This window comes from Lutra lutra, chromosome 2 (genome assembly GCF_902655055.1).
Source record: "Lutra lutra chromosome 2, mLutLut1.2, whole genome shotgun sequence".
Classification (NCBI taxonomy): Eukaryota; Metazoa; Chordata; class Mammalia; order Carnivora; family Mustelidae; genus Lutra; species Lutra lutra.
Window position 1 is genome coordinate 17,466,303 of NC_062279.1, and position 72,089 is coordinate 17,538,391.

Below are 72,089 nucleotides of genomic sequence, written 5' to 3' on the forward strand. Positions count from 1 at the left end.
AAAAAGAAAAACTAGGTGTGGTTTCTTTCCTGAAGGAGCTTGCAGTTTGGTGAGATACAGGCACACACACACAAAAATATAAAATTGTAACAGCGATAATTGCTAGGAAGATGGGTAGATAGTTCTTGACAGCCTTTGATTTATACCAGAGAGATTTCCCCAAGGGAGGGACAATGGAAGGATGAAGACGTGTGTAAGTAGAAGACAAAAGAGAAAAACCATTATGAGGAAGAGAGATTGTGTTGGGGGTGGAGGTGGGGGAAGTGGTTGGATGGTGAGCTTGGGAAGCAAACTGGGCCCCAGGAGCTTGGTCTGTTGGGAGAGAGGAGAGAAAGCGAGTGGGATTGCTCCGGGCTAGGGTAGGTTAGCAGAGTCCTATATTATATTTTTTAACCCCCTCCGGAGTAATGAGAATCTTTCAAAGGGTTTTAAAAAGATACAGGTGGAGGTGCTTGACATAAGATTTGAATTTTTCAATCTTTTCAGTCACCAGATTAAAATAAACTGGCATGTAAAACTTTGTCGAATGGTTAGATGTTTCCAAAATATTTGAAAATGAGAGGTACTGAGAGCTGAAAGTATTGTCCTACCCTGCTTCTCTCCATTACTTTCAGGGTTGAATTATAATTTTTTTTAAAAACAAGTCACTTGAGGCTTAATGTCCCCAATAAATCTATAGATATTTTGTGGAGGAGTAGAATTTTTTTCTGTTCAAGTTAGTGCAAAAAATTCTGATGTCTTCTGAATCATGAAGAGTTTCCATTTAAGGACCGTAGTAGTGAAAACACAAGGCGAACTTGAACATATGCTAGAGAAATGTTGCTGTTTAAGATGGTCTGTGAACCACTGGCTCCTTTCTTTAAAATGAAGCAGATGTATGCATCCTCCTCCCCAACCAACTTGAAAGGAGTAGGTGAAATTCTTGGAAAAGTAGATGATTCTGTGACTCCACAAATAGTCACCACTAACACCTTTCTTGTTTTGTTCCACAGTATTTATCCTTGAAACCAGGATGGTTGAGGGAACCTAACAGAAATAACTGATCATTGGTGGTGGTACTGGTGGTGGTGAAAGTGATAGGTTCTTATCTCATAGACTTGGCTCCTGGGGGTGAGGAGGGGAAATCACATTTTAGGAAGCCTTTTGGAGCTTCCACAAGTCCCTATAGCTGAGTTATGTGCTAGTCCTCAAATTTCCTCTTGTGAATACAAATGGGCTGGACACTGCGGAACTTTCGTGGGCAGAGCCCAGGAATCAGAAATTTTATCAAGCACCCTGAAGACTTCCTATTCAAACGAGAGCTTGACAATAATTGTCTGAAAAAGGTAGGATGTCAGGAATTACCTTCATTAGTTTGCCAAGTGATTCCTAAGCACTAGTTACTGTTATATCCTTTAAATGTCCTCTAAGTATTCTTACAAAATAGTTAGTGTTACCTTAAGTAGTTTCGAAACTTATTCAGATAGCTTCTTATCTTTCAGAGTTAACTCACAAAGATGGGGATGGGGTGGGAGGAAGAGAGCTGTTGTTTATTGAGCAGCTGGTATGTGTCTAGTGCTTTAAACATCTCATTTCATCCTCTCTACCGTTTTGTAAATTTGGAATTACTAACTCTTACGGATCAAGTCAGAGAAACTTTAGGGAAGCTTTTAGCTTTAGTTATTTTTTCCAAAAAGTTATTATGGAAAAATTAAATACGTAAAAAGGAGTCAGGACAGTATCATGAATTCCCATGTACCATCAACTACCTTCAAAACTTAACACACATTCAATGGTGTTTTGTCTATACTTCTTGTCCTCTTTCCCCCACCTCCCATATTATTTTCCCCCAAATTATTTTGAAGAAAATTCCAGACATAATTTCTTCTCTAATATTTTACTATGTTTCTAAAAGAACCATTAAAAATAACATAACCATAGTACATTTATGAAACCTAAAAAATAGTTCTTTAACATAATATATTTAGTCAGTGTTCAAATTTCCAATTGTCTCATAAATGTCATTTACTTTCTAGTTTGTTGGAATCAGGACCCGGATCAAGTCCACACATTACTATTAATGTGCCTCAGAGATGATTTAAGAAGCTGCCTCTTGTTATTTAGAGCTCAGCTCAAATGGTAGTTTCCAGAACCCTTCATGGACATCCCATTTATCATAGCACTTAACTTTATATTATGCTGTTTTCTTCTTCATTTTTAAAAATTGAAGTATAGGGGCAGCGGGGTGGCTCAGTCAGTTAAGCAACCGACTCTTGGTTTCAGTTCAGGTCATGATCTCAGGGTCGTGGGATAGAGCCCTGCGTGGGCTCTCCCTCTGCTTCTCCCCTTACCCCACCACCATAGTGCTCCCTCACTCTCATAAATAAATAAATACGATCTCTAGAAATTGAAATATAATTAACATACAGTGTTATATTAGTTTCAAGTATACAACATATTGATTTAACAATTCTATACATTAGTCAGTGGTCACCATAAGCATAGTGACTCTGCCACCAAACAACATTATTACAATATTATTGACTATATTCCTTAAGCTATATTTTTCATCTCTGTGACTTTTTTATTACTGGAAACCTCTTAATCCCCTTTATTTCACCCATCCCTCCAGTCACTGCCCCTCTGGCAACCATCAGTTTATTCTTTGTATTTAAGAATCTGGTTGTATATGTGTGTGTATTACTCTGTTTTGTTCTTGAATGGGCTTATTATTTATCTGAACTATATTATTTGTTGGCTGTCTATCCCACCAGAATGTAAGTTAGTATAACCTTTGATGTTTTGTTCACCACTGTCTAAAACTGGCAAATGATGTGATCTTAAATTACAGCAATTCTCTTGTTATGGTAATTAATGACCTCTACATTGCCAATTCCAAAGGCGGCTTTTGGATTCAACGTTTCAACAACAGTGGACACTGTTGACCATTCTCTTTCTCTCAAGCACTATATCGCTTCCTTCCTGGCTTTTCTCATACCTCGCCAGAGGTTACTTTTCAGGCTCCTTCCAAGATTTCCTGCCCAGAATCCAAATAATAGTGTTCTCTTAGTTTAGTTCTGGGCCTCCTTCGTTGCTGGATCTAAATTCTCTCCCTATGCATTGTACCTTTTTCTGTGGCATTAAATAACGTCTTCATTTTGATAATATAACTACCAAGTGTACTTTAGCTTTGAAATGCAGACTTGTATATCCAAGTGTCTGTTGGACATGAGTATCTGGACTATTAGTCACTGCAAACTTAACATGTGGAGAACAGAATTTTCTATTATCTTTCTTCCCATTTCGCTTGGTCCCTCTCCAAGCCCCCACTGCTCAGCTTCCTCTTTTTCTGCTTTTCCCCTAATTTACCTTGCTTCAGTTATATTGGACTTGATTGCTTCTCCTACCCCCTGAATTTTGTTTTACTCACTACTGTATCCCCAGTGCCTAGAACAGTGCCTAGCAGGTACTGTTAGCTACTGGTGGATGCTCGATATATATATAGTTATTGGCTGAATTGATGAATGACTGTTCCTCAAAACACATGGCCAGGACTTGTGCACCCACTGTTCCCCAAGCTGTGGAGGATCTTCCCCTGACTTTTGTATGGCTGGTTCTTTCTCATTCAGGTGTCAAACTTCAAAATCACTTCCTTAGCAAGGAAATACCTCCCTAAAGTTGCCTCGCAGTCTCTACTGTAACACTCTGTTTTATTTTCATCAGTGCATTTATCACTGCCTATTATCTTTGTTTACTAATTAATGTTGCTTTTCCTATCCCACTTCAGTGTAAGGTCCACGAGTAACTGGGGATTTGTCTGTATCTTCCATGCCTAAAACAGTGCCTGGCACGTCTTAGGCATTCAACCTGCATTTGTTAAATGGATGAATGAATGAGAAACCCAGGGCCGTCAGACCTCAAAGATAATGCTCCTGCAGGCTTAGAACTGTTTCCTCTGACTGGTTCTTCAGCTAGCAGTTTCTTCGGGTATGTTGTGAGTTCTTACTGCCTCCACGTACAAGGAAGTACGTAAAGATTCTGAACTTCTGAAACCAGACCACGTATTCCCTTGCTACCTTTCACCGGAATCTTAGCAAACAATAGTGGAAGGAATCCTGGGCCAGGCTCTATGTTAGAAGCTGAAGACAGAAAATTTTATAATGCACAGTAACTTCCCTCGGGAAGGGAGGTTTCGGAAACACATAACCTGACCACGTTTTTAGATTTTACGTTGGTTTCAACCTCTCTAACCCTTGCCTTTCTCTCCGAACCTCTCTGAGCCGCAGACGAACCACAACAAGGTTGCGTCATCTCAGTCCCACCCACGGCACCCTGCGCCCCGCTCCTGGACCCGCCCCCAGCGGAAGCGTCCTGCCCTTGGCCCGCCCCCAGCCGCTCTAAGCCCCAGGGGCGGGGCCTGCAGCGTCCCCTCGTCCACTCGTGTTCTCCCGCGCGACGTAGTGGCAGTGACGTAACAGTCGCGCACGGACCTTCGCTGCGGCTCTGCGGACAGACTTCCCTTCGCGGCGGCGCGAGCTCCTAGCGTTGCGGTACAGCTGCGTGCGGACAGCCCTCCGCAATAGGGTTCTGGCCCTCTGGCGCCTGGGCAGCCGCCCGCTCCCTTCACCCAGAGCCATGGCCGCAGCGGGTGGGCCGGAAGCTACTGGACGCTGCCCCCTTCTCAGCCTCCTTTTGCTTCTGCTAATCGCCGGCCCTGCTCTCGGCTGGAAAGACCCTGGTGAGTGCTGTCACCTGCCCCTTTCTGTCGCGTACACCCAGTGCTCAGAGGCCCAGCGGGCGACATTTCCGTTCGCCTCTGCTTGGGCCTTTCAGCCTTGATTCTCATTAACATCTTCTTTCCTATTCACCTGCGTCCTGCCTGACCCTTTTGCTCTTCCCAGAGGTCCTGCGGGACAAGTGGGGACTGTTGGGGAGTCGACGGGGCGGGACGACTCTGTATTCTTACGTTCCCCTTTCTCCCTTCCCTGGACTCCCGAATTTGTCTCCCTTCTTCTCGGATGAGAGTCCTCATCCCTAACATCCCCTGCTCCTCCTGCGTTGTTGTCATGACTGTCTGATGTCATTTTCGCTGCCTGTTGTCATGGCTGCCTGTTGCTATGGCGGACAGTTGCCACAGCACCGGCAGTCTTTGGTCACACTTAGTGGACAGGGATGTAAACCTTGCAGGTAGGTTAGCAGAGTCGTAGACTGCACTACTTACGTGAGCAGAACCCATGCTTCTTATTCTGACCGCTACAGTGAATTTCATCACGTTACGTCAGCTTTTCTTGTTTCTCACTGCGCACTAGAATTTTAAAAACATTTTATTATTATTTTTTGTATGCGATGGTACATGATAAATGATTTCGGGAGAAAAGATTTTTTTTAATTACTATGTTATTAGAATTTTCTAAAGAATTTTTATGGGATAAACAGTATTCTCTGTAATTAATATATGTATGTATACACAAACATACAGGTTTCCATTTAATGATGCATGTTGTTAAATTGGAATGATGTAAGAAATGACTTTTAAATAGTTAAAACATTTTTTATTGGGAGGATGAAGATGTTAAGGCATGAAAAGCATCAATATTGCATTTATGACTTGGGTGATAGGAAATGCCCATGTTTCTTAAGCAACAGATTTACTTCTGTAATATCCTATTTTATTCCTAAATGCTGAAATGAGAGAGAAGGTGCTGTTTGCAAATACTTGACTTTGAGCAACTGATTTGATGTGGATGTTTTATTAGTAATAAAAGCCAAGTTGGATTTAAATGTCATTTATTGATGTATTCCTAGAAAGTTGTATCTAAAGAGGACACTTTGATCAGAATTATAATTTAAAAACTGAATTGAAACATTAGTTGAACCATCAATTCTTTTCTTTCTTTCTTTCTTTTTTTTTTTTTGAAAACTTATTTGGGAGGGAGTGTGTGTGCTCTGGTGATCGCATGTTCAGGGGGAGGAGCAGAGGGAGAGAGAGGGGGAGAGAATCTTAAGCTGACTGCTGCTGAGCAGGGGGCCCAACCTGAGGCTCTGTCCCACCACAGTGAGATCATGACCTGAGCTGAAATCAAGAGTCCTACACTTAAACAGCTGAGCGACCCAGGTGCCCAGAACCCTCAATTCTTAATTAAAAAAAAAAAAAAAAAGTTTACAGATGAAGAGTCAGGGGAATTTAAAAAAAAGGAACCAAATTTAAATGAATGGTGAACCGCATCTTGCTGATCTTAGTCTCTCTACTCTATAAACTATTGTTCTGGAACAAAAAGCACCAAAATATTTTGCAGAGCAAACACAATTGATTTTTATAAATTCTACTTTACCTTAAATTTACTTTGAGGAACTATTCTATGAAAGTATTTTCTTTTCTTTTTTTTTTTTTCTATGAAAGTATTTTATTGGGTTAAGTTTTATCAAGCCTTATAATAAAACAATAATCACTCCCTATTTTTTTTTTTTTTAACTTTGGATACACTTACTTTGTCTTTAACAGAGTGATAATTTGTCTGGAAAAAGTTTGGTACCAGTTCTAAAGAGATTACCTGACTTTTTAAAATTCTTTATGGAATTGTTTTATATTTAAGTCACTTTTCTGGGTGTTGGGAAAATAACAGTGAACAAAAGTGAGCATCTTGCCTCCACAGAGTTTATATATACTAAAGAGAAATAGACAAGACACAAATTGGTAAGTAGCATGTCATCGGGAAAAGTGGTATGGGCAATGATAACACAGGGGAAGGAAGACAAGGTATACAGGCAGAAGCGGGACTTTCAAAATACACATTGGAAAGGGAAGAAATCACATTTGATCAGAAACCTGAGGGGAGACAGGGGTAAGTGACTTGCTGTGACTTGTATTTTAAAGGCTCCTTCTGTCCTCTCTGTGGAGAACAGACTGTAGAGGTCCAGGGAAGCAGGGAGGCCAGTGAATGAGTTTTCAGAAATTTTAGGCCTTCAGCCCACATAGAATTAAGTTTTAGATTGGTGTAGATGGATTTTCTTCTAGCCTCATAGTTAATTATGTTGGTGTCATTTATTAAATAAGGCACTCTTTTTTTTTGCTAAATTAAAAAGTCGTCTTTTTTAAGTTTTTTTTTGTTTGTTTGTTTTTTTTATTTGAGAGGGAGTGCATGTGCACACACACACACGTGTGCGCATACACACACACACGGGCACTGGAAGGGGCAAAGGGAAGAGGGAGAGAGAGAATCTCAAGCTGACTCCAGCTGAGCCTGGAGCCCCAGTTGGAGCTCAGTGTGGGGCTTGATCCCATCACCTAGAGATCATGACCCGAGCTGAAATTAAGAGTTGGACGCTCATCTGATCGAGCCACCCAGGTGCCCCAGAAAGTCCACTTTATCTTCTGTTGGATTCCAACATATAGCTGGATTTATTTCTGGCTTTCTTTTGTTTCATAGCTCCTTGCCTATTAGGCAGAGAGGCAGGCAGAGAGAGAGGAGGAAGCAGGCTCCCTGCTGAGCAGAGAGCCGGATGCGGGGCTTGATCCCAGGACCCTGGGACCATGACCCGAGCCGAAGGCAGAGGCTTTAACCCACTGAGCCACCCAGGCGCCCAGCCCTTTTTTTTTTTTTAATTAAAAAATTAAATTCAAGTTAGTTAATATAGCATATTATTAGTTTCAGGAGTAGAATTTAGTGGTTCATCAGTTGCATATAACATCCAATGCTCATTACATCAAGTGACCTTCTTAATGCCCATCTCTCAGGTACCCCTCCCCCCCCCCTTTGCCTATTTCTGTTCTAATTCCATACTATCTTGATTATAGTTATTTTATGGTAAGTTTTATTGTCTGGTAAAGCAATTCTTTTTCAAAAAATTTTTGGCTATTTATAGACATTAGTTTTTCCACGGGACCTTTAACATAATTTCTTCCTGGTTCTAAAAGTCCTAGTTTGGTTCCTGGTGGGAAATGCATTATATTTATTTAGGTTTTATTATATATGTATTTTTAAAATATAGATCACATATGATCCTAAGTTTATTTCCAGGTATTTTATGTATGTTTTCATGTTATTTGAGATAGGCTACTTTCATTTTTAATTGGTTATTACGGGTATAGAAAAAAATCTGTTGACCTTTGGTAATTTATAGAATATCTAGCTGTTTTATCAAATTCTCTTATTATACCATGGTTGTCTTTTGGGAAGTTCTCTTGGATTTTGTAGGTCCAGAAACTCTAAATGAAATGTTATTTCTTCTGTTTGTACCAAGTGCTAGAGATACTACTGGAGGATTACTCAGAAGCCATTGTCTAACTTCTTCTCCTTGTCTGCTTCTGTGTAGATACTGGGAAAGCCAAATACTTATTTTACTAGAATTACTGGATCATAAGTCATTCCAGTCAATCTACCAGAGGAATTCTGGGAAAGATTTTTTAAATTTTTATATATCTTTATATATTCCTGTTTTCTTTCAACTCTGTGTTTAAGGTTGAAATATGTCAATGTAATTTTAGGCATCATGACAGACCATCATTAAATCCTTCAACATGCCCCCTCTTTAAAAAGGAACTTTCCCCACAAGATAAAAATAATATTACCCCTGATAAAATGTATCTAAATTTCTTAATATCAACTAATTATCCATTCCATATTCAGATATCACAATTCTCCCTTGAAATGTCTACACTAGTTAGTTCAAAACCAGACCCAGTCCAGGTGTGTATTCTCCCTTAAGTCTTCTTTTTTTTTTTTTAAAGATTTTATTTATTTATTTGACAGAGAGGGATCACAAGCAGGCAGAGAGGCAGGTAGAGAGAGAGGAGGAAGCAGGCTCCCCGCTGAGCAGAGAGCCCGATGCGGGGCTCGATCCCAGGACCCTGAGATCATGACCCGAGCCGAAGGCAGCGGCTTAACCCACTGAGCCACCCAGGCGCCCCGTCCCTTAAGTCTTCTTAAGTGTAGAACAAACAGGGACACATGGGTGGCTTAGTCAGTTGGGCATCTGCCTTCAGCTTGGGTCATGATCCTGGGATCGAGTCCCGCATTGGGTTCTCTGGTCAGTGGGGAGTCTGCTTCTCCCAATGCCTGTGCCACTGCTTGTGCACTCTTCCTCTCTGACAAATAAATGAATAAAGTATTTAGAAAATATATAGAATAAACAGTCCTTCTTTTTATGCTGCTGCTTTGCTGAAAGGATTGGGCCAGTTATCCTTAAGAGTATCCTACCTTCTGGATTCTGTTTTCTCATGGTGTTTTAGCTTGCTTTTTTTCTTCCCTGTTTTTCTCATAGAGTGGATGTTAAATCCAAAGGATTGATAAAATTCATGTTAAATACTTTTCAGGGTTACATCATAGTAGGTGTAATACCAATTTGTTCTACCATTACTGATGCTAAGATTAACTAGTAGATTAAAAGTGGCTTTATAAACTTTATAAAGTAATATTTTTCCAGAAAGCACTCTGTGTAATGTTACTTGGCACCATGCCAATATCCAGTCTCTTAATGATTTTAAAACTAATAAATCCTTGTCTGAATCAGTGTCTTTGGCCATTATAAAATTATATTTTTTTCTAATTCTGTCATTTCTTCTGCACTTATTAGCTGTCATTCTTCAATAAAGTTGAGATTTCCATCCTGAGGCTATTATAGATTACAGTTCCTGGTAGAAAAACAGAATAAAAATTTAATTTTTAATCTTTAATTACCAATTTTCAGAGTAAGGAGGTAGGTAGCAACTTTTAGTGACAAATGAGTTTTTGGCATTCTCTTGGAGTATCATTATGGACTCTAGATTTTCACAGGTTAACATAATTTGATAAATTACAGTCTTTATCTTGCTGGTCACTCTTTTTCTTTTGGTGTCTTAGGAAAAATTCTCCATACCAGGATCATAAATATTCAGTTGTGCTTTCTTCTGGTATTTTTTTCTTTGTTGTACGTTTTATGGTATGTTTTAGCTGTCATGGATTAATTTTTGTACATGGTGTATGATGATCAATTTTTCTAATCTTCTGCCAATATTATACTGTTTATGCTACTATAGGTTTAATATATTTTGATATATGTATTCCAAATTTAATTTCTTTGTTGTTACTGGTTTTCAGCTGCCTTTTCATTATTGATTTTATATATTAGTATATTTTTTATGTTCTGTTTCTAGTTTTATTGCATTTTGGGGAGAATGCGCTGATAAATCTGAGCTTAGTTTCATTTATTAAGTTCTTTTTTTGGTAAATAAGTATAAATATGATCTGTATCTGCTGATATGAGGGAATGTCCACGATGTATAATAAAGTGGAGAAACCATATGAAGAATAATGTAGATTGTATATTTCAGTTTTTTATAACAATAAACTAAAAAAATCTAAAACAAGTCCTGAATCTGTGTCTGGATAAGCAAGAAAAAGGTACTTACCAGGTTGTTAATTTGGGTTATCACAGAAATGTGAAATTGGAGGAAGAGTGGGTTTCACTATTAAACAAAATTATGAAATATATATAGATGAATAAATAAAACATACATGAATAGTTTAAAGAAGAATAAAACAAATATCAATGTAGCCCCATTCACTTAAGAGAAGGAACTTTAGAAGAATTCTGCCTGTTCCTTTCTAAGCACATTTCCTTTCCCAGAGGTAGCTACTTAACTGATTTTTGAATGAATAATTTTTTTAGTCCAGTTTTTTGACCCATGTATGTGGTAAAACACTGAAAATTTTTGAAAAACTGACTAGCTGTTTTCTTAGTAGTGTAAAAAAAAGTCTCTGGCTTCAAGTTTCCTGAGACTTTAAGTGCCCCTTCTGGGGAAATGACTGGGGAAAGACAGGAAAATAGGACTCGCTGTAATTAGGGCATCTGTTGAAAGCTCTAGGGGTCTAGTATCGAACATCCGGCAGAAACCTGGTCAGAAAGAGTAGGTTGCTCTTTATCTTTTGCTTCTAAGGTGGGCAGGGTCTCTCTGTTGCACTCAGGAATAGGTTAAAGCCAGAATGCTTCTGTGGGGGTGACATGAGTGTCCTCAGCTGACCCAGGTAGCAGGACATGGGGGAAAGAGGAGGAAAGTCCATGAGCTCAAGGTCAAGACCGCTAAAATACAGCTAAAAACCAAAGCCAGGTTCACCTGGACATTCTCTCCTTAGGTTTAAAAAAGATGGTATGGTAGCAGCAGGGAATTTCACTGGTAGCCCTTTTGACCAGTACTCTTGCAGTGTGGACTTGTTACCCTCTGTCTGACGCATGGCTGCATCCTGCTATCTTCACTTATCGTTCTCGGGATTCCCTTTGTCCCTCTGTATGCTACTACTCTTTGTTTAGACCTCTGGTTTTTATGTCTTTCTCTTTGCTTTGTTTTTTTCTCTTGGTGGCAAATATCCTTCATTATGTTACTGAGAATGGATACCTGGGATGTAAGTATTTTGAAACCTTTCAGATGTCTGAAAAATCTACTGTCTTGGCTTGAGTGACAGTCTAGAATTCTCCACCCACTTACTGTGAAAGTATTTCCTATGACAAGCGTTTTATTAGGATGACTTTCTATGTTTGACAATATATTTACTACCTGTTCATCTGTGTTCCTCTTGTTTTAGACAGAATATTGTTGCGGGACGTAAAAGCTCTTACCCTCCACCATGACCGCTATACCACCTCTCGTAGGCTGGATCCAATCCCACAACTGAAATGTGTTGGAGGCACAGCTGGATGTGATTCTTATACCCCAAAAGTCATACAGTGTCAGAACAAAGGTTGGGATGGGTATGATGTACAGGTAATACTCGTTATGTTGATGACAGTTTAACTGGGATTTTTATTCAATGAAGTGTTTATTGGGATATTATTCAGTATTTTGGGGTAAGACGTATAGAAAATCTCAAGTTAAATATGTAAATATAAATTGGTGATTGATTTTCTGAAAGAACATCCTCCAAAAGAAATGAACTAATTTTAAAGCCTGGAAACATTCATTGTAATTTTCTAATAAGACATTAGTAAATTTTCAAAACTTTGTAAACTTGGGGGTAGGGGTAGAGGCTCTCTGCTGATTATTATTTTACTGTCATTCCTCAAAGAATACCAGCCTACCCTAACATGTTAAATAATGTTAACATGATCAGGAATTGTAGGCTGTTAGGAATGTAAAATGGTGCAGCTGCTTTGGAAAACTGCCTGGCAGTTCCCCAGAAGGTTAAACACAGTGTTACTAGATGCCCCAGTCATTCCATTAGTAGGTATATACCCAAGAGAATTAAAAATATATGTCCATACAAAAATTTGTACATAAATGGTTGTAGCTGCATTATTTATAATAGCCAAATGTCCATTATTGATGAATGAATAAACAAAATGTGGTATATCCATACAGTGGAATATTCTGCCATATAGAAGAACAGATACATCCTCAACATGTGTGAAAACATTATGCTAAGTCAGAGAAGCCAGTCACATATTGTATGATTGCATTTACATGAAATGTCCGGGATAGGGAAATCCATAAAGACAGACTGGTAGTTGCCCAGGGTTGGGAGATTTGGGAGGAAGTGAGTGACTGCTAATGGATGTGAGATTTCTTTTTGGGGCGATGAAGATATGCTAAAATTGATGGTGGTGATGGTTGCACAACTGTAAATATACTAAAAACCATCGAAATGGGTGGAATGCATGATAGGTGAATCATATTTCAATAAAGCTGTCATAAAAAATAAAATAGCATATCTGAAATTTGGAAGAGGAAGATAATTGAACAAAAACGTCACAGAAACACAGAAAAACAAATCAGATCTATTTTAGCTTGTGTCTCTTTAAATGCTGTTAAAGGAGCATATTACCTATTTTGCTCAAAATATAGTTATGGAATTTAAACTAACCTGGGACTTTTTTTTTTTTTAAGGCAAGTATAACTGTCCGCATTTATGGAGAGAAATAGACACAGGAATGTTAAGAAACTTGCTCACCTTTCATAGATGATAGATAGCAAATTTGGATCTGTGTTCTTTTTTTTTTTAAATTTTTAATTTTTTAAATTTCAGTGTACCAGAGTTCATTGTTTATGCACTACACCCATTGCTCCATGCAATATGTGCCCTCCATAATACCCACCACCAGGCTCACCCAACTTCCTACCTCCCACCCCTTCAGAACCCTCAGATTGTTTGGGGAGATGAACCATGAGAGACTATGGGCTCTGATAAACTGGGACTTTTTTAAAGAAAGATTTTATTTATTTGAGAGAGTGAGGGAGAGCATGAGCAGGTGGGGGGAGTAGACTTTTTATTTAAGGTGGAAATTTTTGAGGCTAGCATGAACTTTTTGCATTTTCCTAAATAGCTCAAAAAATTTTTAAGAGATGGGGTGCCGGGCTGGCTCAGTTGGTGGAACATGTGATTATTGATCTTTGGTTTTTGAGTTCAGGCCCCGGCTGGGTGTAGAGATTACTTAAAAAAAAATTCTTTTAAGAGAATTACTTATAGGATTAGGCTTTGGAAAGTTGGTCCATAGTATTGTAAAATTTGTGCAGAAAGTTTTTCTCAGAAAGTTGTGTACTATCTCTGGTGCTCTATGTAGTTACCAGATACTCCTATATGATGCTGACTTTTGAGCCTTAACTTTAAAAAAAAAAAGCACTCTATTTTTATTATTTATTTATTTATTTAAAATATTTTATTTATTTATTTGTCAGAGGGAGAGCACCGGCACAGGGAGGGCAGAGGCAGAAGGAGAAGCAGGCTCCCTGCTGAGCAGTGAGCCCACTGCGGGACTCGATCCCAGAGCCCTGGGATTATGACCTGAATTGAAGGCAGATGCTTAACCAACTGAGCTACCCAGGTGTCCTTATTATTTATTTATTTTTGAAAGATATTTTTTAGAGAGAGAAAGAGTGAGCACACGGGGTCACGGGGGTGGGCGGTAGGGCAGAGAGAGAGAGAGTCTTAAGCGGACTCTTTGCTGAGTGCAGAGCCTGTGGTGGGGCTCCATCTCACTAGCTGGAGATCACGACCTGAGGTGAAAGCAAGAGTTGGTTGCTTAACTGACTGCGCCACCTCAGTGTCCCCCAAACCTCTATTTTTAAAACATCTTGAATAACAGTGGGAGAAAGTTGACATTTAAAAATTTTGTTTTACATTTACGATTGAGGGATATTTAATATGTACAAAAGAATTACTTACATGGAGGGGTGCCTGGGTGGCTCAGCGGGTTAAAGCCTCTGCCTTCAGCTCGGGTCATGATCCCAGCATCCTGGGATCGAGCCCCACATCGGGCTCTCTGCTCAGCAGGAAGCCTGCTTCCTCCTCTTTGTCTCTCTCTCTCTCTCTGCCTGCCTCTCTGCCTACTTGTGATCTCTGTCTGTCAAATAAATAAAAAAATAAAATCTTTAAAAAAAAAAAGAATTACTTACATGGATATGTAAGGAATAAGGAATAGTAATAAAACAAACACTAGCTTTGAGGTCCCTAGGTTACCTTCCCCCCAACACAGAAATACTCATTGTTTTGAAGTTTGTTTATTACCCCCTGACTTCATTTTGCAGTTTTATGACAGCTGTATAGCCCAAATAGTACATATTAAATGAAAAAAAAATTTTGATTCTAATAACCTATTTCTGTTTTTCTTCACAGTGGGAATGTAAGACTGATTTAGATATTGCATATAAATTTGGAAAAACTGTGGTGAGCTGTGAAGGCTATGAATCCTCTGAAGACCAGTATGTACTAAGAGGTTCCTGTGGCTTGGAGTATAACTTAGATTACACAGAACTTGGCCTGAAGAAATTGAGAGAGTCTGGAAAAAACCACGGCTTTAGCTCTTTCTCTGATTATTACAACAAACTGTACTCCCCAGACTCTAGTGGCATCAGTGGATTGATTACCATCGTAGTACTACTTGCTATTGCTTTTGGAGTTTATAAAGTATTCCTTAGTGATGGTCAGGATTCTCCTCCGCCATATTCTGAGTATCCTCCAAATTCCCATCGTTACCAGAGATTCACCAACTCAGCAGGACCCCCTCCTGCAGGCTTTAAATCGGAATTCACAGGTATGTTTCCCTAATGGCAATAAATAGGGTATGTGCCAGGTAGTGAATCTTGTGCTGGTTTCTGAAATAGAAAGTGGTCAGATTGGGAAACCAAAGAAGATTTGTCTTCTCATCTTATATTTTACTTTTTCAACTTCTTTACCTCTTATTCTGTGTAAGGGTAATTGTGATGATTAATTTAAGGTGGCATGATTAAATTATAAATCATCTTAATCAGAAAAACTTGATCAGGTTTGGTAATAAGCATTTACCTTGAACTCTGTCTCATACCATATATAAAATTTATTCATTAAATATTCTAGATCTCAGGATAAAAGGTAAAATAGGTTTCCAGAAAACATAGGAAAATGTGTCATGATCATGCAATTGGTAAAAATTTCTTAGAATATAAAAAGTTCCAGCCATAAAGAAAGGATGGATAAATTTGACTTTATTTAAATTAAGAATGTTTAGCCATCAAAAGACCACATTAACAGAGTGGAAAGGCAAGCCACAGACTGGGAGAAAATATTTGTAAAATGCTATTTCCAACATAGGGTGTGTATCTAGAATATGTATATGTGCTGCCCAAGCAAGGCCTAGACTATGTAAAGAATTTACCCACAAATCTGAGGGAAGACACACAACCCAGTTTTTAAAATGGACACAGACTTGAAAGCAATTTTATAATAGAAGATACCCTGATGTCCAGTAACAATATGAAAATGTACCTGGCCTCATTAGTTTTCAGGAAATTGCAAATTAAAACCATGCTGAGTTCATTATTAACCACTGTATGTATAACCACCATAATGGCTAACATTGAAAAGAGGTGCCTGGGTGGCTCTACAGGGGTGCCTGGGTGGCTAAGTCATTAAGTGTCTGCCTTCAGCTCGTCATGATCCCAGGGTCCTGGGATCAAGCCCTGCATCGGGCTCTCTACTCAGTGGGAAGCCTGCTGCTCCCTCTCCCACTTCCCTGCTTGTGTTCCCTCTCTTGCTGTGTCTCTGTCTGTCAAATAAATAAATAAAATATTTAAAGAAAAAAAAAAAGAGTACCAAGTAAAGGTAAGGATGTAGTCAACTGCAACTTGATGGTAGGAGTAAAAAAACGTTTTCGAAAACTGTCACTGCCTCCCCATGACACAGCAGTTTCATTCCTCAATACATACCTAAGAGAAATGCATGCATTTATATACAAAAATAAATACACAGAATATTTTTAGAGTTTTATTTGTAACAGTAAAAAACTGGAAATAGAATGTACATAAACATAAGAATGGGACAAATTGTGATTTTTTTTTCACACAATGTAATACTATAGATCAGTTCAAAAAAACAAAACCAAAAACTGATATAATGCAATAATGGGGATTGACTCTCACTAACACATGATGTGCCAGACACGGAAGAGTACCTATTGTATGGTTACGTTTATGCAAAGTTCAGGAATGCATAAAACTAAAGTATAGTGAGAGAAGTCGGGGTAATGCTTATCTCTGATGCGGGTGGGTATCTACTGGGAGTCGTCATGAGGGAGCCTTCTGGGGGCTAGAAGTGTTTTATTGATGTGCAAATGGGTACCTGTGTACAGATTTATTATGTTGTTCATGTGAGATTAGCACGCTTTCCTTTATGTGTGCTGTACATCAACTAAAAAAAATTTTCTCTGAGGGTGCCTGGGTGGCTCAGTTGGTTAAGTGACTGCCTTCATCTCAGGTCATGATCCTGGAGTTCCGGGATCGAATCCCGCATTGGGCTCCCAGTTCCTTGGGGAGTCTGCTTCTCCCTCTAACCTTCTCCTCTCTCATTGTCTCTCTCTCAAATAAATAAATAAAATATTTTTAAAAAATTTTCTCTGCGCGGAAGATACTTTTTTGGTCTCTAAGATCTGACTTCCCAATTACTAGAAATATCTGGCTGCTGCTTCCACTTGGATTCCTCCATTACACACAAGCGCAGCTGTCACCTGAAGCCCTTACAGAAGTTCGTAGCCCATAGGAAGGAGGTCATCTGCTGGTAGCTGATCCTCCTCCGAGCAAATGTGACTTTATAGGAGGGAACTGCCCCCCTTCAAAAATAAATCCCTTTTGTTCATGTCTGTGGGAAAGGTGCTCCTTAGTTATAAATCAGTATTTTATGAATACACTTTTTAAAAAAGGATTTATTTCAGAGAGAGAGCATGCTCATCTGTGCCTGTGGGGGGAGAGAGGTAGAGGGAGAGAGAGAGGGAACTTCAAGTAGACTCCCTGCTGAATGGGGAGCCTGATGTGGGGTTTAATCCTGCAACGCTGAGATCATGACCTGAGCCGAAATCAAGAGTCGGATGGACACTCATCCTACTGAGCCACCCAGGTGCCCCCCCGCCCCACTTTTTTTTAGTATAAATGCCGAAGTATTAGTACTAAATAGAACAAATGAAACAATTGAAATGCCATGTTAATTTTGGTTTTGTGGGCTATGTTTTAAGTGAGGACACATAATCATTTTTATTTCTAGGACCGCATGATGCAGCTTCTGGTTTCGGCAGTGCTTTCACGGGACAGCGAGGATATGACAATTCAGGACCAGGGTTCTGGACTGGCTTGGGAACTGGAGGAATATTAGGATATTTGTTTGGCAGCAATAGGTAGGCTTTGATCTCACTTGCCTTTTAATTCCACTTTTCTTTAGAGCAGCTTTGTTCGGTTTGCAATTTGCCTGGATTTGGTTTTGTTAAGGAAAATAAATTATGGTGACGTTACCCTATTAAATCAGATTCTCTGCTATATGGGCTTCCATTAATATTGTATATGTTGTTTTCTTTCATTGTGGTTCTTCTTCCAGTGTCCTCCTTATAGAGATCATGAGATAGGAAAAATACTGTTTATTTAACACCTGAGAAAACGAGAAGACAGGAAAGAACATGGCATTTGAGGAATAGTTAGCAGTCTGGTTTGGTGGGAGAATGATAGAGAAGCAAGGCTGAAAGGGGCTTGGTACCAGATTTTGGGATACTTTCATGTTATTGGTAGTTTAATTTTAGATTTTATCTGAGTGTGAATTCTGGAAGAAAGAGTCTCTTCTTCCTGTCACTCTGTTCCCCCCATGACCGTCACTATATAATAGCAGAAATACAAAATAGTATTTATTTCATGTCATACCAGAGCACTGAGGAAAAACGCTTGATAAAGGTATTGTTTAGTGAGAGTATAGGAATAGGAGGATATTTAAAAGTCACAAGAAAAGTGCCTGATATGCTTTTATATCTTAATAGAGCAGCAACACCCTTCTCAGACTCGTGGTACTACCCGTCTCCTTCGTACTCCAGCACATGGAATAGCCGTGCTTACTCACCCCTTCGTGGAGCCTCAGGTAGCTATTCGGCACATTCAAGCTCAGAGACAAGAACCAGAACAGCATCAGGTAAGACTGAAAACGGAGAAGTTCCTATTATGTAGCAGTGAAGAATAGAAATCGTTTTAGAACTTAAGAAGATAGTACTTACTATATATTAGCAGTCATAATTTTATTTGTCATAGTCATCAGAAATATTAATAGCAAAATTAACATTAAAATATAGTTCAAAATCATTCTTTCCTCTTACTTCTAAACATTCTTTAAATATCAAACAGGGATTTGGGTTAGACTCACCTCTACCACTAACCAGGGTTTTACCTTAAACCTTCCTGAACATTGGTTTCCACATTGTGTTTAATTCTGTGACCTCTAGGCTGCTTTTAAGCTTATCTAAAATGGAATTTTCTAGGTGGAAGTTTGAACTTTTAAAATTCAGCAAAACTCACTAAATAACTCAGTAACTACCTGTACTTGAAATAATTGTCAAAAATATGGTGGTCATGTTTATTGCTATTGTTAAGAGGAAATTTTGTAAAAAGCAAAGATAATATATAAGAAATTAGAAAATAACTATTTGTTTTAAAATATCCAGCTAATTAGCAAGGGATGGGGAAGCATGGGTAATGAAGTAGTAATAGATTGCTGTGGGTTGGATTCGTCTTTCACCGGGGGGAGTTATGGAACAGAGATTAATTCTTGATATTGATAGAAGACTTGTATAAATATGTTTTGAAGTGTGAGAGTGAATTTCTCACAGTATGGTGTGAGTATAAATTGACACAATCACTTTGAAAGACTGTTTGGTATTACACCATCGCTTTGAAAGACTGGTATTACCAACTAAAATAAAGCATAGACTCAAGACCCAGCAGTTTCCCTTTCAGATATATAGCAGCAGAAATGCATACACTTGTGCACTGAAAGATAAGTCTGAAAACGTTCATGGCATCTTTATTCCTAATAGCCTCCAACTGGAAAAATGCCTGTATCCAGCAGCAGTAAGTGAGATGAATAATTGAGTTATGGCCATACAGTGGAAAGCTGTGCAACACGGAGGGAGAATAAACCGCTGTACACAATAATGTGGGTAGATCGACCAAATATAAAAAGAAAAGAAAGAAGTCAGACACAAAGGAATAGATATAAATATGATTACAACATTCTTATTTTTATAAAAACTAGCAAAGCTAACCTATGGTGTTAGATGTAAGGTAGTGGTTACTTTTTGGGAGGAAGAGGAGTGGTAGTGATTGGGAGGATATATAAAAATATAGCAGTGTAGGACATAACACAAGCAGAAAACTCAGTGGAAACAAAAGTTGTAAAAAAAAAACCACCCATAAATATCAACAGAAATCTTTGGGACTTACATGAAAAAAATTATTAAACATTACCAAATAACCTAAAGAAAAACCTGAAAAAAATTGAGTTTTCAAATGGGAACACTTGTCATCTTGTAAATTTGCAAGTGTGTGTGTGTGTGTGTGTGTGTGTGTAGTGTGGGAGTCGGGGGCGGGGTGTTGACTTTACTACATAACATTTACTGTTGAAAGCCTGAAACTTGCCCCCTGTAGGATTTCTGTCGCCGCTGGGATTGTGATAGGTAGCAGGGCATGGCTGGCTCCATTGGCCTCTGCTTTTTGGCTTAGACTTTGACTTTTGCCCATATCACATTGGTCCCACCATAGAACACGTATTCTTTGGCTTCCTGACTACAAGTGATTTGCAAGCAGCATGTCTGAGTCTAGTCAGCTTGATGGCTGGGTGACCGGGAGGGCTGTTGTGGGTGGCGAAGCACTGTCTTCCTCCCTCCTTCCCTTGGGTCTCTTTATTCATCTGTCACAATAAATGTGTTCCTGTTGTAGTTTTATAAGCTATGCCAGTGCATTTTTAAAAACCAATATAAATTGTACTCTTCTCATTTTAGGATATGGTGGTACCAGAAGACGATAAGAGAGTAGAAAGTTGAAGTCAAACACTGGATGCAAAATCTGATTTTTCATCACTTTCTTAGGAAAAAAAAAAGTGCTACCTGCTAATGACTGGGGAAGGGGAAAATGTAAAAGTTGTGTGGTTTTTGGTCCTGTATTGCTTTTTTGTGCTCTATTACTTGAGACTAACAGTTGATATATGAGAAAATGCTTCTGTAGAGAATTGTTAGTGTAACATGCAGTTAGGTTTTACAGTTTCTGAAAGTGATGACAACTGTGGAAAGCTGAAAATGTATTGATTTTTTAAACTTGTGACATCATTAAGAGTGAAGGCTAGATTTATGACTATTAGGCACTGAGTACAGAAAATGTCAGTCTTACATGGTTTTAGTCGATGAGTCATTACCTTATAAAAATGATAATAATCTATTTGATATTTGCTCTGTGGTGTTTACTGTTCTTCAAACATTTAAACCAAGCTTCCGACTACCAGTTATACTTATCTGTATGTTCTGATCACTTTTGAGCTCAGGAGCTTTGAATCCTTCTGTGGTAGTGGGCTTCAATTAAGTAAGAATGACCATTTTTTTAAAAGTAGAGAATGAGCATCTAGAAGGTTGTTGCGAATGATTGTGCTGACAAAGATGGCTTGAAACCTCCATATTCATTTCTTAAGAAGTAAAGTTTAAATGCTTCAGCAAAGGTTTTTACTAGCAAAAGCATGCAGTTCTCTGTGGGATCTCCAGTGTTGTTGTAGCAGTCTGTTTCTATCTTACATTAAAATGACGGGAAAAATAAAAACAAGCAAGAGGTTTCATTGTTATTCTTTCTGCCACCCTTGACGCAAATTGGTTACTTTTTTTTGACCCTTTTTCTCAAAGGAAAAGGGGTTCATGCGGAAGCTCTGTCTCCCTAATTTCCCATGGTAGTCTTGCCTTAGCTACCAGTCCCTCGGTAAATGTTTTCAAAAAAGTAATTCAGAAATGGTTTGGAAGGAAGCCTCTGCTGAAAAATGGCTTAAAAAAAAAAAAAAAGAAATCTCCCAAGTCTCTGAACTGTCAAAGATTGCATCATCTGTCTTAGTTAAGCTCTACAACCAGAGAGTCTCATTTTACCTTTTAGGAATTATTTAAAAACAAACATTTGTTTATTCTTTAAAATGTGATTTGGGGACTAGTTGAAGGAATATTGTGAACACAACTGCCCTTTCCTCCCATAAGTAAAACTTGGTAGAAATCTTAATTTATGTCACAGAGAAAACAGTTTTTCTTTAAGTACGTTGCATTAAATCCTTACTCATTTCTCCTTAGTAAAAGGAGATGGAATAAAAGAAAATGCTGTTTATTTCCTTTTCCCCTATTTGCTTAGTGTTTTGGGTTTTAATTTACTTTCTGCTACCGGAGTTGATAATCTTGAACTGAGTATGTTTTACTTGGAGAGCAAAGTAAAAAAAAGAAAGTTAATTTAAAACTGCTATAGATTGTGCCAGTGATAGTGATCTGCATATAAAATTTGCTGTTCTTTTTTTTTAATGAAGTGATTTTTTTTTTTAATTGAAGTATAGTTGCCATACAATGTTAACATTTTTCCAAGTCTGATTTCTGCTTTTGGATGCATTATTTCAGGTCATTGGAATTTTAATAAAATAATGAGTGAATATAGAGTTGACTAAACTAGTGGCTTTAGATCACTCTCAGGAGCACTAGGGGTGTTCTCTGAGGCTCTTTCAAAGACTGCCTGGAGGGAAGGAAGGGAAAGGAACTGGGGGTGTGGGGCTCAAGAAACCCCACCCCCCACTCATCCTCCTTTATTTTGTATGTTTACATTTCCTCGTTGTTTGTGGGAGAGATCTGAGGTATCACCTTCAAAATCTAAGACTCAGAATGAAAGACAGTACAACTGGGTCTCATTTGTGGGGTGAGGGCCCCCAGTAGGAGATGGCATCAAGGGAAAGCAGGTCCTGAAGTTGGGAGCTTGGTGGGCCTGGTTGCAGGTGTGAAAAGGTGGAAGGAGAGGTGAGGGGGGCTTTAGAGTTTCACTCAGATTGAGGGTTCAGCAGAACTTCAGAAATTAGGATGGGATTGCTGGTAATTTAACCAGTTAGGTGTGTTTCTGTAGTTTGGTGACTGCTTCTCTCTGAAGCTCCTTGATCTCTTGGATTCTGACCCCTGGCTCAAGTTTATCCGTGTTATTTATGTTTTTCCATAACACATTGTACGCACTTTTACTGTTGCACTTAGTACATTTCACTGTAACTATTTAAGTGTAGATCTTTCTTACAACTCTGAGCTCCTTAGGGAAGGAGGCCAAATATTACTTCTTCCTGCCCCTTGCAGCTATGGCATGGTCATGTGACTAAATTCTGTCAATATTTCTGCTAGATATTCTCTCCAGGTCTATGGAGACAATGGCACAAAGACCTCAGGACAGTTAAGAGATTATTCCCAGCAGTGTTAGAGTAGTCAAAGATTTAGGGGAGGTATTGGTGAGCATCTGGTGGTACTTCCTAAGGAGACACATTAACTGGATGATTGCTGTGGTGTGTGTTGGCTGGGTTGTGTGTTGTCTGGATACCCATGCCTGAAAACCTGTCCCTTCCTAAGCCTGGTTTTCCAGCCTTCCCATTGGTTCTTTGAGCTGTTTAATACAAATATTAATAAATTCCTTTTCTGCCCAATTTAGTAGAGTCATTTTCTGTTGTCTGCTACTAAGATACCTTTTATGTATGATGAATCTCCAAAGATTCTTTATTTGTAAGCAACAGATACTGGCTAATTGTAATAAAACCTTGTGTAATAAAACCTCCTGGTTGACTCCCAACACCTTTCCTCCCTGTTGATTTGTTCTCTAAACCAGTGGTTTTCAACCTTGAAGGAGCATCAGAATCACTAGAGGGCTTTAAATACAGATTGCTTGGCCCTACCTACAGAGTTTCTAATTTAGCAGCTCTAATGGTCAGTTTTATGTGTCACCTTGGTCAGTTAATAATTATTAAACATTTTTCAAGGTGTAGCTGTGAAGATACTTCTAGATGTGCTTAATATGTACATTCACTTGATTTTAAGTAAAGGAGATTATCCTTGGTGATCTGGGTGGGCCTGATCCAATCAGGTGAAAGTCCATGGGAACAGAACTAAAATTTATTAGAAGGAGGATTTTGCTTGTGGATAGCAGCTTCAGCTCTAGAGATGACATCTGCCCTTCCTGATGGTAATTACCCTCTGGACTTTGGACTTGCTTAACTAGCCCTAACAATCGTGTAAACCAGTTCCTTCAAATAAATCTCTCCATATACGTCTGCTACTGGTTCTGTTTCTCTGATTGAACCCTGTCTGACACAGATTTTTGTAGCAGAAGAGATTCTAAAGAAACAGAATCTTAAGGATGAGTTTTTAATACTGGTTCTGGGTTTTCTGGATTATTTCTTCTAATCTGATTAAACTGAAAGACAGTAATGACTATTTCCAGTGGTAAAGAAGACATTGGTAGTTCATGGTGTACTGCAGTGATGGAGATACAGAGTAACACATTTTGGTAACTTGAAAAGCAAGATTCTGGATGACTGTGCATATGACTTAGAACTTTTTATGTTTTTATTTAAATATTATTTAACATAGAGTATAATATTGGTTTCTGGAGTAGAATTCAGTGATTCATCACTTACAACACCCAGTGCTCATCACAAGTGCCCTCTTTTTAATAGCCATTACCCATCTAGCCCATCCCACCACCCACCTCACTTCATCAGCCCTCCATGGTTCCCTGTCTTTAAGAGTCTCTTATGGTTTCCCTCTTTTCTTCTCCCCCTCTTCCTGTATGTTCATCTGTTTTCTTTCTTAAATTCCATAATAACTGAGATCATATGGTATTTGTCTTTTTCTGACTGACTGACTTCACGTAGTATAGTACATGTACTTCAGTGCCATGTAGTACTTTTTAGTTCTATCCACATTGTTGTCAATGGCAAGACTTCATTTTTTGATTGCTGAGTAATATTCCATTGTATGTATGTGTGCGTATATATACACATGTATAACATTTTAAAAATTACTTATTTTCGAAAGCATAAGTGGGTGGAGGAACAGAGGGAGAGGGACAAGCAGACTACCCGTGGAGCACAGAGAGCCCAATATGGGGCCAATCCCATGACCCTGAAGTAATGACCTGAGCCAAAATCAAGAGTCAGATGATAAACTGACTGAGCCACCCAGGTATCCCCAATATACTACATCTTTATCCATTCTTCAGTCAATGAATGTTTGCACTCTTTCCATAGTTTGGCTATTGTTCTTAATGCTGCTGTTCTTAATGCTATAAACATTGGGGTGCATGTACCCCTTCACATCTGACCTTAGTACATTTTAGTCAAACAAGGAGTGTAATGGGAATGGCTGGTTGCTCCTAACTGAGCTGCACAAAGTTGAAAAAAGGATGAGTTCAGTGCTTCAAATTCCCAGCTAAAGCTTCATAGTAATGACCTGAAAGCTTTTTATACTTTCTCTGAAAGAAGCCCTTACCTCCTTAGCCATAGGACTGAGACTTCTGAAAACCAAACCCAGAGTCTCATCCCACAAGTGGCTGAATTACAACACAAATCAATTCCCAACCTTAAGCAGTGTCTACTGTTAAAGTGAGGGCACTAAATGGGAAAGAATGGGGACTTAAAAAGTGGAGTAGGGGCATATAGGAAGGTCCCAGTAAAGCTCAGGCCACTGAACCCTGCAATTCTGCTGAGTCTTTCTTGCTAGTAGAAGAAGCCCTTTCACCCGAGAATGTTAATCTGACTTTGCCTGAAACATGTGTTATGATCTCTCTTGAAGTGTTCCTTGCAAGGCATTGCTGATTCTCCTCACCACCCTACTTTGCTTCCTCAACTGTACGTAGACTCCTGTCCCAGCAGGTACCAAAGGGTGAAGTAGAAAGTATAACCCATGAGGTGCATTGCATACCAAAAGAACTGCATAATTTTTCAAATCTATACAGATAGAAATCTGGGGACTATGTGGGAATGGACCTTAAGGGTGTAGGACCAATTGTAGAAAAATATGAAGTTGAATCAGTCCACATTTATTGATATGGGCCCACTAAACGGATTCTGGATTCAGTATCTTAATTCAAGGGATTTGAAAGGGCTCTAACAGTTTGGTGAGTTGGCTGAATATGGACTCAAAGGTGGTCCATACTAAAGTCAAAATGCCACAACTGCCTTGGTAGATATATTGTATAGAAAGGGATCCAAAGGCTTACCAGGATTGGAATGTTAGGGTAGATTTATCACGTAAGACCTATTCACCCACTCTGGGAGGGTCCAGAGGGAAACACCTTTCAGAATTTTACTTTCAGAAATAAATTTGGGTATGGGGCCTCAGCATCCTTGACCCCTGTGGTTGCTCTTGGTAGGTCAGAAAATACAGTGGGGACTGCTTCCTTCAAACTGGGATCCCTAAATGAAGTGAGGTTAATGTGATCCCGGGATAGCAGGGGCCAAGTGGTGACATTTGGTTGCCAAAGACAACATGGTCTGGTTACAGTAATAAACAGCAGAGATAGAGTAACAGAATCATCTAACTCACAGAGACTTAGGGCATTGGTGTTGATTAAAAAACATAGGTGGGCAGTCTACTAAATTCTTGCTTTATCTGCATAAGTGGAAGAGTAATAGGCTGAATGAACAGAAGTCTAACTCTACCACACTGTCAAAATTTATATTGTTGATCTTTTCTCCAACCTTCCCCCAAAGGACCTATGGCTATTTACTAGGGAGACTGTACACTGCGGAAAGGGAGATAATCAGATATTTGGGGGGATCACTGGACACCGAGTTGACACTAATTCTAAGAGGTCCAAAATGCTACTGTGGTCCACCAGCCAGAGCAGGTGATTAATGGAGTATTAGCTTAGATCTCTCAGTGAATCCAGTGGGTTCCCAAGTGTATCCTGTGACCATTTCCCCAACTCTGGAATGCATGGTTGGAACAGACATACTCAGGAGCTGGCAGAGTTTCCTTAGCGATTCTCTGACCTGTGGAGTGAGGAATGTTATGATAAGAAAGACCTAAATGGAAGTTACAGAACTGCCTCTACCTAAAAAATGGAAAACCAATGGTGGCTGCAGTATGGACACTGGATTAACGGGCCCAAGAGGGTGTTGTGGGGAGCCTAGTAGGAAGGAAAAACATCTAAGTGAGAAATGATAGTGGCTAGGAATAGAGTGGAAATGGAAAAATGAAATGGAGGGACACAGAAAGCTCCTAGAAAAAATGCGCTTAACATGTGTTATGGGCTGAATTGTGTTTCCCCAAATTTCTTATGTTGAAACCCTAACCCCCAGTACCTCAGAACGTGATAGTGTTGTCGCAGATGTTAAGATGAGGTTATACTACTGGATTAGGTGAGCCCCTAATCTGACTCGTGTCATCAAAAAGAGGAGACATGTGGACAGAGTTGTGCACCCAGGGAGATGCCAGTGAAGACTGGAGTCGTGTTGCCATAAGCCAAGGACACCAGAGATTGCCAGCAAAGCACCAGAAGCGAGGAGGGAGGCCTGAGAATGATGCTTCCCTAGTGCCTTTGGAGGCAGCTCGGTCCTGCCAACACCTTGATCTCAGGCTCGTAGGCTTTAGAATTGTGAGACAAATTCCTATTGCTCAAAAAAAAAAAAAAAAAAAAGAATAAAAATAAACCAAAGAAATACTGCATTTCCGGAAGGACTGCTGGTATGAGTGCTACCATCAAGGACTTGAAGGATGCTGGTCTGGTGATTCCTACCACATTCCCATGCAACGAGGATCTTTGGCCTGTGCAGAAAACAGATGGGTCTTGGAGAATAAGAGTGAGTTATCATACTTATCATTAGGGGGTGACTCCAATTGCAAATGCTGTTCCAGATGTGGTTTCATTACTTGAAGACAATACATTTTCTGGTATCTGATATGTAGCACTTGGTCTGGCAAAATACTCGCCCTTGATACCTTCCTTGCTAGTGGCCACCAGAAACCAGTTTGCAAGACCAATGGTACACCTGCATTGTCCTACTTCAGAGGCATATCAACGCCCCAGCCCCATATCATAATTTAGTCTGCAGGATCCCTGATCACTTTCCCCTTCCATAAGATACCACATTAGTCCATGACAATGACGATATTATGCTGATTGGACCCGGTAAGTAAGTAGCAGCAACTATTTTAGATGTTTTAGTAAGAGATGTGTGTTAGGTGGTGGGAAATCTGACAGTGGAATTTCTGGGGGTCCACTGGTGTGGAAAGCTGCTGGTTGGTCTCCTTTATTCAATTGTTGGCTCTAGGAGGGCAGAGATTTTTTTTGGAGGGTATTTTCCCCCCCTGTTTTGTTATATCTCTATTTCCAATGCCTAGGATAGTAGATAGAGTCCCAGCAGGAAATCAATGGGTTAGATGGATTATTTACAAAGGTGCAGACAGATGGAGGGGAACCACAAGAGTGGCATCACACAACAGGGCAAGTAACAATTGGGCTGTTGTACACATCAGCCTGAGAACGATTGAGTAAGGAGTGCAGAGGCATAGTGCCCTTTGTCATCAGTGAGTAGAAGCAACCCATTTTTTTCCTTGGTAGTTTGGATGAATTACCCAAGTCAGTATAGTGATTCTTTGCCTGTTTGTTCAGTAGCATGAGGAGCCCAAACTTGCCAGAGAACAGTTTCAGGTTTCTAGTTCACCAGACAGTGTTTTATGGTAGAAGCATTCCTTCCTTGGGCACCAGAACGTCCAAACCACTGGATTGGTACCATCATGTGCACCTTCTCAGATTTGCTCTCCTGTCTTCCTCTTTTACTCGGTTGGTGTCTCACCCGAGGTCATTTTGCTTTGAGACGAATGAAACACAATACTGCTAGGCATGGATGTAGCTCCCTTACAATTGTAAGGGGCCAGTTCATGGAGCTCAGAAGTTCAGAGAACTAGCTTAGTGGTGGATAGTCCTTTCTGAACAGACAACAGCAGCAACAAATGCGATCTTTTGGTCCCATATAAATGCTCACAAGAGAGCAACCTGAGTGGTAGAGACTCTTAGATGACATTTTCTATGGCTATTACTTAGCCTCTTTCTTCAGCAAGCCCTACTTTTGCTCAAATGGTTGATGAACACAGTGTGGGGAGGGGGATGAAGGTTATGTATAGACTTAGCAAAAGAGGCTTTCACTCACCAAAATTCATCTGGCTACAGTCACTGCTGAGTGCCCAGTCTCCAAAAGCAGAGATCAACCCAGAGCTCTAGATATGGTACCATTTCCTGGGGAGACCAGCCAGCCACCTGGCAGCATCTTGGTTACATTAGACCACCTCTGTCATGGTTTGTCATTGGAATAGACATTTACTCTAGGTTTGGGTTTGCCTCTGCCACTCACAATGCATCTTGGACAAACCATAATATGTGGGCTTACAGAATTCTGTGTTAAGCATCACAGCAGTCCACACTGCATTGTTTCTAAGGAATGCATGTTATAGTGAATGAAGTACAACAATAGAACTATAGCCACATGATTTATAGAGGCCTGTGTCCTCTCCTGGATCCAGAAGCCGTAAATCCTCATGATTTTGTTAGCTCTATGATGCCTTCAGGAAAATGTCTTTTCGTATTTTATTCAGTATTGCTAGTTTCCCTGTGTGATAACATTGGTCCAAATCATCTATCGTTTAATTACTTGAAAGTAGAATTCCCTTACTTTACATATTTGAAGGTAGCTCTATCTTTGACCAAGGTAAACGTCCCAAACACATTCAATTATTTCTTACTTTACCTAGTTTTTAGGTTCCCTGGCCATGTGGTCACCATTCTAAGTTTGATAATATTTATCTTTATTCCCCAGCACAATCTTTTCTAGCTTCCTTATGATACCAGAGGAGAAAAGACAGTTCTTCTCCTTATCTTAAAACATTCACTATTATGAATATTTATTAAGCTAAATTATTTAAATGAAGTTATATTTATTTAGGTTAAATTACATAGTTAAATTAATTTGCAATGAATACTTCTAGGTTATCATGATAACATAAATAGGTTATAATCATAACATACTTTAAGTTATAATCATAATATTCCATAATTAAGAAATAAAAGTAATACAAAATCTTTGTAAAATATTTAGTTTAGAAGGATATAAAGAAAAAAAGCAAAAGAAGTCTGCATCTGCCCTATTCCATACAGCCCTTTCTCTGCTCCCCTCAATGTGGCCTCTTTCCCAGAGGTATCTCTGTTAACAGCATTTGGTTATTGTTCTAGAAATAATACATGATATCAATAATTTTTTTCCCTAAAGAATAGATCTATTTTCTTTTAAGTGTTGCATGTGGATATAGCATAATTTCATCTGTCCATTGCTTTATTTTTAAATGTTTACCACATTTTAGAATTTTTTCCTATTTTTCACAATGCAGTAATGAACATGCAGAGATATCTTTAGCATATATGTTTGTGGTGTGATCACTCTGCAAAGAGAGGATGGACCCCCACTCAAATGATAGACTCACTCCTTACTGTAGTTTAGATCTTTAACATATGTCTGTGTGTGTTTAGATTTGTAAGACATATTTCTAGAGTGATACTATCCATGCTTAAATGCGGCACCCAGACTGAACTCAGGAATGGGATTTACGAGGAGTGCTATTTAAACATGGCCTTCTGGGGCGCCTGGGTGGCTCAGTGGGTTAAAGCCTCTGCCTTCGGCTCAGGTCATGATCCCAGGGTCCTGGGATCGAGCCCCACATCGGGCTCTCTGCTCAGCAGGGAGCCTGCTTCTCCCTCTCTCTCTCTCTGCCTGCCTCTCTGCCTACTTGTGATCTCTCTCTCTGTCAAATAAATAAAATCTTTAAAAAAAAAAAAAAACATGGCCTTCCATCTTTCTGCATGGGTGGGTAAAGTGAGTCACTCTGAAGCAGATCTTTGTTCTAAGATTCTCTTTGTGGCTTTTCTTAAGTAAATAAATATAGGGTAAATAGGCGAGTCATTGCTCTTGAGTATATAATAGGACTTTAAATAGTTTATAAATAGTTTATACTTTAAATAGTATATAATAGGACTTTAAAAAAATGGCTTGATGAAGGCTACTTCTTTTAATATTTTTTCATATGCAGAGATGAAATGTCGTTTAAGAGGAAGTGATTTTTCAGGGCACCCGGGTGGCTCAGTAGGTTAAGCCTCTGCCTTTGGATCAGGTCATGATCTCAGGGTCCTGTGATCGAGCCCTGCATTGGGCTCTCTGCTCAGTGGGAAGCCTGCTTCCTCTCTCTGCCTGCCTCTCTGCCTACTTGGGATCTCTCTCTCTCTCTCTCTGTCAAATAAATAAATAAAATCTTAAAAAAAAAAGAAGTAATTTTCTTGGAGACCAAGGTGACTATTGGAAAAGAATGTAGCCATATTTTTCACCCCTCTCTTTCGGAGTTCCTCATGAATCATATCTCCTGGTTGATTAGAGATAGCTCTTACGGAGGTAGAGAAGAATGAGTTTAGACTGGGGATTCTGGCTTATTATGAAATTCTAGATGCTGTTGGAGGAAATTGGGTTCTGAATTAACTTGTGGCTATGTCTGGAACTGGAATTGCCCCAGCTCTTAACTTACACCAAGGCACAAGGAATGTGCTTTGGAAAAAAATGGCTGAAGGTGCAGGTCTAAACCAGAGAGCTATAAACTGGGAAATCGAGGAATAGGTGTCACTGTGGCCTCCACAGGAATAAGGACTGAAAAGAGCAGTAAAAAAGAATACATCAGCCTGGGCGGTTTTCAGAATGTACCTGACAATCTGGCTGGCTGGCGGATGGATCAGATTCTCCAGATGGCTCTCCAGAAGGCATTTGAGAAGTATGTTCAGCCACTCTGGGCAATGTCCTTGGGATTCTTGGATAAGTGAGGGTTGGTGGTGGGGGAGGAATTGAGGTCCCTTGAAAGGTATTATGCCTCCAGCTAATCTAAAATACTGGAGGGGTTCCTGGCTGGCTTGGTAGGGCATATGACACTCGATCTTAGAGTCGTGAGTTCGAGCCCCACGCTGGGTACAGAGATTACTTAAAAAATAATCTAAAATATTGGGGTTCCGGCCCAGTTTAATTAGGAAAAATAAGAGATGCAACCATATTTGTTCCTCAAGTGGATTACATAAATCATGCTGGTTATACGAGTACAAAGTTCTGTGGATATACCACGTCCTTAATGTGAATGAACATTTTATTATTGCAGACTTTTTGGCAGCCAGCTCTCTCTACTACTTCATATTCAGCTTAGGAGGAGGATAAAAAAATGCCACCCTGTTCCACCATTTTTCACTTTTGCAGTTAACTAAAAAACCAAAAACCAAAAGACTAAATCTTTCTTTATGGAAGACAAGAAAAGATTTTTATGGTTGTTATCACTAGAAATATTTCTACTTTGTGTACCCACAAGAGTCCTGTACTTTAACTAGTGGGCTTCAGGATTCTTGCTTTCTTGAATATTATGATATAATGATATTGATGTTATATCAATATCATAATTGATATGTCATAATTGATGATATAATTGATATTATGAATATTATGGATAACTTTGCAAAGCAGTGCCAGATTTTTTCTTCCCTGAAATAAATTGCTCATGGTATTTCCTAATTAAAAGTTGTCATAAAGTAGCCTGTCATGGCACAAAGAAAGCCCTTAATTTCAAAAATGTGTATTTCTCACCAGCTTTGGTTGCCGCGGTCTGGCTTTTTCTAAGTTCATTTTTTTCGTGTGTCACTAGAGGGCGATGATGCTCCACTAATCAAAGTGGAAAATTACTTTTTCTTAACTTTTAATATTTAACGAGTTCGTGTTGTTGCAGACCTGCTAGATAGATTATTTATTTCCTCCCAGACTGTTACCAGAATATAAAGGTTGCTTGTATTAGAGTGGTTTTTCACACACAATGTCTCTGATATTCTATTATAATGATAGAACCAACATGGTCTGCTATCCCTGGTCTCCCATTTCCAGTCACAGAGGACTTAACTCTTTTCCCCGTGTAAAAATATATCCAGATTCTGATGACTTCTCATCTTTTCCATGGTCTCCACTCAGGCTCAAGCTACCATCATCTGTCACCTCCGTGCGGTCTACGCTAACTACTTGCGTCAGTTAGGCTAGCATGTTCTGCAGTAACAAACAACCCCCACAGCTCGTTTACATAATCAAGGCATAGCTCACACGGAGTGTCTTACACAGGTTGTCAGGGCTTCTGCTCACCACAGTTCCTTGGGGATCCTGGCTGGCGGGAGCTTCCATTTGGCATGTTTTTCTGCAGTTGCTGCAGCAGAGGGAAAGGCACGTGGGGAATCGTGCACTATTCTTACAGTTTCTGTCTAGGAATGACAGATGCCATTCTTCTCTTCATTGGCCAAAACTAGCCACATGCCTATAGCTAATGTGTATATGGTAAGAAAGTACAATCCTAGCATGGGATTGTACTCTAGTACTCTAGAGTACTAGCGATTACTTAAAATTTCTAAGTCCCTATTTTTGCCCTAGGACTTTGCATCTTCCTTTTGCATTTTCCCCCCAGAGCATGTATAATTTTCTAACTTATTAATTAATCTACCTTATTATTTTTTCCATTATATATTTTCTATTTATGTCTATATTGTTCTATACTATACCCACATTGCTTAGAACAGCGATGGTCTTATAGTAGGTGTTCATATTTTCTTAGCCGACTAGAAGTTATCCATTCAATTTTTCTTACGTTTAGCTTGCTTCTTGGTTTCAAAAGTCTGAAATTGGGGCCCGTGGCTGGCTCAGTCAGAAGAGCATATGACTCTTGATCTCAGGGTTGGGAGTTCTACACTGGGTACAGAGCTTACTTAAATAAATAAAACTAAAAAAAAAAAAAAGAAAGTTGGAAATTAATCGTTAAAATCAACCTCCTCCAGAACTATGTATGTAAAAAAAAACAAAAACAAACCCTTTAATCTTAAATTACTCCCAGTAATATGTTATACTTAGTATTCTAGCTCTGCGATATTTTATTCCCCTGCAAATTTATCACTTTTTATTACTGGTTTATATGATAGATTAGTCAAGTTTCTCCAGAGAAACAGAAACAGGATATGTATGTGGAGGATATATATATATATATATACACACATATACACACATACACACACACACATATGTATACATACGTGTGTGTGTGTAAATATAGAATATATACACACACACAAAATATATGTATATATGTGTGCCTATATCTGTCTGTATCTATATATCTTTCACTATTGCATATGTGTTGAGGACACAGAATTCTCATAGTTTCCAGTTTGGGGGGCTTATGCATTTTTTTTCCTGCTTAGAAAATTGAGGAATTGAGGGGCGCCTGGGTGGCTCAGTGGGTTAAAGCCTCTGCCTTCAGCTCAGGTCATGATTCCAGGGTCCTGGGATGGAGCCCCGCATCGGGCTCTCTGCTCGGCAGGGAGCCCGCTTCCTCCTCTCTCTCTCTGCCTGCCTCGCTGCCTACCTGTGATCTCTATCTGTCAAAAAAAAAAAAAAAAAAAAATCTTTATTAAAAAAAAAAAAGAAAATTGAGGAATTGAGGAATTGGCTCCTTATAAGGAATTGGCCCACACAATTATTGAAGCCGAGAAGTCCCATGATCTGTCTGCAAGCTGGAGACCCAGGAGAGCCATTTGTGTAATTCAGTCTGAATCTGAAGGCCTGAGAGCCAAGGGAGCAGATGGTTTAAATCTCAGTCTTAGGGCTGGAAAAGATGAGATGGTAAGTCCCAACTCACCCAAGCAGGCAGGAAGCAAAAGGAGGCGAATTCCTCTTTCTTTTGCCTCTGTTCTATTCCAGCTTTCAATGGATTGGGTGGTGCCCGCTGGGACTGGGGAAGGCAGTCTACATTCAAATGATAATCTCATCCAGAAACAGCCTCACAGACACACCCAGAAACAGTGATTAACCTGAGCACCCCGTGGCCAGTCAAGATGACTCATTAAAATTAAGCATTCTATATGGTCAGCTGAAGCTGATTAGATTTATCCACATTTGACCACATTTTACATTTTACTTCTTTCCTCTAGTTCCTTTTCCTTTTTTTTTTCCCCCCTAAATTCTATCCCTTGGCATTTGTTTCAATCAAAGTTTGACAGAGGTCAACTCTCTCTTTCTTTGCCTTACAATGTCTTTCATTTGCTCTCATTTTTTTACTGACAGCTTCTCTCTCTTGTACTGAATTCTAGGTGACAACGATTTTCTTTTTCACTTTGGAGATATTCTCCGCTTTTGTTTCTATTGTTGAGAAGTCTTCTTTTCCTCATTCCTTTGTAGGTAATCTATTCTTTTTCTTGGTGTTTAAAATATTTTGTCTTAGTGTCTTACAGTTTACTATAATGTGAGGAGGTATTAAGATTTCTTTCTTTTTTTTTTAAAGATTTTATTTATTCATTGACAGAGAAAGATCACAAGTAGGCAGAGAGGCAGGCAGGCAGAGAGAGAGAGAGAGAGAGAAGCAGGCTCCCCGCTGAGCAAAGAGCCTGATGCGGGGCTTGATCCCAGGACTCTGAGACCTGAGCCGAAGGCAGCTGCTTAACCCACTGAGCCACACAGGCACGCTGGTATTAAGATTTCTGTATTAATTACTTGGTATTTTTTTGTGGTTCCTAAGTCTGAGGATGCAAGTGTTTCACTAGTTCTAGAAAATTCTCAGCCATCTCTCTCTGAATATTATCTCTCACATCTATTTTTTCTGGAATTCCTATTAGACATATGTTTATCTTCTTATTTTATCTTCTGTGTCTCTTAAACTCTAATATTTTCCGTCTTCTATCTCTGTTACATTTTGTGTAATTTCCTTAGTTCTGTTTCCTTCTTCATCTGTGTCTAATCTGCTGCCTAGTTTGACTAATGGGTTTTTTGTTTCCGAGATTACATTTTCATTTCTAGAAGTTTTTTCCATTGTCTTATCTTCTCATGTTTTAATTCCTTTCTGAAATGTCATTAATCATTTTATAGTCTTCATTTGATCAAATATTAAAGTATCTGAGGTTCCGAGGGCCTGATTTCCCTACACCTGAACTTTATTACATACTTGTTACATACATACATTCATATTTACATACATACTGTCTATCCTGGAAGCCATTTATGCATTAGTTTTGGCTTGAGAGTTCCTAGACTCTCATGTAGCTTTAATCCATAATTGGACAAAAGGAAACTCCTTTTGTTCCTACTTAGGATCTAGGCCAAAAGAGACAAGCTTCTACACCATCTCCTCATGCTGGTAAAATTTAAGTTTCAACTCCCTCTTTGAGAGTCTTAAGACCTTTTGCTTCGTCATCAAGTGTACATTAAAACCAAATTCCCTAGATTAGTCAAAGTGGAAATAAAGCCTCCCAGTCTAGATTAGCTGCCCCATCTGCTCAATCATATACTGCTCTGGCTTTTAGTAACCTCTTCCTATCTGGCCTTTGGGAATTTCTATCACTTCCCCATGAGCATTGAAAAGGATGTTTCACCTGGCATTCCCCTGTGTTAGTGGTGGGAGGTGTTTTCAGAATATTAAGTCAGTCCTAGTAATAAAACTAGAAATTCTCTGTTCTGTGTAATCTGTCAAAAGACTTTATATCATTCATCGCAGACTAATTTACATCAACAGCACACACTACAGAGATGCATGGTGCACGGCACACGTAGTTATGCATGTGCTCTCGCTTTCTCTCTTTTATTTTCCAGTCCCTTAACCCTATGGAGAGCTCTTAATTATAATTATATGTAGATTCTTAATTATAAGCAATACTGCATAACTGAGCTTATCACATCTGCAAATACAGAACTTAACAAGTCTGTTGCAAGTGATAAACTCACCATTAGCATCTATGTGTCCCTTTATCCTGTTAGAGGGCCTAAGTAAAAAAGGGGAAGTTTGAATATCTAGAAAAAAGCTTTGCGCAGTGGCAGTATCGTAGCCAATGAGGTTTATCCAAGGTGCGATTATTGCTAATTGAATATCTAGAAAAGTACATGGAACCAGTGGGAGCTTTTTACTTTATTTCCCCGTTTATCAAGAGAAATTTTGTAGGAAGACCACGGGGTGGTTAATACCTGCACGGTTAGAAAGCCTGTGTTTGAATCTAGACTTTGCCAGTCTCTGACACTGAACAACTTACCTGATCTCTTTATGCTTCAGTCTTCACATCTGTGAAATGGGAGAGTTCAAAGGTCGTGAGCACTGAATGAATGAGTATAGTGCTTGGCATATAGAAAGATCTCAAGAATATGTTAGTTATTACAATTATTATTATCATTATTTATCTTTATTCTTGACAAAACTCATCTGCCTCCAGACAGCCTCTGAGGGCCTGTGCATGAGGCTGAACTACATGAAACTGTCATGATTTTAGGTAAAAAATCATCAAAGTTTGGTAATTCCATATGCTTTGTTTCAGAGGAATGCTAATTTGAAGTTGTTAGAGGAAGAAACATTAGAAGGAAGGCATTTTAATAACAGAAATACAGATGAGGGCTCACTCTCTGGGGGACATTCCCAAAAGTCCCCAGGTGTTGAATTGTGCTCCTCTGAATGCCCCATTGGCTGGGCATTTCTTCAATATTAAAAAAAATTTTTTTTAGTTACCTAATTTTAAGTTTGCCTAATTTAGTTAAAGTTTTACCAGAAAGTTGCAGGAAAGTTACGCATTTCAGTGTATTGAACTGGCCCTATATATCTGAAAAAAAAATCTCATTTTGGAAGGGATCATTGAGAATAGCAGCCAGCCAGCTTGTTAGTTACTTGGCCGGGCACCTCGTTAGCGAGATCCTAAGGTGTCCCGCTGCGTGACGAGGAAAAAGAATTGAGAGTGAATTTACATGCTTCTAGATCTGATCTTCTTGTTAACTGGGGACAGCTGATTAGTAACTAGGGAGAAAAGAAATGTCCTGTGGGGTGGCCCACAGGGAGTAATGCGTAATTAGAAGCTGCATCCCTTGCCAAACAGAGAGCTGATACCCGACGGTTGATGAATAACCTCCCGACACTGGGAGTTGGAATTTAGCCTAATTTCTGTCACTCTCTCCTGTAATTTGACTGTGTGATTCACTGACAAGAAAAGCGGCTCTGCGGAGGTAAGCCCTCCCACACCACAGCTTCTCAAATGCTGTCTGCCTCCTTTTAAATTCACTCCTCTTTCAGAGATCAGTGATTAGGTAACCTCTTTGACTCAGTTTTTATGATTAAGGTAAATTAGAAAATTAGTGACAATTAAATCGGCTATGGGAGAGGCTTGAAATATATGGCCTGTCAAGACGTAGTTATTATATTGAGTAGCACTTAATGTGATCTCAAGACTGGCTCATCTAGCTTCTTGGCTGGCAGGATTTAGTTTCTGTTCCTACCCTAGCACTGAATGGTGGCTGACTGCTGACTCCAAGGGCAAAGGGGCATTGCCACATCTCCAAGCCTGTCGGAACTTGTAGATGACAATTTCTCTGAAATTCTTCTTAAAACAATCATATAAGTCATCTGTGATAACGGATGTAATACAGATAAACAAAAGGGGTAAAAAAAAAAAAAAAGAAAAAACGAAACCAGATCACCCATGATCACTCAGAACTAGCTGTATTAACATCTAGGTATAGAGTAAGGCTCTGGGTGGAGAGAAGATTCAGTCCAGAGCAGGTATGGAGAAACAGGCATTTCATCAGGGGAAAGGCACTTCCTCTGTAGAGTAGAAGGAAAAAGAAGATAATAGTTGGAAATACAGGACTGGTGGTTGAAACATGAGACTTGGCATGGTGGGTTCTGTATTCATCATGATGTATGAGGAATGATCACCAGCTGAGGGCAGAAGGCAAGGAGGAAGTCAGAGTTTTAATGGAGTGGAAAGGTATGAAATAGTAATGGAAAACGGGAGAGGGCTTTAGTAGAGAAAATTAGGAAGATTTTTGGCATTGTGGAGCAAATCTGAAGCTGGTCACTACAAATTTGACTGGTGACCATTCTGCCTAGCTGCGTTTTTTTTCTCCAGCAATAACGGATGGTTCAGGTGGAGGCACAGAGAAGGTAAGTGATATGGATCCATGCACAGCTAGGGTTTTAATTTGGAAGGAGAAGGTCAAGGAATTGAAGGTATTTGCAGAAGAGCAAATGCAGTGTTAGACACTGAAGCTGAAGTTGGATGAGGAGGGATGTGCTGGATACCAGTAACAGAGGTGTCAGTGTATGGGGGATAATGAAGACAACTGGGACGGGAGGAACTTGAGAAAGTGATGTGAAAGGAAAGTTAGGATAGGAGATTGGGATTTTTGAATTAGTGCCTTTTCCTTCCTCCCCCACCTTCTTTTCCTGAGAAGCTCAATGGAAGAGGTTGTATCTTAAGCTGGGGTGATTGGAAAAGCTCGACTGAGTCGGGACTTGAGCTGGCCATTGGAAAGATCTGTATGGGCCATGATTTGAAAGTTATGTGGTGCTGTAATTTTGGTGAATTGCACAAAATGGAAATTCACCACACTTCTCTTGCCTTGCAATGAATAGCATTCCTCAGTGGCTGATGCTGTTTAACTCAAGATGAACTACTATGTTATGTCAGGCTCTCCTGTGTGTGCGTGTGTGTGTGTGTGTGTGTGTGTGTGTGTGTGTACACGCTCTCAACATTTTAATTCCATGACTTAGTTTTGTCTTTTTTATCAGGTGTTATGCCTTTAGGGGACTGAGTCCTAGGCAAATCTAAAAAAAATGATTGAAAAAGTACAAACTTCTCCTGGTTAAGTTTCAAGACAAGAAAGTTCCTTCGGGTGGATGAGTGCATTCGTCCTACTAGGAGTCTGCTTACCCGCCTTCTCTCTCACTGCCTCTACCTACACAGGTATCTGATACCTGAGCATTTATTTGTGTTTTGCACTATTTCTTAGAGCTTACTATGTTCTAGGGCCCCTGACATGTTCTTTACTTTCATTAACTCATGGAAGGCTCCTAACATCTCTGTGAGGCAGACATTATTATTATTATTATTATCCCATTTTTTACATAAGAAATTGAGACTTAAGAGAGGTTAAGTTTTTTTGCCCTCATTCATCTAGCTGGTGGATGAATCTGGTCTATGGACTGACCATAGCTTTGACAGCTTAATATTATGGTACACATGCACATGCACACACACACACACACACTCTCTCTCTCTCTCTCTTTAAAAATTGAGGTAAAATTCATAAAACATAAATTCACCATTTTAACCATTTTCAAGTATACAGTTCAGTGGCTTTGAGCTCATCTACAAGGTGGTGCAACCATCACCACAATCTGATTCTGAACATTTTCATCAATCCAGAAACAGCCTCCATACCCATTAAGGAGTCACTTCCTACTTTCCCTTCCCACCAGTCTCTGGTAACCACTAATTGGCTTTCTGTCTCTGTGGATTTCCCTATTCTGGATATTTCTTATAAATGGAATCATGTAATACGTGGTCTTGTATGTCTGGCTTCTTTCATTAGTTTTCAAGGCTTATCATGTAGCATGCATCCGTGCTCCATACCTTTGTATGGGTAAATAACACTCTGCTGTATGGATATACCACATTTTGTTTATCCACTCATTAGTTAATGCCATTTGAATTGTTTCCACCTTTTGGGTATGATGAATAATGCTGCTATGGACACCAGTGTATGATTTTTATTTCAGCATACATTTTTTTAAATTTTATAAACATATATTTTTATCCCCAGGGGTACAGGTCTGTGAATCGCCAGGTTTACACACTTCACAGCACTCACCATACCACATACCCTCCCCAATATCCATAACCCCACCCCCCCTCGCCCATCCCCTCCCCCCATCAACCCTCCGTTGGTTTTGTGAGATTAAGAGTCACTTATGGTTTGTCTCCCTCCCAATCCCATCTTGTTTCATTTACTCTTCTCCTACCCCCTCAACCCCCCATGTTGCATCTCCTCTCCCTCATATCAGGGAGAACATATGAAAGTTGTCTTTCTCCGATTGACTTATTTCGCTAAGCATGATACCCTCTAGTTCCATCCACGTCGTCGCAAATGGCAAGATTTCATTTCTTTTGATGGCTGCATAGTATTCCATTGTGTATATATACCACATCTTCTTTATCCATTCGTCTGTAGATGGACATCTAGGTTCTTTCCATAGTTTGGCTATTGTAGACATTGCTGCTATAAACATTCGGGTGCACGTGCTCCTTCGGATCACTACGTTTGTATCTTCAGGGTAAATACCCAGCAGTGCAATTGCTGGGTCATAGGGTAGTTCTATTTTCAACATTTTGAGGAACCTCCATGCTGTTTTCCAGAGTGGTTGCACCAGCTTGCATTCCCACCAACAGTGTAGGAGGGTTTCCCTTTCTCCGCATCCTCGCCAGCATCTGTCATTTCCTGACTTGTTAATTTTAGCCATTCTGACTGGTGTGAGGTGATATCTCATGGTGGTTTTGATTTGTATTTCCCTGATGCCGAGTGATATGGAGCACTTTTTCATGGCCATCTGGATGTCTTCTTTGCAGAAATGTCTGTTCATGTCTTCTGCCCATTTCTTGATTGGATTATTTGTTCTTGGTGTTGAGTTTGCTAAGTTCTTTATAGATTTTGGACACTAGCCCTTTATCTGATATGTCATTTGCAAATATCTTCTCCCATTCTGTCAGTTGTCTTTTGGTTTTGTTAACTGTTTCCTTTGCTGTGCAAAAGCTTTTGATCTTGATAAAATCCCAATAGTTCATTTTTGCCCTTGCTTCCCTTGCCTTTGGTGATGTTCCTAGGAAGATGTTGCTGCGGCTGAGGTCGAAGAGGTTGCTGCCTGTGTTCTCCTCAAGGATTTTGATGGATTCCTTTCTCACATTGAGATCCTTCATCCACTTTGAGTCTATTTTCGTGTGTGGTGTAAGGAAATGGTCCAATTTCATTTTTCTGCATGTGGCTGTCCAATTTTCCCAACACCATTTATTGAAGAGGCTGTCTTTTTTCCACTGGACATTCTTTCCTGCTTTGTTGAAGATGAGTTGACCATAGAGTTGAGGGTCTATTTCTGGGCTCTCTATTCTGTTCCATTGATCTATGTGTCTGTTTTTGGGCCAGTACCATGCTGTCTTGATGATGACAGCTTTGTAATAGAGCTTGAAGTCCGGAATTGTGATGCCACCAACTTTGGCTTTCTTTTTCAATATTCCTTTGGCTATTCGAGGTCTTTTCTGGTTCCATATAAATTTTAGGATTATTTGTTCCATTTCTTTGAAAAAAATGGATGGTACTTTGATAGGAATTGCATTAAAAGTGTAGATTGCTTTAGGTAGCATAGACATTTTCACAATATTTATTCTTCCAATCCAGGAGCATGGAACATTTTTCCATTTCTTTGTGTCTTCCTCAATTTCTTTCATGAGTACTTTATAGTTTTCTGTGTATAGATTCTTAGTCTCTTTGGTTAGGTTTATTCCTAGGTATCTTATAGTTTTAGGTGCAATTGTAAATGGGATGGACTCCTTAATTTCTCTTTCTTCTGTCTTGTTGTTGGTGTAAAGAAATGCAACTGATTTCTGTGCATTGATTTTATATCCTGACACTTTACTGAATTCCTGTACAAGTTCTAGCAGTTTTGGAGTGGAGTCTTTTGGGTTTTCCACATATAGTATCATATCATCTGCAAAGAGTGATAGTTTGACTTCTTCTTTGCCGATTTGGATGCCTTTAATTTCCTTTTGTTGTCTGATTGCTGAGGCTAGGACTTCTAGTACTATGTTGAATAGCAGTGGTGATAACGGACATCCCTGCCGTGTTCCTGACCTTAGCGGAAAAGCTTTCAGTTTTTCTCCATTGAGAATGATATTTGCGGTGGGTTTTTCATAGATGGCTTTGATAATATTGAGGTATGTGCCGTCTATCCCTACACTTTGAAGAGTTTTGATCAGGAAGGGATGCAGTACTTTGTCAAATGCTTTTTCAGCATCTATGGAGAGTATCATATGGTTCTTGTTCTTTCTTTTATTAATGTGTTGTATCACATTGATTGATTTGTGGATGTTGAACCAACCTTGCAGCCCTGGAATAAATCCCACTTGGTCGTGGTGAATAATCCTTTTAATGTACTGTTGAATCCTATTGGCTAGTATTTTGGCGAGAATTTTTGCATCTGTGTTCATCAAGGATATTGGTCTGTAGTTCTCTTTTTTGATGGGATCCTTGTCTGGTTTTGGGATCCAGGTGATGCTGGCCTCATAAAATGAGTTTGGAAGTTTTCCTTCTATTTCTATTTTTTGGAACAGTTTCAGGAGAATAGGAATTAGTTCTTCTTTAAATGTTTGGTAGAATTCCCCCGGGAAGCCATCTGGCCCTGGACTTTTGTTTGTTTGGAGATTTTTGATGACTGTTTCAATCTCCTTACTGCTTATGGGTCTGTTGAGGCTTTCTATTTCTTCCTGGTTCAGTTGTGGTAGTTTACATGTCTCTAGGAATGCATCCATTTCTTCCAGATTGTCAAATTTGTTGGCGTAGAGTTGCTCATAGTATGTTCTTATAATTGTCTGTATTTCTTTGGTGTTCGTTGTGATCTCTCCTCTTTCATTCATGATTTTATTTATTTGGGTCCTTTCTCTTTTCTTTTTGATAAGTCTGGCCAGGGGTTTATCAATCTTATTAATTCTTTCAAAGAACCAGCTCCTAGTTTCGTTGATTTGTTCTATTGTTTTTTTGGTTTCTATTTCATTGATTTCTGCTCTGATCTTTATGATTTCTCTTCTCCTGCTGGGTTTAGGGTTTCTTTCTTGTTCTTTCTCCAGCTCCTTTAGGTGTAGGGTTAGGTTGTGTACCTGAGACCTGTCTTGTTTCTTGAGAAAGGCTTGTACCGCTATATATTTTCCTCTCAGGACTGCCTTTGTTGTGTCCCACAGATTCTGAACCGTTGTGTTTTCATTATCATTTGTTTCCATGAATTTTTTCAATTCTTCTTTAATTTCCTGGTTGACCCATTCATTCTTTAGAAGGATGCTGTTTAGTCTCCATGTATTTGGGTTCTTTCCAAATTTCCTCTTGTTATTGAGTTCTAGCTTCAGAGCATTGTGGTCTGAAAATATGCAGGGAATGATCCCAATCTTTTGATATCGGTTGAGACTTGATTTAGGACCAAGAATGTGATCTATTCTGGAGAATGTTCCATGTGCACTAGAGAAGAATGTGTATTCTGTTGCTTTGGGATGAAATGTTCTGAATATATCTGTGATGTCCATCTGGTCCAGTGTGTCATTTAAGGCCTTGATTTCCTTGTTGATCTTTTGCTTGGATGATCTGTCCATTTCAGTGAGGGGAGTGTTAAAATCCCCTACTATTATTGTATTCTTGTCGATGTGTTTCTTTGATTTTGTTATTAATTGGTTTATATAGTTGGCTGCTCCCACGTTAGGGGCATAGATATTTAAAATTGTTAGATCTTCTTGTTGGACAGTTCCTTTGAGTATGATATAGTGTCCTTCCTCATCTCTTATTATAGTCTTTGGCTTAAAATCTAATTGATCTGATATGAGGATTGCCACTCCTGCTTTCTTCTGATGTCCATTAGCATGGTAAATTCTTTTCCACCCCCTCACTTTAAACCTGGAAGTGTCTTCGGGTTTAAGATGAGTTTCTTGTAGGCAACATATAGATGGGTTTTGTTTTTTTTATCCATTCTGATACCCTGTGTCTTTTGATTGGGGCATTTAGCCCATTAACATTCAGGGTAACTATTGAGAGATATGAATTTAGTGCCATTGTATTGCCCGTAAGGTGACTGTTATTGTATATTGTCTCTGTTTCTTTCTGATCTACTACTTTTAGGGTCTCTCTTTGCTTAGAAGACCCCTTTCAATATTTCCTGTAGAGCTGGTTTGGTGTTTGCAAATTCTTTCAGTTTTTGTTTGTCCTGGAAGCTTTTAATCTCTCCTTCTATTTTCAATGATAGCCTAGCTGGATATAGTATTCTTGGCTGCATGTTTTTCTCATTTAGTACTCTGAATATATCATGCCAGTTCTTTCTGGCCTGCCAGGTCTCTGTGGATAAGTCTGCTGCCAATCTAATATTTTTACCATTGTATGTTACAGACTTCTTTTCCCGGGCTGCTTTCAGGATCTTTTCTTTGTCACTAAGACTTGTCAATTTTACTATTAGGTGACGGGGTGTGGACCTATTCTTATTGATTTTGAGGGGGGGTTCTCTGAACCTCCTGGATTTTGATGCTTGTTCCCTTTGCCATATTGGGGAGATTCTCTCCAATAATTCTCTCCAATATACCTTCTGCTCCCCTCTCTGTTTCCTCTTCTTCTGGAATCCCAATTATTCTAATGTTGTTTCGTCTTATGGTGTCACTTATCTCTCGAATTCTCCCCTCGTGGTCCAGTAGCTGTTTGTCCCTCTTTTGCTCAGCTTCTTTATTCTCTGTCATTTGGTCTTCTATATCACTAATTCTTTCTTCTGCCTCATTTATCCTAGCAGTGAGAGCCTCCATTTTTGATTGCACCTCATTAATAGCTTTTTTGATTTCAACTTGGTTAGATTTTAGTTCTTTTATTTCTCCAGAAAGGGCTTTTATATCTCCCGAGAGGGTTGCTTTAATATCTTCCATGCCTTTTTCAAGCCCGGCTAGAACCTTGAGATTCGTCATTCTGAACTCTATATCTGACATATTACCAATGTCTGTATTGATTAGGTCCCTAGCCTTCGGTACTGCTTCTTGTTCTTTTTTTTTTTTTGTTGTGAATTTTTCCGCCTTGTCATTTTGTCCAGATAAGAGTATATGAAGGAGCAAGTAAAATACTAAAAGGGTGGCAACAACCCCAGGAAAATATGCTTTAGCCAAATCAGAAGAGATCCCAAATCGTGAGGGGGGAGAAAGGGGATAAAAAGGGGTTCAGAAAGAAAAAAGAAAAAAAAAAGAAACTATTAAAAAAAGAAAGCTGATAAAGAAAAAATATAAAAAGAGGAAAATATATATATATATTAGATAAACTATTTAAAAAACGTTAAAAAAGAAAACGGTAAAAGTTAAAAAAATTTAACAGAAGAAGAGAAAAAGAAAAAAAAATTGAAAAAGAAAAAAAAATTAAATTAACTGCAAGGCTAAAAAATCATGGGGAGAAAGCCATGAGTTCCGTGCTTTGCTTTCTTCTCCTCTGTAATTCCGCCGCTCTCCTTGGTATTGAAACTGCACTCCTTGGTAGGTGAACTTGGTCCTGGCTGGGTTTCTTGCTGATCTTCTGGGGGAGGGGCCTGTTGTAGTGATTCTCAAGCGTCTTTGCCCCAGGCGGGGTTGCACCGCCCTTACCCGGGGCCGGGCTGAGTAATCCGCTCGGGTTTGCTTTCGGGAGCTTTTGTTCCCTGAGCGCTTTCCGCTTTCCGTAGAGTCCGGAGGACGGGAGTGAAGATGGCAGCCTCCCGGTTCTCCGGCCCGGAGGAGCCGAGAGCCCGGGGCCCCACTCCTCAGTGCGCCCTCAGAGAACAGCGCCCAATGACTCCCGTCACCCTGGCCTCCGGCCGCGCTCCGAGCTGACCGAGCCTGCGACCGGTTCAAGGTAACCCCGAGCTGAGAGTCACTCCTCGGCTCTGTCTCTGTAGCCGGCTTCCCTGTTCTAATACCAGTAAGCTCTGCGACACTCAGACACCCCCGATCCTTCTGTGACCCTGCGGGACCTGAGGCCGCGCCGACCCCGCCTGGGCTTCACCCCAGTTAAGCCTCTGGAGTGATGTCCCTCAGTGGAACAGACTTTTAAAAGTCTGTGCTCCATTGCTCCGCCGCTCGCTGGGAGCCAGCCCCTCCCCCTGTGGTCTATCTTCCCGTCGCTTTGGATTCACTTCTCCGCCAGTCCTACCTTGCAGAAAGTGGTTGATTTTCTGTTTCTAGAATTGCTGTTCTTCTTCTCTTCAATCTCCCGTTGGATTTGTAGGTATTTGCAATCTTTAGATAAGCTATTTAGCTGATCTCCCGCTACCTGAAGTAGTCTCAGCCTGCTGCTTCTCTGCCATCTTGACTCCTCCCCCCTCAGCATACATTTTTAATTCTCTTAGGTATATACCTAAGAGAGGAATTGGTGGCTTGTATGGTAATTTTGAAGAACTGCCAAACTTATACGTAGTGGCTGCGCCATTTTACATTTCTTTTAAAAAAATATTTATTTTAGAAAGAGAGAGAGCAGGGTGAAGAGCGGAGAGGGAGAGAGAGAATCTCAAGCAGACTCCATGCTAAGTGTGGAACCCAACATGGGACTTGATCTTGTGACCTGAGATCATGACCATGAAATGGAGCCAAGAGTTAGCTGCACTTAACTGACTGAGCCACCCAGGTGCCACCCTCTCCCAACCCCCCTGCCCATTTTACATTTCTACCATCAATGTATGTGGGTTCCACTATTCTCTACGTTCTTGCCCAATCTAGTCATTTTCCATTTAAAAACAACAACAACAACAACAACAACAACAACAGAGCTATCCTAATGGGGATAAATAGTATCTCATTGTAGTTTTGATGTGCATTTCCTTAGTAATGATACTGGATTTTTCATTTCATTATTCAACTTTATTTTTTTAGCTCCAGAATTTCCATTCATCTCCTTTTTATAATTTCTGGCTGTTTACTGCGACACTGGGTGGCTGGGTGGATGGCTGAGTTGGTTAAGCGTCCAGCTCTTGGTTTCAGCTCAGGTCATGATCTCAGGGTCCTGGGATTGAGTCCTCTACATGTTGGTGCTCTATGCTCAGTGGGGAGTCACCTTGAGGATTCTCTCTCTCCCTCTCCTTTTGTCCCTCCCCCCTAGTCATCCATTCTCTCTCTCACCTAAATGAATAAATATGAAAAAAATAAAGTAATTTCTGGCTCTTTATTGATATTTTCTATTTGGTAAGATATCATTCTCAAGGTTTCCTTCACTTCTCTGTACATTATTTCCTTTGCCTGTTTAAATATATTTAAAATAGCTAATCTAAAATTTCTGTCTAGTAAGTCCAATGACTGGGCTTCCTCTGGGACAGCTTCTATTAATTTCCTTATATCTTATTTTCTGACTTTCTTACTTCTTTCCATGCCTTGTAATTTTTTTTATCTTTTTTTTTAAAGATTTTATTTATTTATTTGACAGAGAGAGATCACAAGGTTAGACAGAGAGGCAGGCAGAGAGAGAGAGAGAGAGGGAAGCAGGCTTCCTGCTAAGCAGAGAACCCAATGTGGGACTCGATCCCAGGACCCTGGGATCATGACCTGAGCTGAAGGCAGAGGCTTTAACCCACTGAGCCACCCAGGTGCCCCTTTGCCTTGTAATTTTTTATTGAACCCTGAGCATGCTGAATATCCAAACACGGCAACTCCTCTCAGCAGATGCTTCCCACTCTTCTGCCTTTTCTCCCCTAGGGTGTTTTGTTGCTGCTTGTTGTAGTGTTGGTTGTTTGCTTAGTGACTTTCCCAAACTAATTCTGTAGAGTCAGTGTTCTTTGTCATGGACGGCTGCTGAAATCTCTACTCTGTTAGTTTAGTGGTCCATCTGCGATTCTACAACGATGTCTTCAAAAGACTAGAACCTGAACAAAAATCTCCCATTCTTTGGAGATGGGCTTTGCATGTGTGGGGCATGCCTTCAGCACTCAGCCAGACAGTTTACAACTCTGTTTTAGCCTTCGTTTCCCACTTGTGGAGAGCCTGAACATCAGCCAAAGGTGAGAGCTTGGAGCTTTCTCAGGTCTTTTGTGAGCATGTGTTCAGCCATGAGCATGTGGGTGGCCTTCTAGATTCCCAGGAATATGAGAGATCTTTCCTCCCTCCCTCCTTTTCCTTTCCTTCCTTCCTTTCTTTCTCTTTAAGATTTATTTATTTATTTGGGACGCCTGGGTGGCTCAGTTGGTTAAGCAGCTGCCTTCGGCTCAGGTCATGATCCCAGCGTCCTGGGATCGAGTCCCGCATCGGGCTCCTTGCTTGTCGGGGAACCTGCTTCTCCCTCTGCCTCTGCCTGCCATTCTGTCTGCCTGTGCTCGCTCTCTCTCCCTCGCTCTCTCTGACAAATAAATAAATAAAATAAAAAAAAAGATTTATTTATTTATTTGAGAGAGAGACCGTGAGCAGGGGCTGGGGCAGAGCAAGAGGAAGAAGGAGAGAGGGAATCTCAAGCAGACTCCCTGCCGAGTGTGGAGCCCAGTGGGGGGGCTCAGTCTCACAGCCCTGAGATCATGACTTGAGCCAAAATCGAGAGTCGGACACTTAACCGACTGAGCCACCCAGGCACCCCTGTGGGACCTTTTCAAAGCCCTTATCCTCCAAGGCATTTTATATTCCAGGCTTTGCTCCCAAGTTTTTCAGTATGCCTATTTTCATTCCACATTTTATCCTTTATTCTAGGTGGCATCAGCTAATATGTTTTCTTTTAAATATTTTTAACAATCCCTCCCCTCCCCACAACCCCAGCCTCCTCCCTCTAGGTAGCTATCTCAGTTCTGGGAAAGTTCTGACTCCTGTGAAATAGTGGCAAGCCATTTAAGCTAGTCCACAGGGCACCACCAGACTGGTCAAAATAAACCACAACCATCCTTAAGAAAAAGATATATCTGGTAGTAGGTGCCCTGGGAATGCCCTGGGAATGTGGGCTGTTGTCTTCAACACCACTGCGAAGCTGGGGTAGAGGATGGGACCAGGGGAAGTTACAAATGCCACAATATACTCTTCCTAGGATTCAGCTGTTTTTTTCCTTGATTAAACACCCCCTATTTGCCATGTGCTGATTAAATCCCAGCATTCTGAAAAAATTGATTCTGACAAATTTTACCAGTTTATTCATTTGCTTTTACAGAGAGGACTTATAGATTTCTCTTTGCCATTTTCACTGATGTCACTCAGTAGTTGGATCTTACGGTATGTTCCCTCTTTCATGAAGCTAAATTAATACCAGATGGTTACTTCATCCGACTGTAAAGTCGGATCACGATTCGGACCACTTGGGGGATTCTGTCACTGAACTGTGAGAACTTGGTCATTCCTTTGTTATACAGACCCCTGTTCAGGAAGGAACCTCTACTCCTTGAAGATAAGACAGGCATATTCATAATGTTTCAACCCCTTTTCTGAACGTTCTGCAGACCACAACTCAACCAGTGATAAATGCGCATAATTTGTAGGTGATGAACACTTGTTATCTTTGTATAACGCCCTTCTGTGGGCCAGAGGAAAAATGTTTTTGCAATCTATAAGCTTGGGGTATTTCCATTGATAACTACTATCATCCATGTTTTGGTGAATGTTTGCTAGATCAATTTTTGGAGCACAGTGTTCCCTGATTCTGTTTTAAATTTTGTGTGCTGGTAGTTTCAACTCAGCTTCATTCTTTTTTCTTTCTCTCTTACAGCATTTTATTTTGGAAGAATTCCAGTATATTATAAAGCAGTATGTTTTAAAATCCTGTAACTCCCCAACTTCAGGAGCTGTATCTACATTGGCCAATGGTGCTTCATCTCTCATCCTCAAATTTATGCAGGCATCATATTTTTTTCATCTGGAAATATTTTAGTGGCCTAATATTTAGTGACCTAAAAGATAAGGGCTCATTTTAGAAAACAAAACCTCCAACCTGGGGTGGTGGTCTTTCAAAGGGCAAATGCACACGGGAAGGATAATAGTCAATTCCTGAACTCGGGGATGAGAATGAAGAGAACACCTGTATGACCTTTCAAAGAGAACAGCTGAGATGTAGCTATACACCTCCTGTGTATAGATCTGTGAACACCTTTGAGCCTCAGCTCCCTCATTTGTTAAAAGGGAATAATGATGCTTCTCTTGGAATGTGGGGGTGTGAAGAGAGAGATGTAATGTGGAGTACTAGCGCAGTGCCTGGCACATGGTAAGTCCTTCCTAAGTGGTGATTATAATAATATGAATTGTTTTTAGCTGACTTCACGTGGGGGAAACTCTAATAGCATAGCATCTAGAGTCAGGAGAAGGGGAATCAAGGTAGCAACCTAGACTGAGAGAGGGGGAAAGGTGAGAAGAAGGCATCTAAGATTTTTGTGTTACTCAGACACTGTGAAGCTGCCATCGGAATTGAATGAGGATGTTTCCAGAATCCTACCTTTGCTGTTTATCATAGCAACAGCCTCTCACTTCTTGCCCGCAACTTCCTAGAGCAGTGACTCATTAGTATCTAGGTAGTTCTGCTCACCTGTGATCCTTCTACAGTCTTGTGAAAACTTTGTTCAGAGACCACCACCTCCAAAGATCAAGATGGATTGGGACTTAAATCACTGAGGCCTGCAGGGGGTGGGGTATATATGCTTTACACAGGGAAATTCATAATTTCTCATCTGCATGGACTTTTTTTTTCTCAATTTCTAAGTCAAGCAGGAAAATTGGGCTTTTAAAGCTGGGATCCAAGTATTCAGCCAGATAAGCTCTTCCTTCCTGCATGCCTGGGAAGCTGATGAGAACTTTAGTGCCCTCTGTTTCACACTGCTTGTTAAAGGTGGCGAACAGGAATGTAGAATAAAATGATTCACCTCAGTCATTCATGAGGAGCGCTGGGATGAAATCTCTCAGCCTCTGAATTCAACGAATTGGCACAAAGATTCATTTCTGCCTCTGCTTCCTTTGGCAGTGGGACATGTTGAGCTGTGCCAGCTGGGATATTTCCCATCCTCCTCCTCCATCTCTCCTTGGCATTTGGACAAAAATCCTTGTACATATACAACCATTTAGCTCTGGTACTGAATTTATTGGCTGTTCGTTTATCCTGGAATTTAGTTTGTAGAGCAGAAACTGATGGCATGTCTATGATTATCCAGGTTGATTGATGGATTGATCCATTCATTTAACAAAATATCTGTGCTAGGTGGGTATTAAGCTAGGTGCTGGTGTGAGAACCAGGTATTAAAACATCACCTTAATTTGAATTGCAATTGACGTGGAAGGCAGTTGATTTTGCTGGTTTGTTTGCTAAAATTATCTAGGAGATTGTGTGGATTCAGTATTACAGACCTGTCTGAACTTGGACTATCTAGATGATTTTATCTATATCCTTCATCGGCCTAATCGCTGCTACCTGTTGGCTGCTTTTCAATATACGGATATCAAGATACCTTCCTGGGATGGACCACAGTAAATGAACAAAACACTGTTACTATTGATCAAGAGTTCTTGAGAATTGGTTCTACATGTAGGTTACTGGGACACTCAGATGCAACAGATGGCAGGATGTCATCGTAGACCGAATTTAAAGGATGGGCAAGGGATGAATCACTCTGACCTCATCACTGGGATTTACTTTCTACCTTCCTTAAATTTAGTTCTACAAAAATTTCCTTTTCATCAACTATAGGTTCTGTTTCAATAAAAAGATCTTGCAACCTTTCAATAACAAGTCTCAGCATTGTGAGAAGGTCTTGTCGTTAGGCTTCCTTTGCTGATGCATGCAAGAAAGGCTTCAACATTGATGGTTCTTTGAAAAGTGTGGTAGAGCTTTCTAGTATTAAGTGATCTCCAGTTTTCTTCCTCCTCTGCATATGTGGGAGGAATACTTTTCCTTGCCCCCTGCATGTGATTAGTTCTGGCCAATGGGATATGAGTAAAAGCAATACATGTCATTTCTGAGCTGAAGCACTTATCTGTTGATGTGAGACACTCTTGCTAAAGTATATGTCTAGAAGCAGACTTGCTGGGTTGTGTTGTTATGTACATCTTCAACTGTATTATATAATGTCTGCTTTGCTTGTGATAATTTACACTTCGACCACGGTGGTAAGAACCCATTCCTCCACATCATTACCCAATTTGTAAATAATTAAAAAATCTGTAATCTAACAGTTATACAATGGTCTATTTTTAGTATGAAATCGGATTTCCATAATGACTAGTGAAATTCACAATGCCCTTATACATTTACTGGCCATTTGGGCTTCATTTTCTGCGGATTGCTTGTTCTTTTCTGTAGGGATCATACTTCATTTATAATTTCTCTAAGGCATCTCTCTAGCTCTTGGTAACTGTGCACATTCGGAATCCTGCTTTCACAAGAATGACATGAAACTTGCAACCCCAGGCTCTTTTGCAGCTAGGGTATAGCACATAACCTAGATTCTTCCAATCAGAGGGGCTTACGTTAGAGGTGAGCAATTTGAGTGGTATCTTTAGGGTAGCAGTGGCTGCTGCATCAGATGAATCTCATCCTCAGCACCGAAAAAACATCTATTTACTTCTCACTCATATCAACGCCTGATGTGAGAGCTCTTGGTGGAGCAAACTTCCATGGGGTCTCTCAGGGACTTGGGCAATGGAAGAGGCCAGAGACGACCATTTCTAGGAGGTTTTATAGGCTTTTTCTGGAAGGGGTACACTTCTTATCTACCCACATTCTATGAGCCAGAACTCAGGCACACGCCACACCCAACGGTATCAGAAATATAATGTAGTCATGAGTTTTGGTAAATGCATAGTAGCTCTGCTACATGGTGTAATGATCTTTTGGCTAGTGTGGTGATAGTTGGCCGGTTCCTTAGGGAAAGTGATAGGGAAAATATCAGAGTGGTGTGGCAGTGGTACTTCTTGAAGCCTCCACAACATAGATGTGTGTTATTCCTGCTCATGTGGCTTCAGTGCTTGGCCTTCCAACCCTCCCTGTGGTTCCTCTGGCTGTCTAATATCCTTCAGCAAGTTCCTTTACTGCTGAGATGGGCCTAAGTGGAATTCATGGGTCACAGCTAAGAATCCTGAGTGTTTTAGTTTCCTATTGTATTTTTCTTTTGGTTATTTGTATTTGTCTTCGAGACTGGGCCTCAGAGAGTATCTCTACTGAAATAAATAATAGTATTTGCCCCTTTCTGCCCAGTAATCTGTATGCCCTACTTGTGTTAACAATGAACCTGTGACCACATGTGTACAAAAGCATGTTCACAATGGACCTATTTTGCAAGTGTCAGGCCCAAAGACATCTAAACTAAACTGAACAAGAACCTTCCTGAACTAAACAAGAACAAGGTAAATATTCATAATTCCTCTGAAGTTGAGGTAGGACTGCCTCATTTGGAATCTCGTCATTGTCACTAATGACAAGAGGGGGTATGGACGGCAAACCTAACCTAGATGGGGTGCTGCCCCTTCTGCTTCCCTCCCTCTTGGGAGTCCTTCAGGCTGGGCAGTGAGGCTGTGACACAAAGCTGGGAATCTGGCTGTGCGATCTTAGAGGTCAACCAGGTCAAGAATCAAGAGCAACTGAGAGATCATGATTGATCTTTTATGGATTCCTGGCTGAAGGGAGAGGCAAGAGTTGAAAAGTTTTAAGGTCGTGTATAAATCCCTTGATAATTAAGACTCTTCAAAACCAGTTTCTCCATTTTTTTAAATTCATACTGGACTTAAATCATATCCAAGGAGGACCAGTTTAATAATGCTATTATCTAATTCTTTCAGCTTAGGCAAGGCACTTATATTTTCTGGGTCTCAATTTCATCATATGTGAAAATTAAGGGTCTCTTCCAGTCCCCATTTCTGGGATTTAATTTCATTAACAGATTTTCACTGATTATTATTCTTGGTTGCTTTCAATATTCTCCACCAGATGGCTCTAGTCTCTCAGTGTAAACTCCTATCCACAGCCTCCTTTTTAAAAAAAATTTAATTTTTTCAGTGTTCCAAGATTCATTGTTTACGTGCCACACCCAGTGCTCCATGCAATATGTGCCCTCCTTAATACCCACCACCAGGCTCACCCATCCCCCTGCACCCCTCCCTTCCAAAACCCTCAGTTTGTTTCTCAGAGTCCATAGTCTCTCATGCTTCGTCTTCCACTCCGATTTCCCCCAATTCACTTTTCATTTCCTTCTCCTAATGTCTGCCAATTATGCTCCACAATTAAGTGAAACCCTATGATAATTGACTTTCTCTGCTTGACTTATTTCACTTAGCATAATCTCCTCCAGTCCTGTCCATGTTGATACAAAAGTTGGATATTCATCCTCTCTGATAGAAGCATAATACTCCATTGTATATATGGACCATATCTTCTTTTTCCATTTGTCTGTTGAAGGGCATCTTGGTTCTTTCCACAGTTTGGCGACTGTGGCCATTGCTGCTATGAACATTGGGGTACAGATGGCCCTTCTTTTCACTACATCTTTATCTTTGGGGTAAATACCCAGTAGTGCAATTGCAGGGTCATAGGGTAGCTCCATTTTAATTTCTTAAGGAATCTCCACACTGTTTTCCAAAGTGGCTGCACCGATTTGCATTCCCACCAACAGAGTAAGAGGGTTCCCCTTTCTCCACATCCTCTCCCACATTGTTGTTTCCTGCCTTGTTAATTTTGGTCATTCTAACTGGTGTAAGGTGGTATCTCAGTGTCGTTTTGATTTGAATCTCCCTGATAGCCAATGATAATGAACATTTTTTCATCTATCTGTTAGCCATTTGTATGTCTTCTTTGGAGAAGTGTCTGTTCATGTCTTCTGCCCATTTTTTGATGTGATTATCTGTTTTTTGAGTGTTGAGTTTGAGGAGTTCTTTATAGATCTTGGATATCAGCCCTTTGTCTATAGTGTCATTTGCGAATATCTTCTCCCATTCTGTGGTTTGCCTCTTTGCTTTATTGACTGTTTCCTTTGCACAGCCTCCTTTTGAGCCAGTCTTGTTTTTGTGGCTTCCTCTTTTCTGCATGCTCAATTTCTATTCTTCTCAAAGTTTTTTTCTTTAAGACTTTTTTTTTTTTTAAAGTAATCTCTACACCCAATTTTGGGGCTCAAAATTCCAACCTCAACATCAAAAGTCCCATGCCCTACTGGCTGAGCCAGCCAGGGGCCCCATCTTCTCCAAGTTTTTAAACAAAACCACTTCATAGGTTTGAAAACATCTTCTTCATATATTCCATTGCACCTTCTCCTTGTTTAAACCATGGATCAAGATTCAAAAAATAATCTGATAGTTAGACAAACACAAAGCTATTCTCTACTGTAATCCCTACAGTGAGCCGTTGCCAGGCCTAGTGGCCCATGCCTGAAGCTGGCCCATGGGTATTGTTGGAAATCAAGTGCAGATATAAATAACCAGGCATTGGAATGATTTAGGAAGTTCCTATGAAAGGGAATGAATGATTCTGTGTTCTTCTGTCTTGGTGGATTCCTTACTCTATTTGCATCCGATGAAACCACTCAATTCTGGGGCCTTCAGTGTGAGGAATTAGGAAGGCAACAGGAGTATTCTACTCATCTGTATCTTTATTCTCATGTATATTCTTTTCACTGCTCACTGGCTAGTTGGGTAACAAACTGATGGGAAAGCTGCCTTAAGGCCAGTCTGAGTCATCTTTCTGCAAATCGCTGAATTCAGATCAGTTTTGTGATGAGGTCCAGCTCAGTCCTGATGAATCCTATTTCCTAAAAACAATCCTTCCTAAAAACATTATAGATATATCTGTTTGTATACATCTAATAAGTGATAGAACAATTCGGTTTTCTTCTGCTAGGACTCAGTTGGAAAGAATGAAAAGACTCCAATTTTTCCATCCCTGAGAGATGCTGTGTTTGAAGATCTAGTTCCATTAGGGGTAGGATTTGTCTGCAGAACGTTGAATAGTAGAAGAGAAGAAAGAAATTGAAGACTTGGCATATTTAATTATTCATTTAGCAGGTATTTGTCACTGATGTGTGCCAGGCACTTTTCTAGGTATGGAATATGTATTAGCAAATGGGATTGACAAAGAACCTCCTCTCCTAGAATTTATGTTCCTCTGAAGAACACAGATAACTGACAGACTCAATAAATCCACTGGTTTTAGAGAGTCATCAGTGCAATGAAGAAGACATATGACAGGGTTGTGGGACATAGAAGTGAGGTGCTACCTGAGCTGAGCATGTGGAGGTGTTACTTGAGCAGAGGACTGGAAGCTTGGGAGGCAGTGGCTAAGTGCCCCCAGGGCTAGAAAGAGGATTGTGTGTCCCATAAACAGGGAAGAGCTGAACTCACTTGAACATCTCAGAGATGGAACGACATACAAAGGCGATGGCTGCTATGCTGTCCAAACACTGGTTATTAAGGGATTCTCCCTCGTGGTTGAACTTGGCACAGAGGAGGGAATAACTCTGCCTGCCATCGAACAACATGAAGTAGACTTCCTGGATTAGGAGCCAAACCGTGTATATCACCCTGCGGTGATGATCAGGACCTTCTGTTTCTTTGGATTCTGTAAGCTCCATGGGTTCTTACATGATAAGACTAGACTTTTTACTGCCTTTGGAAAGTAGGGTCTCATTAGATTTAAATTAACTTAAAAAAAAAAAGGCATTTCTTAACTTAAAAAAAAAAAGGCCCAGTGTCATGGAGCCACATGAACCAACTACATATAGGTGCCTTGAGGTCAGGCACTTGATCTCCTACACAGAAAGTTCCGGTGACTTGAAATCTAATATTCAATAGCCATTTCAACAACAACAACAACAAAATCTTTTTTTTCTTTTTTTTTTTTTTTAATCAGACAGCTGATGAGTGTGGGGAGAGCTGTGTGAAAATGGGGCATCATTTGGCTTGCCCAGGGTGGGATAAGTAAGTGGTTAGCTCTGGTGCCTTGTTTTTCAGAGGGATTCATGATCCTCCTTTTGGCTGCTGCCATTGCTGAGGGATGTTCATTTTCCTCCTCAGGGCCTCTATGACCTGTGCCTCTGTCTCCTGTCCTTCATGTCTCTGCGACCTGGCAGGGCTGCAGGCAGAGGGTCCTGTGACCTAGAAAATGCACACCCCTAGTTCTTGTCGGGGTGAGGGACACATCCTGGACGATGACACCAAAGGGGCTGGATCCCGCACCAGGAAGCCAGCTCCTGCGAGGTGCTGGCTCATAAAGGGCCAGAAGGTGCCAAGAAACCTGCAAGGAGAGTGACGTTGCATCTGCCGTGGGCGCCTGGTGCATCTGCCAGAGTCCATGCTTGCCACCTGTTTCCGCGCGCGCTCCACTGACTGGGGCAGGGGGTGGGGACCCAGGAAAGCAAATGCAAATGCGAGTTTATGAGGTGACCCTGTTGCCAGGAGCCAGCCCGCTGAGCTCTTTCTTTCTCTCAAACATCTTGGCTTCAACGGAAGGTGCTGTGTCAAAATAGTAGATTCTGTGCCGGCCCCTGGATGGCATGCCAGGTTTTTGAGTGGGCCAGTGTTGTTAGCTGTTGGAGCTAGTTGCTAAGGTTTGAACCCAAACCGGGAAAAGGTGGGAGTGGAGCGGGCAGAGTGGGAGAGGGAGAGCAGCTGCAGGGGGAGGAGGTGAGTCAGCGGAAAGAGCCTCCTCCTTCCTTGCCTGCCCACACCTCTGGCACTGGAACCCGGAGGCTGACCTCCTGGGCCTGCCCCTCCCAGCACTTGACTGCCCAGACCCACTCTGGGTTGGCCTGGGCTGCCGAGATGCTCTTCTGTGTGCTTAGGCACTTGGCCCTGCCAGACCTTGGAAGTGTAGATGGAGCATTCCCGAATGCTCCTCTTTTCTGGGAGCTTCTCTTCCCTACAGTCTGCAGAAAGGAAACCTTGAACTAAAGCCTGGCCTGCTCCCTTGCTTGGAGTGTGCCTTCCCTTTGACCTTTAGCTCTGGGCTCTGCATAGGAAGAAAGTGACCCCTTGAGGGTAGGTTTCTTACCTGACATCCTCTGTCTCCTTGAGAAGTGATTTTTCACTCACTGTAAGCCATTTAGTCCCTTTTCCACTCATGAATGAGTTTTACTGGGCTCCCAGCAGGGCTAAAAATTTGTTATGACCCAAATGGTGTCATAACAAGGCTGGGGGGTTCAGTCTCATTTCTGTAAGCTTCTTTCCAAAGGAAAACTGGAATGACCAAGTTTGGGCTGTGGTGGGCATGGGGACTTCTCCTATCTGATTTCCAGAAGGGGTGGCCTTGGCTCTGTGACCTTAAATCTCTGCGTGTCTGTTTCTCTACTTGTAATACAAAGAGGTTTGTAAAAGGTGGAAGGATTACCACAATCTCTTCCATTTTAGAACTGCACGGCCCTCTCCTAGCAGGTGGGACTGGCAACAGCTCACATGTAGCTATCCACTACTTAGGAGAGGTCACCAAGTGTGCCACTGTGGGTGTGGCTGGAGCAGGTATGGTCTGGGGAATGAGTGTTCTGGCCATGAAGGCAGAGGTTATTGATCAAAAGGCTGAAGTATCCTCTAAATCTGGGTCAACTGAAAAATTCATATAAATCCTCCTAAAATGGCTCATTATTTTCTTTCCTTTTCAGAGGTCTTTCAGTTACAGAAAAATAATTTGGGCAACTTAAAGGTTTGTTTGTTTGTTTTTTACCCATAATTATAGTAAAAAAAACCCAACCCATTTATTGAGAACCTGTTTTGAGCTGGAAATACAGACAGAAAACAAAAAAACAATTTTTCCTCCTAGTGATGCTGAGCTGGACCCTGCTGGTGAAGGGTTGAAGGTCCTGGGGCAGGCATGGTCGTTTGGTGGCATGGTCCTGAGGTTTTCAGGTTCAAAGGCTTGAATAAGTTCAAAATATTTGAGTTTCCACAGTACCAACTATAGTAGCTTCCCACAATACCCAATTCAACCCACAGCAACAGAATTTAGTAATCTCTCAACAGAAAAGGGGAATATATTTTTTGCCTCATGTTCACAGATGTACACAATAGGTTTCTTGTTTGTTTATTTTTAAGTCAAGGAGCATGTTTGCTATTTTGCAGACAGGAGCTTCTCTAGTCTTTGATTTTCCTTTTTGAAATAGAGTAGTTGGTTTTGCTAAGAGTAGAGACTGGTGCAGTGATGGAACTGGCTAGTATAGAAAACAGGTAGTTTTACATCATCTTAGCTGTAATTTGATTATGGCAAGGAAAACCCTAAGTAATCTGTGATACCTATTGTGGTATGACTCTGTGCTATATCTTTGGCCTCCTAACACCAAAATCAACTGAGGTTTTTTATTTTTTCTAAGAACATAAACCGACTCCAGACCTACTAAATAGAAAATTTTTTAGTGGCTTATATTTGTTTTTTAACTTTTTAACTTGTATTTACCTTTTTAAATTTTTTTTCATTTATTTCAAATAGAGATAGCATGGGGGAGGGAGGGGGGGGGGCAGAGGAAGGAGAAGCAGACTCCCCGCTGAGCAGGGAGCCCCATGCTGGACTCCATCCCAGGATCCTGAAATCAGGACCTGAGCCAAAGGCAGACTCCGAACCCACTGAGCCGCCCAGGTGCCCCATGGATTTGCCTTTTATTTTTTGTAAATGAGAGTTTTAATAATTTTTTAAATAAGTTTTTTCAGGTGCTCTGATGTGTACTTAAGAAACTCTGATTGACAGACCAGACAGACCAGGGCAGTTCTGCCCTGTTATACGTTATTATGCTATTCATTTTTTCTTGATGTTACCTGTGCTACTCTTGCCTCGTTAACTTAATGGTAAGATTTCTAGAAGGTGCTTTCTTTTTATGTAGTGCTTAACACATATTCGTCCATTCATCTACGAGATTTAAGTTGAACTCTGTAATTTGTGACCCAAAGATCTGGCACACTCAGGGATTTGGGGAGCAGCTGCTGGTTCTGGGAAGAAGGACAGGACGAGCGGAAGGGGACGTCAAGCTTGACTGCTCTAGAGCGATCTGCGCATTCTCCTTCCTTTCTTGGAAAGCTTCTGGCACAAGAGATTCCGCCTCTCCTGGAACTGTGGGTCATATGTGTTTTGGCACCAGATAAAGGATCTTTGAGGACTAAATTCTGGGGGCATGTGAGTGTGGAGAGGGCTGGGGTGGAAATGCCGAGTACAGGACCCTGCAGCCCTCTTGGCTTGGAGTTTCCCAGGGGAAACCCGGCCCCCGCACAGGGGAGGCAAGGGGAGACCCAAGAAAGGGGAAGACAGCTCCAGACGGGTTGGTAGCAGAGACGGTCAGCGAGGAAACTTACCTGGGAGACTTGTGCTGGCTACTGCAAGCCGAGTAGCTGTCCGCACGGCCCGCCAGCCTCGAGTCTATGAGGACACCTTCCCTGCGATCAGTCATGGCCACGCCATCAGACGATTTCAACAACAAATTGCCCGGTTAGGGCTGGACCCCGAAACACGGCTCCGGCAGTGGCGATGGTGGCCCCATTCCAGGGACTCGGGGCGGGGAGGAAGCCCCAGCTTCCCGGGGCCAGCCTGCGGGTCAGCCGGAGGTCACGTCCTCTTCGTGACCTTCTCCATCAAGTCCCCGGGCAGCTGACCAGTGTGCGCTCAACTAAGCGGTGACGCTGTTGAATGTGAGCTCCGAGACCCCGCGGAGGTCAGGAGGCCGAGGAGGCGGGAAAACGCGGGGTGTGGGGGCGCCTCAGCCTGCGGGGAAAGGCGCCAAGCGACTGCTGGATGCACATGCTTGCCGACAGGCTGTCGCGCTCTGGGGCAGGTCCTCCGCTCTGCGTGTAGCCGAGGAAGTGGCGTTAGCCGCTGGAGGCGGTGGGGACCGCTGGGTGAGGGAGACCGGACAGCTGGACAGGCGAGCGGGACAGAGTTCTTGGGCACCGGCGGCCTGGGGGGCGGCGGGAGGGGAGGGGTGTGTGGCCAGTCCGTGGCGCATGCGCGCTCGGGGGCTGCGGTGAGGCGGGAACCCTCCGGAAGGGTCTCGCGAGCCGGCTAGTGCCGTGCAGTCCGAGGCTGCGACGGCCGCCTTTGGGGATTGCATTGCTCCGTGGGGTCACGGGTCCGCAGGGTGGGCGAGACAAACCACCCGAGGCGGCCACACGGCTGGGCCTGGCGGAGGAGCTGGCACAGGGGACACCAGAGCGGACTCGGAGCCCTCTGTCCCTCCCGCTGCGTGGTGCTCATCCACAAGGTGCGTGCAGGAGCCGGAAGGTCTTGCAGGACGTAGCTTCTGAGAGCTAAGGATGCCACAGGCGGAGCTTAAAATGGGTGGGGGTATCTGCAACCCGAGACACTCGGAGAGGTTTTATGGTGGCACAAACATGGAGATGGTGTTTGCTTTTGACATCTGCTAACGTCCCCTTCCTTGCTCCTCTCTCTCTTCTGGAAGCCTGTCTTCCCAGGTTCCAGTATCTCATTGCTGTCCCCTTACTATTTACCCTTCCCCTTACCCCTCTCCTGCTGCTATGGTAGCAGCCAACCAAGAGACACTTTTCGTGTAAAAAGGCTCTTCTTGGTCTACTTAGCCATTAAAATCACAATATACATTGGATCAAACCTTGAAGCATCTGTTTGGGCACCGATGTTTCTAAAGTTAACACATATGCTGCTGTACATTTATTTCTGGTCTCCCGTCCCTCTTCCATCTGGATAATGGTAGAGTCAAGGACAGGAAGGCCCTGATGGCTAATTTTCTCCCATTATTTGTTTTTTCCTTCTTTTGTAATAGAGCTCCTGATTTTTAGTTCAGCATTTGGTTTTCTGGAATAAACACTGCATTGGGCTTTGGGGATGGCCTTGTGACTATATTCTAGCCAAAGGAATGTAAGTGGAAATATTGTGCAGTAGACTTTGAGAACATTTCAAGCTCATCTTCTTGCTTGGGAGGAAGAGGCTACCATTTTGGATCTTGGGGTTAAGGCTCTACCTGCTGGAGCAACAAAGTTAGAAGGAGCCTGGCTTCCTGTCCCTGTGAAGCAACTTTAAGAAATCTGGTTGTTTGCCTGGATTTGTTGCAGCTTCTGTTCACATTTTTTTTTTTTTAAGATTTTATTTATTTATTTGACAGACAGAGATCACACGTAGGCTGAGAGGCAGGCAGAGAGAGAGAGAGGGAAGCAGGCTTCCTGCTGAGCAGAGAGCCCAATGTGGGGCTCAATCCCAGGACCCTGGAATCATGACCCGAGCTGAAGGCAGAGGCTTTAACCCACTGAGCCACCCAGGTGCCCCTCTGTTCACATTTTTAAAAAATTTGCTGATTTCTTTATTGATTACTCTAAGCTCACTTCTAACAAATAGAGCGCAATCTGACAACAGCCTATATAGATTGCTTCTAACCCAGGCCAATTACAAAGGACCCTGGGAGAATGATCTTCCACCATTTCCCAGACTATGATTCCTTCTAGGCTGATGATGGTGTGTTGACCAGGGAGAGGATGTGGGTGCATAATTACACAATTTATTCCCCCGTTGACCAGTAGGAGAAGCAACAAGTCAACAGCCCCAGAAGTCTCATTTCTGCTTTTAGTTCACAAACCAGTCTTCATGTTCATTCCTTGCCCAAATTATAAGTTCCCCAAACTTCTCTTTTGACCTCCCTGCTCCAAGATGGAGCTAATTGTCTGCACGTAGCTGGTTAATCAGCATCGAGTCTGCATGTAGTCTTACATTACTGTTTTCCTGTTCACAGTGTATTTTTTCCCCCACCATAAAGCCACTTCCAAAGGCAAGGGGGATGCACCACCAGGTCAATTAGCAGTGGGCATATGTGGCTCAGAATTAGTTGGCTATTATGTGCCTCAGACTTAGTTGGATATTATTCTGACTTTTGAAGTCACAGATGCAAAGTATCCCACAGTTCTGCTTTTTTATCTTCTCCTTTACCCCACTCCCGGTCTCTTGCTACAAGGTCTGGCTGTTCTGTTCGATTTCTCCTAAATTTGCTAATTTAACCCAATTTATTTCTGCTGCCTACCTTGATGCCTTTTTCTTTTCCTACGAAAAGAAGATTCCCTTTTAAACTCTCCCTCTGATTAACACTCATGTTTCAGCTTGGGGCCACCTGCTCCCCCATTTACCCGCTTCTCCCCTGTTGCTATCCACTTTCTAGGTAAGCCATTTAAAGTGAGCTTGAGGATCCCAGTGAGCTTTCAGTGGTGTATTTAAGGGCCGTGAAAACAGCTCTGAAAAGAAAAGATATAGGCTCTTGGATAATACCGGGGTATGCCCAGAAATACCCCCATCTGCAGCTCCCTACTTTTAAAGGTTGAGATGTCAGAAGGAGGAGAGAGGTCAAGAAGAGAAAGCTGGAGTTGGAAGGTAGGAGAAACAGCTAGAACTCTGAATAGTGGTTCTGAAGTAGAATAGTGGGATTTATTCCAGCCAACGAAAATAAAGTTCTATCTCCCCCTATGTCTAACTCACATGGAATTTGAAAATAAGGGGGACTCCAGCTCAGATATTAACCCACTCTGCAATGATAGCTGCATATCGCATTTGCCACAAGGGTGAGGGTGGAAAGCATATTCTTAAATGCTGAACCATTCATATTCCTCTTGGGCTTACTTTGTTTGTATAATAAGTTTATCTTTGTGAAGGCTTTTATTTACTTTGTGAACAATCTCTGTTTTTTCCCCCTTATCTTTCTACTCTTAAATTGACTTGCATATGAGTTTCAGCCAGGAAAACATTTAGAAGAACATTAATTTTATGTGCCAAGATTGATTTCTTTGTCCCTGAACCATAGTCTGACCAGCTTTAAGGACATACCTTACATATTTTGTTCTGCCTAAAATGGTTTGGCTGTTTCTGAAGCATTCCCTGGGCTGGATCTCTAGCCCCGCATCATGTTTCTAGAGATATTTGAGTAGCTGTATCGTTTGTTTTCGATTGTATGACCCTGAGCATGACTTGTGATTTCATATCTGTCCTATGACCATTCCCGTGGCTTGAACTGAAACTTCAGGGAAAGATGAAATCTTGTCTGTGATTTTTATCTTTGTCACAAATCCTGAACTGGATGTTACCACTGTTCTCCAAAGGCCCATCACAAAGCTGCCTTTTAGACAACAGCCTTGCTTTGGCTACTGCTTCCTTGCTTCTGAAAATACTTCTGGGTCATGCAGGAAATTGCTGAGGGCACAGGAATTTCTACTGAGTGGTGAGCCTGGACTAAGCTCATGTCTGCTTGACCCCAGTGTTTTTAATCTCTAAGCTTAGTTGTTGTAAAAAATTCTGAACCTCAGGAACTTTTTTTGTTTTTTTTTTTTAAGTTTTATTTATTTAAGTAATCTCCACACCCAACATGGGGCTTGAACTCACAACCCTGAGATCAAGAGTCACATGCTTCTCTCACTGAAACAGCCAGGTGCCCCTAAACCACAGGAAATTTATAGTAAGGATTAACAATTTCCTCAACACGAAGCCCTTCAGATTTACTTCTGATCCATGTACCTACACTGGTGATTAAACTGTTAAGAGATGTGAATATACAATTTTGTGTTCTAATATTTTTCTGGAGATTCTTATTCCAATGTATTTGTATCAACTTTCCATTCATTGTGACGTTCATATAATTCCTATAATTTGGCCTTTTTGATAAGCCATTTTGTTTTTATTTTATTTTTTTATTGTGTATTGTTTTTATTTTCAATTCATAGGCCTCTTGGCCTTTAGAAACAAAAGCCTTGAAATGATCATTGGGTCTCAGGCTGTAAGTTGAGCGTTAACAAACAACTTAGCCTTGGTTGTAGAAGGATATTGTAGGCCTGAGAAACTTATTCTAAGCTTGATATCTGTTAACAAGCAGCTAAAAAACAGTTTAAAAAGTTAAAAGCAAACAACAAAACATAAAAAACCCTTAGCAATCATTCCTTACATCAATGTGACCGTGTTCAAGTTTCATGACTTCATAGTCTAATCCAGGAATAGCACACATCACACACTAGCCACAGTTTACATCTTGTAATTATTCTGTACGTGCAGTTTATGATCAACTCTTTTCATTTCACATCCAACACAGATAGAGGTTTTATTTTTTTATTTTTAATTTTTTAAAGATTTTATTTATTTATTTGTTTATTTGACAGAGAGAGAGAGGGAGGGAAGCAGGCTCCCCGCTAAGCAGAAAGCCCGATGTGGGGCTCGATCCCAGGACTCTGGGATCATGACCTGAGCTGAAGGCAGAGGCTTTAACCCACTGAGCTACCCAGGCACCCCAGATAGAGGTTTTAAAGTCATTATTTTAAGTGGGCGATGCAATAGTGAAAGGCTATTGCAGATAAACTTGTGGTCTACCTTGCTGTCTCTAGAACTAAAAGAATCTTGTGTTATTTCCTGGAGTCAGGATCAAAAGGTAATATATTTCATGATGCTTAAAGTTATTGTCACCTTGTTTCCCAGTATACAGCGATGCCAGCTCAGGGTGAGTTTATGGTTTTCTACCATTTTGACGGTACTGGGTGTTACCATAGAAACATTTTCTGGATTTATGTAGAATGATTACTCAGGGTTTAAACATGGTAACTACTGCTATTGGATAGTGAAGTAAATGACCCACATTTCCTTTTTTTTTTTTTTTTTTTTAAGATTTTGTTTATTTGAGAGAGAGAAAGAGAGAGAGTGTGTGTGGTACGGGTAAGCGGTTGTGGGTGGTGGATGAGGGATGGGGCAGAGGCGGTGGGAGAAGCAGGTTCCCGGCTGAGCAAGGAGCTTGTCCTGGGGCTGGATCCCAGTACCCTGGGGAACTTGACCTGAGCCAAAGGCAGACTCCCGACCGACTGACCCACCCAGGCTCCCCAGATCCACATTGCCTTAAAAAAAAAAAAAAATCTTACATTCACTTTGAATAATTTGTCAAAAGAACACACAGCGTTTCCCGTGTGATCTAGACTGGTTACAGTAACACAATACACAATTAAGATATTGTGAGATACTGTGCAGCGATAAATAGCTTCCTGGGTTTTTAAAAATTGTGGTAGTATTTATGGACACACAGGATTACAGGAGTTTCAATTGTAGCTTCTTACTGTTTTTATTCCTCTTGTCAGGTTGTTGTGGGTGGGGCGTAGTTAAGGCCTCCGAAGGAACACTAGAGGGTGCTCGTGGCTGCCAAATGGCCCTGCCTAACCTTCCCATTCATTTTCTACAGCATTGTCTCCAGGGAAACTGGCAAGGGCATCAGGGCATGTGGTCTCATAAATGCTGCCTCATTTACCCCTGGCATGACAGTCTCAGACAACCAGATATGCAAAGGGATGATTACCCTTTGGAGATTTGTTTGCCTTTTCTTCTGGTAATGCACTGCTTGGTTGGTTCTAAGAACAGAGACATCGAGAGTTTTTGGCAGAGGATAGGTAGATGCTCAGATGAAACCCTAGGTGCGGTTTGCTCACACAGAACCTCTGCCAGAGGGATCCGGGCCTCGAACCACACAGCAAGGGTTGCTCTGGTGCCTGCCTGTGAGTTGAACTCAGAAGCCGGCAGTCAGAGGTCTTAATCTGTGCTTTGAAATGGGGTGGGAACTCAACGGGGAGGGGACTAAAGGAAGGCCAGGCAGGGGAGGAAGGAACAGACACAGGGCTCTTGCGGGGGATGGAAACGGAGGGAAAAGGAAAATAGCCTCGATCCCCTGGAGCCTGGACTGATCCTCCTACAGGAAGTGAGGAAGCAACACGGCTCTTCATTATTTTGCTCCTATTGAAACAATTAGAACAGTATTTTTTTTCCCCTGAATCTAGGTAGTTTCCTTCTCTGGGGAGCTCAGAAGATGTGATTTCATTAGGCCTAAGGGCAGCTATGTGAGGATAACTGCCCCCAGTGCCACCTGGTTTCCTGAGCAGGATATCACGTCCTCAAGAGGGAAGAGCCGTGAGGCTGGAGGGAAGCAGGGCTGTGTTTCCTTCCTCTGTAGCCTGGTGACCGTGGCTCTGTGGGTCTTCCTGGGCTGTCATCCGTGGGCTGGGGAAAGGCTCACGAGTACCACCTTCCCATAAACTCAGGCCATCTCCAGAGACTTCCTCTTAAAGCCTTTGGTCTCAAATTTTCTTGGATAGGTCTTCAAACAAATTCAGGTTTCTCCTATGTTAAAAACAAACAAAACCCCTCAAATCACTCTTCCCTCCCCAGAGCAAACTTCCTGTCTTTATTTTTCTTTCCTTCATCAACAAAGATGGATCTTTACAGTAAGAGATTTGAAACCACCCCAACTATCTTAGCTGTCGACATACACTTTGGTTTAGACAAAAGGTAGATGTTTATCCCCAAAATTAAAAACAGAATTTGAAAACTATTTTTTTAAAGATTTTATTTGTTTATTTGACAGAGATCACAAGTAGGCAGAGAGGGAGGCAGAGAGAGAGAGGAGGAAGCAGGCTCCCCGCCTATCAGAGAGCCCAACACGGGGCTCTATCCCAGGACCCCGCGATCATGACCTGAGCCGAAGGCAGAGGCTTTAACCCACTGAGCCACCCAGGCGCCTTCAGAATTTGAAAACTATTTAATTACATAGGAAAAAGCTTCAGATATAATGTAAATGAAACAATCCGGTGTACAAAACTTGCATATGAGGTATGATTCCAAATAAAAAATATGAAACTCCCTAATATAGGCATAGAAAAATGTCTGGAGCGAACTGTCCCAAGATGTTAATGATGGTGGTGGTTATCTCTGGGCTGAGAGTGTGGGGAATTTAAATTTTCTTCTTTATACATTCTTAAAATTTAAAAAAATGGCGTTAATTTTTATAATCAGAAAGAGAGCTGTATTGTTATTTGTCTTGTTTTTCCCACTTCCTCTGACTACCTTCTTAACTAATGCTTGAATTTCACCTTCTATACCCTTATCTTTCCTGAAGTTGTTCTCTTCAAGGTCACAGTGATTGTCTGATTATTTATTTAGTGGTTTTGCCCCCCCCCTTGACTTCAACCTACTCCAATGGAGATCCCTCCTACCTTCTTTACCGTCTGCTAGACATTTTCAGCTGGGGGTTTACCAGGACCTCAATCTCAGAATGTCCAAAATGGAATTAGCATTTTTTATTTACCTGTCTCAGTCCCTCCCTACTCTCCTTCCCCAACCTAAATCTCTTTCTGATTTTGAAATTTCTCATGATGACATTACCTTGCACCCACAGACCCGGAATTGAAGTAGCAGGTCTGGTCGGACTCCTTCCTCTTCCTGGTTCCCTTCCCCCATCCATTTTGTTGCTTGGTGTTCAGAATCCTATTTCTGTAGTATCTCTTTAATCAAATTCTTTTTGTTGTTGTTATTGTTCTCATTGTGCCTTATCTAGTTCAGCTGCTCTCTGTCTGATACCTGGGGCATTTTGATAATATGAGATAAGGAACCCATCCTGACTTAGCCAGGTTAGGGTGGGTGGTTAGGTTGTGGGAGCTGGTGGTTCTGGGTATATAGATGAGAGGTCCAGGAGTGGTAATATTTCCAGGCACAGGCAGCTTTACTGTGGGGGTGCCCTATGCAGAGGGACAGAGCATTCTGTTTCACTGAAAAAAAAAAAAAAAAAAAAGCAACATAGCACCATAAAGATGAGAGACTGGCTGTTGTGGAAATTTCCTTTGCAATTAGTGCTAGAGCCATTGGCTGTATAGTCTGGCTTCTTAGGCTAAGTATAAGTTCCCATTTTCCTGCCAAGAAGTGAGAAGGAATCAGAGTGAACTGCGGACAATTATAAACACTTCTGGAGACATGGAAATATCTAGGGCAAGGATTCCTAGGAAAATCAGCCCAATCCTAGGACAGGCTACATCTGTCTATTAATTTTAGTAAACCCAATGCCTGACTCTTAGTAGGCACTTGGTCAAACTTTGATGAATGAATGAATGGACAAGGAGTTGAATCTATGTACAATAGAAAGTATGATCATCTTTATTTTAGAATCCATATCTCTATTAATGCAGCCTAAGACCACACTGATGTTTGTAGGTGCCACATTATGTGTGTGACTGACCCTGATCTTGCTATAGACCGTGGTCCTCAAACTGGGGTGTATTTCCAAATCATTTGAGACATTTAAAAAGTGTACAGATATCCAGGTCTACTGAATCAGAATCTCCTGAATGAGAGGTTGGGGCTCAGTATTGTATATTCCACTGGGTTCCTCTGGTTAAACCTTTGCTGTGGCCTGAAGCATGGACATAGCTTTCATAAGCATTGCTGCGACGTCGTATTTCCTTCCTATGTTTTTGTAGCTAAATTTTTTGCTCAATTTTATCTTGTCAGTTTTGGCTCATTGCTCTTATTCATCAACATCTTTTTGATCATGGTTCTGTTATTCACGGTATTAGCTATGTTCCCCCAGATTTATGTCACATGCAAATTAGATAAGCTTGCCTTCTTTTTCTTCATGCAGGTTGTTGAAAAACATATTCAACATAAAAGGGTTAGGGTTGAAATGGATTCATCAATTAACACCCAGAAATAAAATAAACTTTTTTTTTTTAACAACAATTTTTTTCCCCTTCACAAATGCATTTTAGAGGGGAATAACACCGGGACACAGAGAGGAGATTTCCTTTGTATTTCCAGCTCTGCTAATGCATATTATCTATGACCTGGGGGCAAGTTACACTTTCTGGGTCTAACTTTAAGAGGAAAACCACAGAGAGGAGAGATTAGTGGTCTTAGCTAATCTGAATCCTCTCCTATTTTTCTCTTTGGACCTGCCCCTTGTTCCACTCATTCCTTCTAGAATCTCAGTCTGGTGTGGCCCCTGCTATCACCACTGAGGCTGCCCAGGGCAGAATTTCCCTGCTCTCATGCAGAGTATGGACAGATCACCTGTTCTGCTAGACTAGCCTGGATTGGGAAGACATTTTTCAAGATGACTTTTCTGATGGATAAAAACAAATAATCCTAAGAAAATAACAAGGAAACTATATACACAGAGAAATGGGAGCTACTATTTACTCATCAAGGATTTGTTGGGTTTTTATGATTCATTGATCATTGTTCCTGGTCCTGAGAACACAGCAGGAAAACAAAGTACTTGTCCTCATGAAGCTCACTTCTACAGTGGGGGAGACAGAGAAGAAACACACCATCAGCTATTAGGTGGTTGAAAATGCTTTGGAGAAAAATAAAGTCTGGTAAAGGGGATAGGGAGGGCGGGTGGGGATTACTATTTTATATCACGTGTTAAAGAATGGTCTCTCTACTAAGCTAACATGTAAGCAGGGATCTGGAGAATGTGAAGGAGTGTTGGGAGAGAGCAAAGGCCTTGAGGCAGGAGCATGAGGGCTAGGAGCAGCTAGGAGGCTTGGGAAGGAGAAGGTGACTAACTTGGTGGGAGATGAATAGAAGAGGCAGCAGGGGGGCCATGCTAGGCCTTGTTATCTATGGTAGAGACTTTGGGATTTTACTGAATGAAATGAGAAACCATTAGAGAGTCTTTGAATAGAGAAATAACATGATCTGACTTAGGTTTTTAAAGGATCATGTGGTGGCTGTGAAGTCAATAGACTGTATTGGGCTTAGTGTGGGAGAAGGGAGACCAGCTGTGTTGGGGGGTGGTGACGAGGTGGTGAAACTACTCAGATTGGGAATGTCAGGCAACTTGGAAGGTCAGCTAGCAGGAGGTGCTGTTGAGTTAGATGTAGGGTGTGTGTGTGTGTGTGTGTGTGTGTGTGTGTGTGTGTGGAGTGGGGAGAGGTGGAAGTCAACAGAGAGAATCCAAGATTTTTCATGTGGGCAACTGGAATGGTAAGGTTGCTTTTGTTGAGAAGGGAAGGCCTGGTTGCCTTTTGTTGAGAAGGCGGCCATGAATATTAAGTTTGAGAGGATTTTTCAACATCCAAATGAATCAGGAAGCTGTTTGGAAAATAGGAACCATTCTATTTTCTATGTCAAGAAAAGGGTTATCTCAAAAAGGAGTGCTTCAAAACTAAACATACATGTCTCCATATCCCCAGGACCTGAGCTCTGTCCTTGACCTTGTCTATTCATTCCGTCTCGTTCATTTTGCAAAATATCCTCATTTACTACTTGCTAAAGCTGGTCTTCCCTTTGGAGAAGCCGGACTTTCTTCGGCTGTGATTTTCATGAACTAGTTTCTGTCACAGGCATTCCTGGCATAGGCTGGGCCAATCAGATGACCGATGGAAGACTTTGGAGCTTTTTCCTAATTCAGAACTGAAGGCTTTGCCTAACCGCTCAGTTCTTGTTTCCCCGTGGAGGGGGACTGAACCTCTACCTCATTTTGCAGAATGGAGATGACTAAGATACCATGGGCTGGGTATCTTTCCAGAAGTAACCACTTCCCTGTGTTCCCTGTGGTGACTCAGTAGAGTGTACCCCCCCCATCTCTCCACCCATTTCCATTGCCCACAAAAAGCCAAACACTGCAGGTTTCCCATAGAAAGACCTCTTTAAACCAACCCAAAGTCTCAAGAAGCGAAGATTGTATTCCTTTCTGTAAATTCGGGAATGGATTCTGATTAAGATACATGGTATCCCAAGATTCTGAGTATCAAGGGTCATAACACAAACATTTAAGAAATGAGAGAAAGAAAATGGAAAGAAAAGCAAAAAGTAAGAAATGTCACTTCTGACCTTAATTCTAGGGAGGACTCTATGGTTAGAACTACAGCATTCTTATTTTATAGGTCTTCTTAGATGATGCCCAAGACATCAAGTCAACCATTGCTTGGTCTCAGGTCAGGTTGCGACTCCTAGAATTTCAGTCCTACCCCTTTTCAGTTCTATTCCGTTTATCTCCCTTAAAGGTGGTAATGAAACGTTAATTGCTTAAGGATGGGCTTGCTGACAAAGGAGGAAGAATAAAGGCAGGAAATCAATGACAACAGGGCATTTTAAAAAACTGTTAAATAGCAAATTATCTGCAATTGGTAGACCCTCAGATTAAACAGATAAGAGGGGACCTGCTCTGCCCCTGGCCCCCACCTCACCCTGCCCCATTCTCTCTGTAGAGGCTTTACAGTAGTGTTGCCATTTCCCTCACAGGCCCCCCAAGAGAAGAAAGCTCTGGGTTCTCTAGAGGGTCATTATCAAGGGCAAAGAGACTTCTGGGTAATCCTGGAGGTGTATTTCTTCTCCTCGGGAGAGCCTATAACTGAGAAATTGAGAACCAGGTAGAGATGCTGTATTAATGCTTTGCCTTGGTTGAATGGCTGTGTCCCCCAAATCATGCTTTCCATGTACCAACTTGAGAGTGAGAGTTTGAGGCTCCATTCACCTTGCAGCTGAGAGGAAGGCGCAGCAAAGGGGGAGGGAATGTTCACTCTCTCCCCGCGACCTTTACAGAAGGATTTGACTTTT

The 72,089-nt window shown here is 41.1% G+C and overlaps 1 protein-coding gene and 1 pseudogene across 1 annotated transcript; both read left to right on the top strand.

The window, feature by feature from the left end:
* Positions 1–4,434: 4,434 nt before the first annotated feature.
* On the top strand, positions 4,435–21,031 carry SARAF (store-operated calcium entry associated regulatory factor). Its single transcript, XM_047715556.1, has 6 exons — positions 4,435–4,717; positions 11,538–11,716; positions 14,562–14,979; positions 17,457–17,586; positions 18,214–18,362; positions 20,224–21,031. The coding sequence occupies exons 1-6, from the start codon at positions 4,615–4,617 to the stop codon at positions 20,247–20,249; spliced, it is 1,005 nt and encodes a 334-aa protein (XP_047571512.1). The 5' UTR covers positions 4,435–4,614; the 3' UTR covers positions 20,250–21,031.
* A 15,112-nt stretch (positions 21,032–36,143) lies between these two features.
* On the top strand, positions 36,144–36,296 carry LOC125094482 (uncharacterized; annotated as a pseudogene).
* Positions 36,297–72,089: the final 35,793 nt, after the last annotated feature.

Bases quoted from the DNA above. Each gene is read 5' to 3' on its own strand.
- SARAF (XM_047715556.1), top strand. From the start codon at position 4,615: ATGGCCGCAGCGGGTGGGCCGGAAGCTACTGGACGCTGCCCCCTTCTC. The intron at 4,718-11,537 runs GTGAGTGCTGTC...CTCTTGTTTTAG, and splicing joins TCTCGGCTGGAAAGACCCTG to ACAGAATATTGTTGCGGGAC. The intron at 17,587-18,213 runs GTAGGCTTTGAT...ATATCTTAATAG, and splicing joins TATTTGTTTGGCAGCAATAG to AGCAGCAACACCCTTCTCAG.